The 72,089-nt window shown below is 33.7% G+C and overlaps 4 protein-coding genes across 9 annotated transcripts in view; 3 read left to right on the forward strand and 1 right to left on the reverse strand.

Moving 5' to 3' along the window:
• The first annotated feature begins 1,615 nt into the window (after nt 1-1,615).
• On the forward strand, nt 1,616-34,943 carry LOC111697381 (E3 ubiquitin-protein ligase MYCBP2). 6 transcript variants are annotated; one of them, XR_002764280.1, is made up of 38 exons: nt 1,616-1,762; nt 2,763-2,879; nt 3,186-3,311; nt 4,256-4,450; nt 4,677-4,826; nt 5,270-5,419; nt 5,835-5,912; nt 6,247-7,511; nt 7,689-7,809; nt 8,113-8,286; nt 8,541-9,320; nt 9,543-9,767; nt 10,387-10,507; nt 10,733-10,812; nt 11,870-11,961; nt 12,335-12,438; nt 12,724-12,930; nt 13,295-14,598; nt 15,051-15,469; nt 16,398-23,051; nt 23,484-23,620; nt 23,949-24,106; nt 24,800-24,946; nt 25,358-25,430; nt 25,851-25,925; nt 26,476-26,540; nt 27,216-27,349; nt 27,610-27,668; nt 28,054-28,154; nt 28,741-28,810; nt 29,169-29,243; nt 29,554-29,638; nt 30,424-30,496; nt 30,575-30,653; nt 32,170-32,254; nt 33,410-33,504; nt 33,994-34,192; nt 34,447-34,943. XR_002764280.1 is itself a non-coding variant. In XM_023467375.1 (37 exons), the coding sequence occupies exons 1-37, from the start codon at nt 1,674-1,676 to the stop codon at nt 34,099-34,101; spliced, it is 14,070 nt and encodes a 4,689-aa protein (XP_023323143.1). In that variant the 5' UTR covers nt 1,616-1,673; the 3' UTR covers nt 34,102-34,260. The 6 variants fall into 6 exon arrangements, 4 of the variants coding, with proteins under 4 accessions (XP_023323143.1, XP_023323162.1, XP_023323172.1 ...); XR_002764281.1 differs by having other exon boundaries at nt 34,477-34,943; XM_023467375.1 differs by lacking the exon at nt 34,447-34,943 and having other exon boundaries at nt 33,994-34,260.
• Nucleotides 32,663-47,886, forward strand: LOC111697408 (NADH-cytochrome b5 reductase 3). The gene is made up of 13 exons (XM_023467423.1): nt 32,663-32,667; nt 36,814-36,818; nt 37,424-37,455; nt 38,653-38,737; nt 39,105-39,222; nt 40,619-40,714; nt 41,120-41,230; nt 42,158-42,243; nt 43,895-43,974; nt 44,597-44,665; nt 45,001-45,077; nt 46,537-46,613; nt 47,563-47,886. The coding sequence occupies exons 3-13, from the start codon at nt 37,433-37,435 to the stop codon at nt 47,656-47,658; spliced, it is 918 nt and encodes a 305-aa protein (XP_023323191.1). The 5' UTR covers nt 32,663-32,667; nt 36,814-36,818; nt 37,424-37,432; the 3' UTR covers nt 47,659-47,886.
• On the forward strand, nt 34,872-37,426 carry LOC111697413 (cytochrome b-c1 complex subunit 6, mitochondrial). The gene is made up of 4 exons (XM_023467435.1): nt 34,872-35,017; nt 35,820-35,930; nt 36,227-36,322; nt 37,310-37,426. Exons 1-4 carry the CDS (start codon nt 34,961-34,963, stop codon nt 37,319-37,321), a joined length of 276 nt encoding a protein of 91 aa, XP_023323203.1. The 5' UTR covers nt 34,872-34,960; the 3' UTR covers nt 37,322-37,426.
• A 9,061-nt stretch (nt 47,887-56,947) lies between the features above and the next one.
• LOC111697539 (probable serine/threonine-protein kinase DDB_G0286465) overlaps nt 56,948-72,089 on the reverse strand; it is a 24,177-nt gene continuing 9,035 nt past the window's right edge. Inside the window, exons 2-7 of the mRNA XM_023467572.1 lie at nt 70,338-70,422; nt 68,229-68,404; nt 67,905-67,951; nt 66,568-66,641; nt 65,948-66,055; nt 56,948-57,057 (exon numbers count right to left, since the gene is read on the reverse strand). Coding sequence (XP_023323340.1) covers nt 56,962-57,057; nt 65,948-66,055; nt 66,568-66,641; nt 67,905-67,951; nt 68,229-68,404; nt 70,338-70,422 — 586 coding nt within the window. The 3' untranslated portion in view covers nt 56,948-56,961. The remainder of the gene's footprint in view (nt 57,058-65,947; nt 66,056-66,567; nt 66,642-67,904; nt 67,952-68,228; nt 68,405-70,337; nt 70,423-72,089) is intronic.

The following is a 72,089-nucleotide window of genomic DNA, read 5'->3' on the forward strand; positions in this document are numbered from 1 at the left end:
AAACATGATGTATATCACATTTTTTTTTTGGGGGGGGGGCAGTTTACATATATAGTCAGTTTTAAGGCTTTAGATTTTCTTGATTTCATAACACAGAGACAATCTCAAGGAATAATAATTGTCTTAAAACATTTTTTTTTTAAAAGTGAATATTTGCAAATTATCTTTTTCCCATCTCATAATCTGAGTTCGTTTCCCTTATGTCATCCATTTGACAGCCCAAATTTTTATTTTGAATAATCTTTTTTGTTTGTTTATTTTCTTGTGATTTTTTTCAAAAATTTTTAAATATTTTTTTTTATCGATTTTGATGGTTATAATATCGCTAGGACTGACGAGGGTCAACCCAGACCGAAATATATTTTCAATAAATGTGGAACTAACATCTACTTTTTTACTCTACAGAGGTTTGGTCCATGCACTATCACCGAATTTTATTCATACCACTTTTTTATGGTAACACTATTGAACTTCGAATGTTTCTCTCTTCTGATGACATTAAGACTGAAGCTACAATGGTTTATACGAAGTACTTTCGTATAATCAATAATTTAACCATGGTTATATTTGTGAGAGAAAGTTTAAAGTCAATACCAACTTTGAGACGTCATAAATTTACTCTGTAAAATAGCAATTTAATCATTTTCTTGCAATCCCTTTACGGCTTAGTCCCTCCTCTAGTTGTTAAAGAAACTGAAGACATTTCAAAATGCAGTATTAATTATTAAAGTACAGAGTGTCCCACATCAAATTAGACCGCGTCAATGGGTCTGTCTAAATTACGGTTTGGGGGACAAATAAAAAACTTAAGAAGAAAGAATCATTTTAAAAAATTTATTAAGGCTGATTTGTTTGCAGAAAATTCTATATTATTTGTGTATTTTGTGCGTATTTTGGCTAATTTTTAGCCAAGGAACTATAATATACGTAATTTTTCCTTTGATTTTATATTCAACATTTTTTTTTAACATTACAATCTTGGTTAATATAATTTCCATTTACTTGCCGCAAAACAGATTTGGGTGGCGGTGATTACTATTTGAGGAACTCTGGACTCCCTCCCTCACTGAACTTCTGACCTACTAACTTTCCGTCGACCTACTGCAATATCAGACCTACGCCAGCTATTTATTTTTGCATTATTTGAGGGTTAGGTTAGTTTAAGACAATTTAAAAATTTTTGGATATTAAAGTTTAAAGTAATGCTGAAATTTTTTATTGTCGTCTTCTAAATGAAAGGTTATTCTCGGATCATACGTCAGAAATGGCAAGGTTGCGTGAGAAAAGAAAATTGTTAAATTAGGATTGATAAAACTCACGTAACCTCTCTTCCGCGTAAACTTATACTAAGTATTTTATAGAATACTGCGAGCTGTCATTTTTAATGCCGCGGTTTATTTGTAGCCCTGGAAAGTGAAAACCAGCTCTCTTGATGCCAGAAATAAATTTGGATTTAGATTTAAGATACCAGTAGTTAGGTTTAAAGAAATAAACAATTATCAATCAATTAATCGAATAACTGGAATTCGAAATTTTATGCATTTAAAATTACATAGTTTTGGTTTAGTTTGAAGTTAAAAACTGTATTTTTATATTTATGTATTTTTTCAGATCGAAAATTTTTCCCGAGTAGAATGGCGGGGAAGCAGAAGATGTTGTTTGACTAACCCGCCATGAAAAACCAAGTTTTGGGGAAGGATCCTGTTTGTTTACAAGCAAACTCTTCCCTAAACTCAAATAAAGCAATGGCTGCTTCAGGAGGGTATGTAGATTATCTAATTTTCTTTACCGGTAATTTCCTAGAGAACGATTTTTGGACCGCCCCCCCCCCTCCTACCAATTTTGTACATGGATCTCATATGTAACACATGGACATAATTGGTCATATGGCCGTAGCGCTCGGCTAAGAAATTGTCTTAACCTAACCTGACCCTAAAATAACAAGTTATGAATAATTATAATATTGCTAAAAAGCTAAAAAGCTGTAAATTATTGGTCATATCCAAAATTGATAGGAGGAGGGGGGGGGTGCAAAATCGTTCTCAAGGACAGACCCTCTTCTACTTTTTCCAGAAGTTCGATTAAACAATTGACTCATAATTCGGTTCTTTTAATGACCGATTAATAATGGATCTCCAACAGTCACTGAGTAAACTAAATCCTGATTGAATTTGGATCTAAACGTAAATCTAAACTGAATAGTGCACTTAATATTCAATACTAAACAGCTATTATAGAACCCTTTTCTTACGGGTCTGTCATTGAGAACGATTTTTGGACCCCTAGTGGGCCCCCTCCTGCATTTTTGTACATGACTTAATTTTGAATACTATTACAAAGCAGCGATTATAAACGTGATTTTTTCGGTTGAAAAGTCTTTAAAACAATTGCGTCGTTCGACGTTCATGTTCAATATCAGTGACAATTTACTTCTCTAAAAGGAGTGTAGACATGAGTTCGAGAGACCATCCATTGAAGAGTTTTACTCTTAGACCTGTGCCAGTGCATAAATGACTACAATATATCCATATTTTCCCCTGAAATTTGATAATTTTGTATTCTGGGTATTCAATTTCAGCGAAGTAAGAAACTGAACACCTTTGAAAGGTAGAAAACTAGAAAATGGAACAGTTTGCATAAAGTTTTTATCAAGCTTGCAGCCTTTTAATTGAGAGGTCACTACTAAATATGTTGACAGTTTAACTAAATTTTTTGTTGCTTTTTAAAGCGAATTATTGAAATTAATTTTGCATTTTTCTAAGGTTGCTTCCTGAGTTGCAGACTGCGCATTCTAACGCGCACATCAATGTGTGTGATTACAACCTTCTGCACAACTACTTCCTTCATATGTTTGAGAAGAGCGAGGATATACAACCTCAGTACGATTATATTTTATTGAATTTAAGAAAACGATAATTATACAATTAAAGAATCCCACCCCACCCACCCGGTCCTTTTCCCCAGATATAAGAAAGAAAGAAAATACCACCAACCCGATCCTTTACCCCAGATATAAGAAAGAAAGAAAATATTATAATGTTTTGTTGAAGTGGGGAAAATAAATGATGTAAAGGGGAAACTTAATGTTAAAATTTTCATTGCTTCCCCCTGTTCTTATAATTTAGTAAGTTATTTTTTGAAATTTTCATTTGGCAGTTGTTTTTACGTTAAACTTCATATTTTAGGAAGGATAAATGTAAGAAGTGCAAGAAGTCTAAGAAGAATGGGAAAACTAAAGAAAAGTGTGTTGAGCCGTTGTCAAGTCTATACGCTACTGTCCCAGAAATTCAAATCTCTAAAAATGCTTCTTGGTACGATATTTTTTAGCGTTATCAGGTCTAGTGTTGTTAATGGTTTTGGATCCTTTTTATGAATTTAATAAAACTTTCAAGATTTCAAAACTGTTTATTAAAGTTATCTTTATTCAAAAAAGAAAGAAAAAAATGGAAAAAACGAGCATTACAACACGTTCGCTTTCGCATCGTTTTTTGGGCAGTTTTTTGCATTAAGTTCTGTCTGGATCAACATTTGACACAGTGGAGGAGAATTATATGTTTAGAATAACAAATATTGAAAACATTTGCCTATCTTAAATTATGCAAAATGTTTACCCTAAAACTTGGAAGAAAATACAGGATAATAAACATCCCACATCGAATCAACTGTATGCACATCACTAACCAAGGGGAGAGTGGAAAAAAATGTTATCGTAAAAACTTTCTGAAAAACATATTTATACACTGGAATTTCCAAATTGTCGAAAATCCGAAAGTCATTCTTGAAAATATACGCCTCAGGAGTCAAGATTTGTTATTGCAATATTATTAAATGGTTTTGTTTCACTTAGAAACTATTTCTGACAAGAGAAAGGCGACAATGAAATTGTATTATTCTAAACAATAAACCATCGACAATTTTTACATGTTGATCTTCATTTTTCTTCATTTGGTTTACGACACGGCTGCAGCTGCACAGATTTTATTAGTCTCCCGAGACCAAAATTTTGATGTGAGATATCGCTAATCCATAAAGCCTTTTCTATGTATCCACTGTGGCATTTTTTAATTTTTAGATATAATTTGAGTTGTCGCTGCAGGTTCCGATCACGTAATATTAAAAAAATGTATTTAATCTTATAGGCGACAATGGATATGAATTAAGATCCTACGGTTCACAGCACAAACCTTTGTACACATTTTAAATATTTTTAAATTTTTTAAATTTTTTTATCCAATTAATTTTATATTTAATGAAGGTTTGCAATGTTTGCCAGTGTCCGGAAGACATGTCTTGAGCATCAGTCTCGAGCAGCCTCCATCCTGCAGGCTGCAGCCTCGTCCTCCTGGGGGGAGGGAGATACCGACCTCGAGGTTCTGGACACGGAGCAAGGGAAAGTAAATCTTCCGAAAATTGTCGGGATAGGACTTAAAGCTGTTTTTGATATTATCAGGTATGTCAGTTGAATTGTTTTGATCGTTCAAGATTATTTTCAAAATAAATTATTAGAATAATATACGGAAACATGAGCTAGCTTTCTGATAAGGGGCGGGATGGGGTAATGGGGGGTGCTGAGTTTCCCCCCACCCCCCCCTTATTTCCATTCACCCTTTTCTGAAAACTAAAATAATTCATTTTTAAAGATTAGTTAGTTAGATTAAACTAATAATTTGTATCAGAGATACTGAGACCCTTCATCCTGGGGTTTGTCAGCGTGGTCTGCAGTCCCTGCTGGATGTACTTCAGGGACTGTGCCCTGAGGACCTGAGAGATGAACCAACTAGTCTAGTGGACACAATGTTCCACCTTCTTCTAGACCTATCCAGCAGGTATAATTCCACTATAAATATAAACTAAGTTCTGAAAGAAAAGGCTATAGAAAGTGACCCTATAGTAAGTATGACATGTCAGATTAACAACAGTATCCTTAACAACTTTATCTGATAAACAATAAGAAAGATATCGCCGTTTTTCAATTTTTTAATTCTCGCATTTTTCAATATTTTCTCTGTTCCGTAAACCTGCAAGTCACTTCTATGAGAATTTACATTTGAAAATAGTCAATTTTCAGAGAGATAAATAAGGATACCTCATTTTATTCTATATCAATCAAAGGTTTGATTTGTACAGTTGTGAACCTGACATGCTTCTCTAGTGGTTGAAAGTCATTTAAAATAACATCTTCAGTTCCTGACTGTTCCCCCTTGTTTCTAAACTTGCTTAATTCTAAATTGTGTAAAATGTTAGAAGATGTTTATTTTTATTTAACTAGAACTGGGGAACCTATTGCTGTAAACGGAAATCTTGAAGATGGCGCGCATATACGCGCTCTGGCCTGTAGCTGCTTACTGGCGCTATCAGTAGCTGGCGGGTCGTCTCAGCATCTACTGCAGGCCACATCAGCTATACTCATGTCTCCCAGGTAATCTCCTAATGAGCTTTGCTCATAATAAAGATAAATGTAGTAAAAATAAAAACAAAGAATTGAAAAGAAAACATAAATAAATTATTTTATTGTCAATCCATGGTTCCCGGAAGCCCGCAATATCTAAATGTTTTTTATCATTTAATTAAAGCTACATTAAAGTAAAAATAAGTGGGAAACAAGAAAACTAATTTGAATATCATGAAAAAGATGAAAACAAAAGTTTTCCAATTGTTTCCGTTTCGTATGAAACATATCAAGGTATGAAAGGTATGGTATGAAAGTTATGAAAGGTATGAAAGTTATGAAAGGTATGAAAAATGTTAATTCTCTGTGTCCTGATGAAGGTTTGGGGGTTCCATTATGTTTCCCTTTCAAATCTGTTTATTATTATTGCATGTTTTTATTTTAGATCCCATGCTGGAGAACTGATCAGTCTTCCTGGTATTCTAGCCGCAGTGCAGAGATCTGTGTTTAGTGTTATTATTAGGTGAGGGGTTAATGTTACATCACTAATACTTTGAAAATAAAATTTATGTTATGTATGTATTGTACAATGTATTTTACAATTACATAAATTAAATACATATTTGATAGTTGATTCTTTTTGATTCCGTCTTATGCGAACACATTACGGATTTAGTTCACTATATTTTTAAAACTAATTCTAATTTCTGATCAAAAGCAAAAATACTTAGTTTTAGGGAACAGGGGTCGGTTTATTTTTATTTTTTTTGAAAACTTGTTTTAAAAAAATATTTGTTTAATTATTTTATTTTGTAGTTTCTGAGCTTTGTATGCTTTAATTAAATTTTTTTCTTCAGGAAAACTGATCACCCTGACTACATGTCCCATGGAATCCCCGTCTCCTCGCTGGTCAACTCATTCCGTATGAACCTAAAGGACGGTGCGTCCAATCAGAACCCAACCTGTCTCTCTATGGCGAGTGACGGACACTACTTGTATCTCCACACCAACCTTGGACTATTCAAGGTCGGGTCAGGGTTCTCCGGTACTGTTCGTGGACACGTTTACAAACATAAGCCTGATATGTTTATTGGATCCGAGGGTTGGATTGGGTTCTCCTCCAACACCCTCTTCTACAAGTCCAATAACCTGCAAAACATTGAGATAATCGTCCTGAATAAGGAGACCCTGGAGAAGATTAAAACAGTTTCATCCTCGGAGAGATTTCCTTCACCCCATCTCATGCTTAGTGATGGAGATCATGTAGGGATTGTTACTCCAAGTCGAGATGACACCCTGAGCATTAAATTCCTCTCTCTGAACTCAAACCCTATGAGTGTAGTGGCGGATCTACCAATAAAGCTGGCGAGAAAGTGTGTAGAGGCGTTCGGTTCAAGTTTAATAGAAGAGAATGGAGGAGAGAGAACACAGTTGGATTTTGGTATAGATGAGGAGATTGCTCAGGTTGGGATAGGACGAGAGTTTGCTCTTCTTCTCACAACAGGAGGAAAACTGTACTATACCGGTAAATCTTCCTCCATAGGACACAAACATCCCTGTGCTCAGGGTAAGTGGAGTGAGGTTCAGTTTTCTAAATCTGAAAGTTCCAGCGCCGTTATTGTCAACTTTTCCATAGGTCTGGACGGCAATCATGCTTTACTCATTGGCGATGATGGAGCGGTGTATTTCACTGGTACACCCAAACGTGGCGAGGATGGGGATCAATCATCCAAACCCCGCCGCCCGCCGAAGGCTAAGAAACCGTCTAAGATATCTCGGATGGATAAACAAGGAATCCTTTGCACAGCTTGTAACTCTGGCACCTCTTGTATTGTAACGAAGAAAGGAGAACTCTACGTGTTTGGAAAGGACTCCTCGTATGCGGATTTTAGCACCGGACGTGTTCTTGATCTTGCAAACCAAACTGTTACAGCGGTTTCCATAGGGAAGGCGCATATTGTGGTCCTCAGCTCCAATGGAGACGTATTCACATTTGGTATTAACAACAAGGGGCAGTGTGGGCGGGAGTTTCCTGTTGTTCCGCCTCGAGGGGAGGCAGGGCCGGAAGGAGAGGATATTAGTGATCATGAAGTAGATCTAGATGCGGAGTCGGTTATCCCAGGTACATAGCTTAACAAAAGTTTAGCAAAAAAAATAGTTTTTATTTTCGAAAAGAATGTTTTCAAATTCTAAGGTTTCTCCGACTTTTCATAAGTGTTACTATTTATATTTTCATCCAATACAAAGAGTATGTTATAAAGACATCCCCAACATATTTTGATATTAGATTTGTGTCCAGGTTATGTATTGTGCCTGCCTGGAAAGCACTGTTGGAAGCATGAGCAATGTATGGTTTGCTCTGTGTGTGCTGAATGTACTGGATACGGAGCAAGTTGTGTTTCAGCAAACCGGCCTGATAGGTTAGTAACATCTTACAGACTGTTAGCAGTTTGATACATACCATTCATTCTAGTGTTATACAATTTCTTAGAAATTGATTTCAAAATTCCCTAGGTGGCATTTTCTGAAAATTGAGAATATAATGCAGTAGCTGGCATATAAACATAATCCAAAGAAAAGGTTTAGGTGTTTTTACTTTAAACCTGATGGTCCATTTCCAGCATTTCCAGTTATTGATGTAAATTTGCATATTTACCATTGCTCTATGTTCTTGTTCTGAATTTGCAGATATACCCTTGCAGTACGTTTGTAAACTTATTCAGGAGTCCAGGAACTCCTTGTGGATGTGGAAGTGGGGATAGTGGTTGCTCCGAATGTGGTTGCTGTAGAACCTGTGCAGGAGAAGGTATTAATGATCTTGAAGGGGTAGGTGGAGTTGAAGTTGCAGCAGGAGGAGAAGGGGCTGGAGGAGCTGTTCCTGTAGTTAATCTTATCAGGTAGACACAAGATGTGCTTACATTTTTTCCTATTTTTTTTTGTTGAATATCGATTTCAGTTGATTGTTCATGCGAAAAAAGGTTTTTAATTTGTTGCAATTCGGAAATTGACATTTGAGGGATCCACGTCCTTTTTACATAAACTTTTTTCACTGGCAGATAGAGAATATTTATATTGTAAAACACCTAAAGATTAATTAGCAATTATCTTGTAGCGAATCCTTCTTTCCTGTATTGAAAATATTCTCTTTTAGGTTGAATTTGATGGCCAGCAAGCAATCCAGGAATCGGGATTACAGAGACAAGTTCATCAAACGCAGACTGGCTAAACTCGGTAAGGAGTCGCGGCGGAGTAAAAACGGAGTAAAATATGTGGATCCGTTCTCTGCTGTAGCTCTACCAGAGAAAAAGGGGTCCGTGAAGGAGGTTCCAAAGGAGGAGCATGAGAAGGATCTGGGTAAAGTAAGCAGCCTGGGACCAGGGAAGGTTCTGCTCCCTGCTGACTGTAGGATTACAGCAGTATCCTGTGGTCTACATCATACACTGCTCTTGTCTAGCTCAGGACTAGTTTTATCCTTTGGTTCCAACTCTTATGGTCAGTTAGGGGTTGGAGATCTAATCCCTCGTGGAGCTCCGGTTCCAGTCACAGGGTTGGATGAAGTGGTGACCCGGATATCCGGGGGCGGATACCACTCAGTTGCTCTCACCTGCTCTGGGCGTGTCCTTACATGGGGTAATAACGCCAAAGGTCAACTAGGACGTTCTGCCCCGTCCCCGGACTCTAAACTCCCTCCTGTAGAGATAGAACTATGGTACTCCTTCCCTGGAATTATACCAGGACTAGGAGTTAACTATGGTAAAGGAGTAACCTGGATCTATGCATCATCTGATCAAACCTTGTTTAAGCTTGATGAGAGTTTGATAAACGCGCAGAATCTACGAGGAGCGTCTATAGTTGCGAACAAACATCAGGTTCTTCTTCTTCCTACACAGAACATTCAGCAGGCATCATTCAACAGCCTCTGTATCTCAAGGTAAGTCGTCTGGACTCTTAACTTTCACAGTGTTAAAACTTAAATCTACCTTTTTGACAAATTTCCCCCATAAAATGGAATGAAGTTTTGAGATGCCTGAAATGATTTGCATTATGCAACTCCCCATAAAATTTCCTGGCATTGGAAAGAAAAGGGGGGGGGAGGGGGGGGGGCCCAAACCCAAATAATTATCATTTATTTATGTTTGTTGTTGATATTTAGGACAGACGGATTCTGTCGGAGCTTCTCTTCTATAGATCAGGTAGAGTGGACTGGTAAAGCTGTTGCTCTGGATCCTCTGTACAATACTATCTGGAGCTACACCTCGGAAACAGGAACGATCCAGTGCCACAACCCCATAGCTACTGATATAGATGTAGAAAGTAAACAGTCAATTATGTCTCCGGACCTAGCGCTGCCGGTAAATCCAGGCTGCCTCGTATCCAGGTATTCATCAATTTAATTTTAGGTGTAATTTCAAGAGACCTTCCATATATAGAATGACATATGTTCGATTCACAACAGTAACCTTGGCTTGTTTTAATAAAAAATGAATGAGTTATCCATGCTTTTCTCTTGTGAATTGTAATTACTATTTTTGAGGATTTCTGGTGTAAAAATAATGGAGGAAGTTTCAGAATTAAACAATTAAAAGGTTGAAAGGTACTTGGTGAATCAGACATGCACCTCTTATTTATAAATGGGGTCTTACTTAAAAGTTACAATAAAGGGGCCTTTAATAATTTCGCAAAAAATGTATGCCCAGTGCACATGCGGGGTTAACTTGAGCAGTGCCAATCATTTACTTATCAGTTGTGTGGAATAAAATTGTTACTTTTTGGACCAACAAGTTTGTAATCTGATAAAAGAAAATAAATTTAGTGGTTCAAATTAATAATGTATTTTTCTTATTAAACTATCTTTTTTGTAATCGACACTTCTATAAACTACTTGAAAATTACTAAACAACTAAGACTTTATCTCGTTGCAGTTACTGGCAATGGACCTTTGACAGGCACAATGTATTGTTGTGTTGATGGTTATTATTATAAATAATTAATTCCAGGTCTCAAGCTGCACTGAACCTTCTATCCTGTCTTGATACTATTACCGGAGCAGCTCCCTCCAACCTAACCCAACCTGAGGAGGATTCAATCAGACTTAACAATATGAAATCTCTCACGAAGGTAAAGGTCAAATTTTACTAAAATTAGAAAAAATTGAAATGTTTTTATATTAAAGGGGTTTAGATGAAAATTTAAGATAAATAGAAACCTTTTCATTGACTCCATCTCTTATCTTTAGCAGAAAAATTGTTAATTGTTATCATTTAATCTCGATCTCCTCATTTAATCTCAATCTCCTGAATTTTTTTCTTTAGATTTGTAATATAAAAGTATTATTTATTTTAGGAAGACTTTTCTGTTGTGAGTAGATTTGATTCTCATGGCGGGGGCTGGGGGTACAGTGGACACAGTATAGAAGCAGTCAGGTATACTAGACAATATACAGTGTCCTATTATAAGTATAAGGAATCGGGTCGCGGATCCATCATATCCTCAGCATTTTGCTTCCTGGATCCGGCTTCGCAAAAATATGCAGATCCAAGTATTCGGATCCAAGGGGGAAATATATCAACCAACAACTGTTTAAAAAAAAACTTTGCTCTCAAATGAAAATCTGAACTGTTGAGAAAAAGAGAGACTATTGAAGAGAGTGTTCGCGAAAAATGCTTACGGCCAAAAATTATTGATGGTGATAGCTGCTAATCATACTTCCCTTTGTTGCGTAAATAAGGAGAAATTTTCGCGAACACTCCCTTTAAGGATTTCTTTAATTTCTGAATTGGTTCATCAAGTGTGAGCAAAATAAATAAGCGAAAAAAAGAAGAAAACAAATTCTTCTTTTGTTTGAAAAATCGGTAACTCTTAAAGAAATGTTCATGTTTTCTTTTTTTCTGTGGGGATCCGGGATCCGAGATCCGGTGTGGCGTTATTTCTGGGTAAACGTTAAATAATGGTAGTAGATTCTACGCAGCATTATTTTCCGCGGCATCCGGGCATATTTTTGCAGTTTACGGCAATGAGCACAACAGAAATCTGGTATTTTATCTGAAATTTTATAATAAGAAATTATATTTATACACTTAAAATATTCACTACATGCTGATATATAATGTGAGTACAGAAGTAATTAACTATACAGTAAACTCTCATTAGTTGCAAGTATCAGAATCTTAACAATTAACATTACGTATACTAAGCTGTAATATTGATCCCTAATGTTAAAACAATTGATTTTTACTGTCTGTCGCATCAGCAAAACTTGATTGATTCTCAAATATGAGAAATACTTTACTTAATTTACTGTTTACATTCACAGAATTGTGCGCGAATACCGCGAAAATTTGCTGCGTAGAGTCTACTACCATTATTTAACGTTTACCCAGAAATAACGCCACACCGGATGAAATGAAATTTACTTAAATCATTATTCATTATCAATTGAATAGTGTAATATAAAAATAAATGAATGAATGAATGTTCTAGGTTTACTGTGGATTCTGATATTCTGGTTGGTGGATATGGACTGTTTGGAGGAAGAGGAGAATATGTCGGCAAAATAAAACTATTCGACCTGGGTAAGTAAAAGAAAAGAGTTATTGACACTGACCAAAATTTTCCAATTCTCAATATCCTAGCAACCTGATAGTGTAAACCTTAACTTATTCTTAACTTAAACGGTCAGATCATGCAGGTTTAAACCATCAGAATGTGAAGATATGGGTAATACAAGTTAAAAGGTTATGACAAAAAATCAGTTTTTTTAGATCATACAAGTTTTAGATACATAGGTCGCAGATTAGTCAAGAATTTTGGGTTATAATTTTTTTAACAAGTCATTAATCTGCTTTTTTCAAGGTATTTGATTGTACGTTCATTTTCTACTTTTTTCTTCTCGAATTATATTTAGTCTTTTTTGATATCCAATATATTGAAGATGTTCTTGTGTAGGTGTAGAAGGAGGAGAACAGGAAGGGGATGGGGACCTCCTGGCGGAATCAGAGGAGGTCACATATGAATGTGGAGCCAGACAAAAATACCCAATTCTTTTTGAGGTAACGTCCCCCCCCTCCCTTAAAAAATCAGTTTCCTTCCCAGATGCGGATCACATAAAAACAATTAAGGGTTTTTTCTTGGAATCGGTGGAAATAAAAATTTTTTTATGGGGGGGGGGAATTCCACTCCCCCTGTTATTTTAGCTTTATTCAGATTATTAATGAAATATGGTGACTGTTAGCGTATAATTTGCTATAAAAAAGGCATTATAAAATTTTTAAGATTGAGTAGGAAAACATTTTAAAAAGGTTTAAAGAGTATTTTCATCTGTTTGTTTTTTCTAGGAACCAGTTCCAATATTGACTGGTAGATGGTATGTAGCGTGGGCCCGCGTATCTGGTCCCAGCAGTGACTGTGGGTCCTCAGGGCAGGGTACAGTTACCACAGAGGACCAGGTCCAGTTCTCATTCAAGTCCAGCAAGAAATCCAATAACGGGACTGATGTGAACGCCGGTCAAATTCCACAGATTCTCTTTCGAATTGTTACACAGGTATTGCCTTCTTTTTCTTAATTATTCATTTTTCTTTCCTACGACATATACTTAATTTAAATCAAATTTAAACCTCAAAGTTTGTTCAAATTTTTTCCTAGTTTTTTTTTTAATATTACAGAACAGAATCAATATTGAGTCTTAGTCTATATTCTAATACATGTACTTATTTTACTAAATTGTTGTTATTTACTAACTTTTAGTGCCAGGGAATACTTCTTTCCGTCTCAAAACTAAAAGAATAAAACTTCATAATTGACAGAAATAGTTCTGAAATTTCTGAAAGGATGTGAAACTTTTTTTTAGCTCATTATCTTTGAATTTACTGAATTTTCAACCAATTATATTTTGTATTGTTGTTAAGGAATCTACTGGAGTCGGGCGGAAGTATTCCCCTCCTGAACCCATCTATATCCTGTCAAGTAAATTTGGTAAACCTGTTACAGTAGAGAGCTTCCAGGCTCTTCTATCCCTTCTCCATTGGGCCTGGTCAACCTTTAAGGTTACTGTAGGAGAGGTAGTGGACACATCACCCAGTCAGGCAGCTCTGATGGATCTTCACAGGCTTGTGTTCATATGCCGGGCCTGTCTCCGTCTCCTGGTCAGTTACATCGAGTATATTTATCCTTCTCCTACACCCATCTCAGATGCAGGAGTTGGGAAACAAATGACGGAGACTCAGAGGTTAGCAGAATCTGTTTGTGAGGTTAGAACCCAATTGGTTGCAATCCTAAGTGATCCTTTACCAATCCTTGCTGGTTTGAGAAACGCCAGTCAACCAGTCAACATGAGACACAGAGCGCTGGAGATGTCGGATCTTCTGCTGAAAGATGCTCACAAAACATTTGTCTCCTGTTTCCATGCATTCTACCCAACAGGACCCTTGAAGTGGATTTGCCTTTGTAGCCTGTTAAGCCAGGTAGATGGTAAAAACAGTGATTTGCTTCTTGCTGCTGCTATTGATGCTCTCTGTAATCCTATGATAAAACTTCGAAGTATTTTCCCTATTGGAGTAAATGAACCTGAGAAGAATCAATATAAAGAGAGTCCAGTAGAGAATGTGTCAGTGACAGGGAGTGTTTTGTTTCTTGGCGAAATGTCACCGACCTGCAAATATCCTCTACTCTCAGAGGTAATGAACTATCAATCACAAAGTGATGCTTCCAAGTTTGGATCTTGGACTTTCTCTGATGTTTTGAGTAAACTATTGAATATAGTTTCCCAACCAGTTGAACAAGCACTTCAGACAAGCGTTCATATTCACAGCAAGGAACTGGTTAACAAATCTTGTCGGCTCATTGCCAGTGTTATATCTGAACTATCCAACATCAAGAACGGTTCAGAATCTGGAATGGCAAATATTGCAAACCGTTTAAGTTTACAAACCCCAAACCGGTTTGGAAAGGTGAACAGTTCCCGAACCTGGAACACTGGAAACGGATCTCCGGATGCAATCTGCTTTTCTGTTGACCGAGCTGGAATATTGATGGCTGGTGCTGCTATCTATGGTGGGGCAGGATCATTCGATTATGAATTGGAGCTCCTACGAAACCTGACTAATAGGGAAAGAGAGAAGGATACAAATCAAAGTCAGAGATGGATATCTATGGAGATGTGTCATGGAACTTATACGGCTGAAGAGTGCTCCAACGACCTTTACATGATAAGGCAGGGTTATATTTAAAACTAAATATTATCAATTCAAGTTTTTTTTATACATTTTTGAATAATTTTTTTTGCTTATTTATTATTAAACTCTATTTTAAGGGGAGATAGGAATGTTGTTTTTGATGATTATCTACCTTAAGAAATATGTCCTCGATTTGATTTAGAGAAAAACAAGTTTTTTTATAGTGCCTTATTTAACATTTATATTATAGAAGATGGGAGGGGGGGGGGGTGTTCAGACCCTTTCCTTATCTTATGAAGTGTTAGGTATTAATGAATTTCTAACCTGGCCCGGTTAGAGAGCGGGAGGGGGGCATAATTTTCTTTTTAAATTGGGGTTGATATCCGTGGGATAAAAGTAGGCTTTTTAAAAAGGTTATTTTTTGAAGTAAAAGTTCTAGTTTTTAAGAAATCATTAAAATTTAGTTTTATAAATACAATCCTTTAACTAGGTTTGATAAACCAGTCACAATTCACCCTCACACAAAGTACGCTCTTAGACTTCGCAACCATGGAGGCCAAACCTGTAATGGAGATGAAGGTCTATCCTCGGTTAAAGGATCAGACGGAACAACATTCTCCTTTAGTTCCTGCTCCCTCAGCTTCAATGGAACCAACCATTCTCGTGGACAGATACCCCATCTGCTCTACTACTCATCCACGGAGGATCAAACTATCAGTGCCACCACTGTCAACATTGCTCAGTCAATGTCCCATAAGTCAGCTTTGTCGATTACTGTAACTGTGGTGAATACTGTATCTCAGCTTTTATCTCGAGCAACCAAGAATACTGAGGGACGAGGATATGAAATTCTTAACTCTGCTCCTATCATAACAACTCTGCTTCCTCATGTTATGGCCAGTGTTTCAGGAAAATAACAGTTCAACTCATTTATAATATCCTAAAATATTTCTTTTCAAGTTTTTTATCATACTAGTTTAATTTTGCAACATTAACCAATTGGAAAAAGGTTAAACAGTGGCAAAATGATATGATTGAGATATGTTTAAATGATAATTGAAATTTAGCATTAAAATGACTTAAAATATCTAGAATTTGAATCTGTCAGAAGATAGATATGATTTCTATTTTCATTTGAGAAAAAATCTTCAAGATCAAGAGCTAAAGTTCTTGGTGGTCCTTAAAACATAACTACAGGGTAAGTAAAAAAACAAGATCAGCAATGTTTTACTAAACCCTGTAAAAATATTTACAGGGTTCATGTTTTAAGTGTATAAATCTTGAAATAAACTAGAGGCAAACAAATATTTCGGAACATAGTTAAAAACATTTGTGAAACAATTTGTTAACAATTTTTTTTTCAAAAATCCATTAAAAAAGATGTTTATTCAATTCTATTTCAAAGTTAAATAAAAATCTAATGACAAACTAAATCGCAAAAAAATTCTATAAATCAAATACAAATCTGCTCCTAATCTTACCAAATCTTGCAAAGATGGCAAAATAAAACCTTCTAGGAAAAATTAATAAACAGTATAAATACATTTTTTATCTTTTATTTTTTATGATTTGGTGCAGAGTTGCATTTACAATTGTTTGCATTTTTTTAATATTTCTTTCAGTTTTCTAACTAATTGTATAAAACTGGAATAAACTAGAAAAAACTAATTCCAATTATTTTTTTTAAGAAAAAAATATTTTTAAGCTAAAAAAATAAATCCTGCAAAAAGACTTACCCTGTATATTTAAAATGTAAAGCAATTTGTATTATGGAGTGAGCATTTTTGAAATTTAAAATTGGGGTAAACAAAAGAAGTTGAATTGTTTTTGTAATAAGGATTGGCATGTAGTGACCCAGTTGCAGCTGTGCAGGTCATCTCACTGATTCAGGATCTTCTGCCCAAAGTTGCTGAGCTTAATAACCAGATGTTTAAAAACAATGTAGAGGTCCTTGGAGCAGACATTGAACTCCCGGCTCCTCATTATTCTTGGGTAGAAAGTGAGCATCCATACAAACCTGCTGGAATATCTAATTATAGAGTTGTATTTCCTCCTTCTGTTAAGTGGATGGCCATTGAGTTTGATTCAGCGTGCTGTACAGCACAAGCAGAAGATTCCCTACAGATGTACATCAGAAACCCGTCCTCTCAAAGGCCCAAGAATTTATCTAGTCCGTTGGTTACAAGTCAGTCTGCCAGCTTACTTAAATCACAGAGATATAGTCCAGTTCTCACCAAGTTTAGTGGAAACAAAGGTTGGCCTTCTCAGAGTGTTGTTTTGCCTGGAAATGAGGTTCTATTCTCGCTGGAGACTGCTAGTGATTATGTTAAAGGAGAAAACAAAGTTTCTAACTATGGGTTCAAATGTTTGGTGGCTGGATATGAGGTTCAAGATGGAACACAGGAAGGATTAAAAAGCATTGAACATGAGTTGGCATACTTGGGTGGACTATGTGCTTCTAGTCTCATGAACAAGAGTATCAAACTTCCCTTAAATCTGTCTAAGGAAGCTACTGAGGACCAAAGTTCGATTGAGGCTTCTGCTCAAGAGCTTTATGAATCCTATCCAACCCTGCTTATGAAGGGTTTTGCTATTGATGAGCTTCCTACAATACACCAGGCTCTATCTGGTAATCTACCCCTGAATTGTCAATCTAATGAGAGATTGTTCTTGAAAGATTTTGTGTTTGGTGCTCCTGGCACTGCTGGAGGACGTCTTGCATCATGGCTTCAGCCTGAGTCATACATTTCTGTAGACAACTGTGGCGTTATGTTCAAGCCAGATGAAATGAGATGCTCCTGGCCAACCATTATAACTATTCTTACAAGAGATCAGTATGGCTCCATCGCAAATGTGCCAAATATGAAAGTTGAAGTAAAAGCTATACCTATTGATGAAATGAATTCCAGTTCAGGAACAATCAAGTTGAACAAAGCCCTGCAGCCTGATAGCATGACATTTGGGGGACACTCTCCTCCAAATCTGGACACCAAATATGAAGTTACAGTCAAGGAAAAAATGTTTTACCATGCAATCACTGTTAATAAAGCTTATGATAATTATTCCTTTGAAGAACTGCGCTGGGCTTCCCCTAAGCTTCAGCGTCAATCAGAGAATATGCTTGTGAGACCAAATGGAGATGGAACTTACAGTGCAAACTGGACCCCAGGAAATGTTGGATGGTACAAACTGCATGTCTCCTTGGATGGTTGTGATCTGCCAGTGTCCCACAAGGTTGAAATACTGGAACCACCTCAAGGAAAGCTCCCCCCAACTCAGCCCTACAAGAGGACCTGTCCCTCTGCTGAGATCAACAGATTGAGACAATTTATTGCAAAACCTAGTGCTGGTCTGAGAATTAGACTGCATCCAACACTTCAGTCTGAGCAGATTGGAATAGTTCCAGTTGATGGCACTGTTTCAATCATGGATGAACTATCAAACAGTGATGGAATCTGGGTAAGGCTAAGTGTAGAATCTCTAAATGACTATTGTTCTCAACCCTATGCAGAAGGATGGTGCTTGCAGTACAACCAGCACTATGAGAAACAGTTAATGAAACCAATTGTAGAACCAATTACAAAACCAAAACCAACAATTCCCAAGAGAAAGCCTGAAAGCCACAGTGGGAGCACCTTCACATCAGATATTGAAACCACTTCAAAGAATTCTGCTTTGAAAAGAGGACCAGGCATGTATACTGTGGTAAAATGTGGTTCCTCTGGTCACAACATTAGATGTGCCCCTAGCTTAAGTGCAGCCCCTGTAGGTATTCTATCCCTGGGTGATAACATCATAGTCAATGAAGTAAGAGAGCATCCATCAGGAGAATGTTGGGTTAAATTTGATAAAGATTCTGCTGAGAAATATTGTTTTGGTATGATTGATGGTGATGTGTGGAGTCTGGCTGTCACTGCTACAGATACCCACTACCTAGAGTCTGAGGCTGAAATACAAGAACAGAGATGGCCTAATGTGATTGGAAATTTTGAATCGAAAGCAAGTTCTTTTCTCTCACCTTTTGGAATAGGGGAGGAGATGAAAAATGTTTGGGGACCAGGACTACCTTTACTTCCATCCTCATCTAATTCTTCATTGTCAACACCATTCTCCCCCTTGGACAGTTCAATGTCAGGTTCATTAAGTAAAACATTTGAATTAAGTCCATCAACTCCTATTTACAGAAGAAAAAGTTTGCCTAAACCAGGTAGACAGGTCACACCACCAAGGCAACCATTCAACCAAGCTCAAGGAGGTGGGAAGGGTGCTGGTCCAGGTACTCCACCCAGAAGTAGATCCGGAACTTTAGAAAGAAAGTCTTTCTTTCAAAAATGGTTCAAATCTGATGAGTCTGGACAGAAATCTGGAGCAATGGGCAGCCCCTCACATAGCAGAAGATCATCTCCAGCTGAAGTTCAAAGGAAAGCATTTCCTGTTAACAAGGATATCCCACCAGAGCTTCAGGGAGTTTCTGTTAAAGAATTAGTTAAAGTAATTGGGGCAAGTAGAGCTAATGGAAATGGTGTCACTCCACCAAGCACTCCTGGAACACCAAGGAAATCAAGATCTGCAAGTCCTGCTGGCCCAGTCAGCCAATTAGCAGTGAGTAGATCAAGGAGTTCTAGTCCTATCTCAATTGGCCATGGAAAGAGTTTAGGTGGCCAGGCTATGTACTCTCCAAGGAGCCTAACTGCCAGTTTTGGTATTCTGGATGATATTGAAGTTCCAAGCTTTCATCGGCAAAATTCTTCTCCTTCAGACACATCTGATATGATTTCTAGTCTCACAAGAGATATGTCTTGTCTATCAGCTTCCCCAGGAGTTGGTAAAGAGTTATCTGGTTTTACCAAGAAGGATGGATCTCTGTCACCAGTATCATTTAGATCAGAGATCATACAGTCTGAAGGAGCAAGTAGTCGGAATGTAAGTCCCATTAGAGCTGAAATGAAAGATTCTCAAATCTTTCAACTTTCAACTTCTTCATTAGACATCAAGGAAAAAGATGTTGTTAGGAGTAACAATCCTCCTGTTAAAATCAAAGAAAACTCGCCATCTGTTAAAGAAAAGTCAATTCAATCTAAGCCAGACCCATTTCCCAAACCAAGGCTGAGTTACACTAACCTCTCAGGCCCTGTTACTGAAGCCATGAGCCCCTCAGTTGCTGAGAGTATAAGAGCTGTTTTTGCCGCATTTATTTGGCATTCTGGGATTGTTCAAGATACAATGGCATGTGCTTCTTTTATTAAATTCAACCCAGGATATTTAAAGGAAGGGACTACAGAGCAAACTCCTTTTGCAACAACAGAGGAGAAAGATGAAGTCATTGTTCAAAAGGTAAAACAGCGCCATTCTGTTGAAGTTATATCAGCCTCTTATCTCAATGCTGGAACCAGTGCTGCAGCAGATAAATATCCATTTAATGCAAATAGGAACATGAACATTCCTCAAAATGTTAGTGACTTGCCAGGACTAGGTGGAGCTATTCCAAAGGTTGAAAATCCTAAAGTCAGCAATGAAGTTGTTCCAGGCCTTCCTCAAACCCTTGGACAGCTTGTATTGTTGTGGGAAGGTGTTGTGTTAACATGTCTAGATACAATAATATCTCAAGGCCCTGTCAATCAATGGGGCAAGGATAAGTTTAACAAAGGTCCAGATAAAGGTTTAAAAAATAATAGAGATGCTGGTGCAGTTTTCTCCAGCAATCAAATGAACAACCCATTTAATTGTGAAAAGTCCAAAGATGACAAGATCCAAGGCTTGATACAGTTTGCTGGAATTTGTGATAATTGGCTCTGTGATATCTGTGGAGGATATTTTGAACCACCAGTTACATACCACATGAAGATGGCACATCCAGGCTGTGGAAACCATGCTGGAGGCAAAGGATACAACTCTAGTGGTCAGTATTGTGGAGGTTGGGCAGGGAACTGTGGAGATGGAGGAGGAGGTGGCTCATCATGGTATCTTATCTGTGAAAACTGTAGGGACAAACACCGAAAGAAATTTAATGGTAAGAATGAACTGAACATGAAACATTTTTCACATGGGGACAAGAAAGATAAGGAGAAGATAGATCTTGTTCCTTTGCCATCTATGCTTGCCTCATTTTCCTATGCTACAGCTAGCTCTCCTGTGGGACCATTAGATTGTCACATTGTCATGAAAGCCAATTCTAGTTTCCTTCTTGACCTAGCCAGCAGTACTGAGGAAGATCACTCTAGAAGAATTGCTCAGTCTGAGCTTGAAACTGTTACAGAGCTAATTCCTGGAGATCCTGGAATCTTCCCATACATTCCCTTTAATTGTCTAGATGTCCTGGGAGTTCAGGACTCTGAACTAAAAGAATTGAACAATGAACTTCTGCTACAAGACAACCTCCAGACCTCACTAGACTGGGAGTACCCTACTAGGGCATCTTCAAGTCGTAATAGTGATGGAGATAGATCTAGGGAGGTTTCAAAGGATCCTGAGTCTAAAGAGGGTTCTGTTTTGGTTGAGAAAATATCAGAAATTGATCCACCAGCAGAGTTCCAATCTGACGAATCAACACAATCAGACAGAACTGTTTTAAGAAGGAGCAAGTTTCATAGGTCATATTCTATTGGAAGTCCCAAAAGCAAGGAGTGGAGCCCTTCTTCAAGTAGGAAAAGAAATTCAAGCTATGAAGACTATGCAAATAGTAAGACTTCTAGCTCATCTGAGTTTCTTGCCCATACTTCTCCAGCATGGAAAAGATTGTTTGAACAGGGTTCAATATCTACAAAACTCCTAGATTCCCCTGTTATATCTTTCATAATGCGATGGAATGATCTTGAGGCATTACAGAATGCAATGCAACTTACTTTAAGAAAAGCTGTGTGTAGAGCCTATGCAATGCAAGCCTTTAACTGGTTGTTAAGGTCAGTAAGTCAACCTGTTTGTCTCCATGATTTACTTTGGTGTCTCATCTCTTCCTTACAAGATTCTAAATCTCTTCCTAAGAAGAAAGATGAAGAGAAAGGAGATGACATTATATTAGGGGGTGTTAAGGAGAAGGACATTGGCTTTGAACATCCTATGTCAGATCTTTGCCTAGTTGGTGGAGCTGTCAAATCACTCCCATCTACATTCCATATTCTTCTGCAAACTATTTCTGATTTGATGCTTTTACTTCCTCTAGGATCAGCATTACAGCAAGCAGCAGTAACATGTTTCTCCATTCAGTTTTGGCCATCTGATCATTCATTCCTTCACCAATCTCAAGTTTTTTCTACAATCAGCAAGATACTGTCACGAGGTGAAACAGATTTAGAACTTGATCATTCTCCCAAAGGAGGCTTTAGTGGAGCGGGAGTGGAGCAGTGGAAAGATCTGACTAATGTAGCAGAATTGTCAGTGTCTTCAAGACCAGCTATGATTGCTAGTCTCACAGACGGAAGCACTGAAACATTTTGGGAAAGTGGGGATGAAGATAGAAACAAGACCAAGTATGTTTCCTTGAAATGTGGTGTGGCAAATCAACCCAGATCTGTCTCTGTTCATGTTGATAATGGAAGAGATATAGGAAATAAGGTTTCATCCTTAACTTTTAAATCTGGGAGATCTATTGATGATCTGACTGTTTTAAGGAATGTTGACATAGAGAGTAGATTTGCTGGTTGGGTAACATGTTTCTTAACAGACAATGATAATCAGTATCTTAAAATAGAGATTAAGGGGCCAGACAATACTGTTAGACTGAGACAAGTCAAGTTAATTGGTAAATCAAATGACTTCCCCTCTCCGTTCCTACCAAACCGAGCAGATTCACAGCGCATCCAGCAATCCAACTGTGAAGTTGAAACTCTGCGTGTTTTTAGACTTATTACAAGTCAGGTCTTTGGCAAACTTCTAGAACCAGAATCAGATATTGATGCTCCTGGTTTAGATCAGTGGGATGGCACAGACCTAAAGGAGCATGTGGTTGGAATACTTTTTTCAAGATCTAAACTGAGCCATCTGCAAAAGCAAGTGTGCTCACACATTGTATCTGCTATATCTAAAGAGGCTGGATGTCTCAGGGATGACTGGGAACTGTCATTGTGTTCAGGGATTGGCAGTGTGGACCAAGAACAAGTTCTCAAACTCTCTGATACTTACTGCTTTGAGATGTTATCTATGGTGCTTGCTCTAAGCGGAAGCAAAGTTGGACGTATATACCTGTCCCAACAGTATTCTCTACTCAAGGATATGTTAAGTTTTCTCCACACTGGGTCAGCTAGGGTTCAAAGAGCTGTTGTTTCAGTTCTCAGGCGAGTTCTTCCTCTTGTTCCTCCAGTTAGATTTGCTAATATTCTGAACCTTACTAGCCTTCCTCCAAGGGATTTCAGCATTTTAAATGTTGCTTCTACAAGAGGAAATGATAACAAGGAGCTGCCTAAGTTTGATCCCCACAAGGTTGGGATCCTGGATATTTTCCTTGGTTGTATTGCCAAGGCACTCAGCATCCAGGTCAAGAAGAAGAGCAATTCAGGTACTTTTCTTGAAGTTATTTTTACCTTTGTCACATCATTTTTTTTGAATTTCATTATTAAAAATGATTACAGAAGCTTAAGGAAAATATGAGTGTTTTTTGTTAGTTTTATTTTTGTGCTATTTGTTCAACAAAAAGTTGCTTATTTTGCATTGATTAAATCAGGTAAAATTCTTCCCGCAAACTAACCCATTATTTCATTTTAACTATTTTTACTTTACGTTTTTTTATTATGTTTATGTCTGGATCACATTCATAGAAGATTCCTATTTAGATCTAAAAGTTTCCATTTTTTCTTTTTCTATTTTCATTAGCCTAAATTTCAGTTTTTCTATTTTTGTTGATATGATTTCTGATGTGCGTATTTTTTTTCATCATGACCCAAGTCCACATGAAAAGTTAAAAGAACCAAAGTGTCTAAATGTTTTCTAGGACGAAGTGTATCAACGGTCTCTCTTGGTACTTGTATCCATCCCCGAGATAATACTGGAGCTAGATGGTGGCTCCGAGGATCCATATCCAAGAAAATTGCAGAGGAGATAATATTGTTACTAAAAGAGATGACTCAGGTATTTAAAGCAGTTTATCAGCAGCAAAATGTTTTGTTTCTAGTCAAAGCTTGGTTCCCAAGCTGGTTTATTATAGGATTAACTAAATTTTCCATAAAAATTCAACAAACTCAACTTTGAACTTGTGAACCCAACTTATTCCCGATGTTTTACCAAGTTACCCAATCAAAATTTGATACAAATCGGTCCAGGGGTTCATTAGTTATGATCGGACATTCAAACAAACAAACAAACAGGCAGACAAATTGAGATTACTACTTTATATATATAAAGACAATATATATTGATTATTATTATTTTTGTATTTTGATTTTGTTTTTACCTAAAGGGAAAGTTCTCAGAAGACTGGACCAACGTGAGTAAGTCTGGAATAGCCGAGGCTGTATTGAACTTGACGAGGTTAGAGGCTGAGCAGAGGCATCCTGAGGACGGGTTGAGGTGTGGAACCTTGTGGTTAGCAACAGCAGCCCTAACTGTTCTGCATAGGTAAGTTTAAAATTGATATTTCATTTATATTCATTCATAAAATGGATTAGAAATCCGAGATGGCCATGGAAAAGATGGATGGAAATGAATGGAAGGATCTTATGGTTGGGATGGATAAGGATAAATAAAAATTAATAAAAACGTTTAAAAATGAATAAGAATGAATAAGAATGAATAAGAATGAATAAGAATGGATAAGAATGGATAAGAATGGATAAGAATGGATAAGAATGGATAAGAATTGATAAGAATGGATAATGTTGTATTCCGGATTGTTTGATATATGAGTGAACAGTCCCTTGAATCCAACAGGAAGCCAGATGAAGAATGAATAAGAATGAATAAGAATGAATAAGAATGAATAAGAATGAATGAGAATGAATGAGAATGAATGAGAATGGATGAGAATGAATAAGAATGGATAAGAATGGATAAGAATGGATAAGAATGGATAAGAATGGATAAAAACAATTAAGAACGGATAAGAATGGATAAGAATTAAAAGGAATGAATAAGAATGAATAAGAATGTATATGAACGTATATGAACGGATAAGAATGGATAAGGATGGATAAGGATGGATAATAATGGATAAGAATGGATATGAATGGATAAGAATGGATATGAATGGATATGAATGGATATGAATGGATAAGAAGGAATAAGAATTTGTAATATTTTTTAATTATTAAGGGATCACGTTGATGGATTGTCTAGCGGGGATTGGGGAGGGGGTGGTGCTGGCCAGGACCGCCCTATCTGCGACAACCACGACGACGGAGAAACATTGGCAATTATACTTTGCGACTCCTGTGGAAACCTGTGTGCGGACTGTGACAGGTCAGATTTATTTACTTTACTAATCTTCAGGTTTAGGAAAAACTATTTAAAATAAATTTTCTTCTTAAAGCTAACATCATGCATCCGTTTTCTCTTTTTTTATCAAAAATCTGAGTTTTCTTGTTGATCAAATTTTGACAGAAAATTAAGAAGTTTTATGCAATGTTGGCAAATACTAAATGCTTGATGATTGATATCCATGTAAATCCCCACTTTGAACTGTGAAAAATCAAAGTTAATTAACTAAAATTGTCAAATGAGAATACCATTTTTATACGTAAAAATGTTGCAAATTTCATCTGAAATTGGATTTTCATAGGTTCCTTATTTAACATAAAATGTTTTTCAGTCTGCGGAAAACTTCCAAAGAAATTGCAGTAAATTAGTCCCTTTAACTTGCCCGTTGTCTAGGTTTCTACATTTGAACCGGAAAACTCGTCTTCACTCCCGCCAGGTGTTCAAGGAGGAGGAGGAGGCAATCAAGGTAGGAAAGATAAAGAAACAAATTACTTCCCTCAAAATAAAATTTTCCAATTGTTGGATCTTAGCAACCTGGTGTCTTAGACCTTAGATATTTCAATTTATGAAATCTACTTTATCAAAGATTTACACCATCTCGTTGCAAATATAAATAGACTTGAAAATTCCGGTTTGAGCTGAATAATCAGTTTAAGAGGGGGGGGGGGATGTCATAAATTTTAGAAAGTACACGTCACTTAATTACTTATTTCAGCAAAACATTAATAACAAATTACCAAAAAAATTATTAAGATTAAAGTTTAAATTAATAACAAACCATTTTAAATTGAGAATCAATCGAAGTCAAAAAAAATGTTGCCAACTAAGGCAAATGTTTTTTTCTTCTATATGATGACCATCTTTGTTTAATATTATTATTATTAAGGTGAACCTGCATGAAGGATGTGGTCGAACTAAATTATTCTGGTTGACAGCAGCAGCAGATGCTGCAACTCTGAAGGTAGGAAAATCTTAACACCTATTTTATAGACCACTCTCTCTCCCCTCTNCCCCCTCGTACAAAGCTTTAAAGTGTACCGTTGTGAATGGGACATGTCAGTTACTTGAAATTACGTTTACAGTCCCTTTAATTGACTCCTGGTTTGTCGGGACAATGGTTCACTGTCATATAAAGATCTCACGCTCTTGGCAAAAAACAATGAGAATTTTGCCAATTACTTCTTAAAAATCGAAGCTAACAACAAGTGCTTTATAGTGCAATTCACATGAAAAGAGCTTTAAAGAAAAGCATAAGTAAGAGCGGTAAAATCTAAGCCCAAGGCGTTACGACACTTCAAGGTCGAACTTGTCTTAAAAATTGATAAGACTGTTTATGAGCAGGGTGGATCGATGTGGGTTGGCGGGATGTCGTTTGGTTGGTTGGTTGGTTGGTTGGTTGGTTGGTTGGTTGGTTGGTTGGTTGGTTTGTAGATGGTTGGATTGTTCTTTGGTTCCTAGAGTGCCATAAACGATAATATCATAATATTTTAATGATAACTCTGTTTGTTCAGGGTATGATAGAGTTCCGCGAAGAGCCTACGAGGAAGGGATCTAGCTTAGTTGAAGCTGTGTGCAGGTTAGTTCATTCATTCATTCGTTCATCTAGCATTGTATCTGATTCATTCACCTTTCCTTGTATTTGATTCATTCATCCTGCCTTGTATCAGATTCATTCATCCAGCCCTGTATCTGATTCATTCATCCAGCCCTATTTCAGATTCATTCTTACTATCTTTCATTCATCCTTACATTCGTCTTAACAATTTACTTTATCTTGGCATTCATTCCTGCAATCTCAATTCTCACATTATTATAGCTAGTTAAATACTAATTAGTTGGTTCGATGTATGATTCTTGCGCAGGCCCTGTTCTCCTGCATTTCCTAGGATAAGCTAGCCTTGTTAAGAATATTTCTTTTTATTCACTATAGAACTAGCTTAACTACTCTGCCTGTACATGAAGGAGTATGTACAGAAGAACTATATCCTGTAACGTAGGTACTGCGGAGGGTCTATCTGTACTGCTCTGCCTGCACAGTACATGAAGGTCGAAGGAGTATGTACAGAAGACCTATGTCCTGTATTGTAGGTACTGTGAAGGGCCTAGTTGTGCCGCACTGCCTGTACAAAAAGGAGTGTGTACAGAAGAACTATATCCTGTATTGTAGGTACTGTGGATGGTCTAGTTGTACTGCTCTGCCTGTACAGTACATGAATGAGTAACTACAGAAGAACTATACCTTGTATTGTAGGTACTGTGGAGGGTCTAGTTGTGCTGCACTGCCTGTACATGAAGGAGTATGTACAGAAGAAGAATGCCAGGAGAATGCTAAACTAGCGTGTACTAAACTGAACCCCTGCGGTCACCCGTGTGGCGGACTTGCTGGTAGGAAATTAACATTATCATTAAAAATGTTCATTTTAAAGAATGTTCTCACTTAAAACGCTTTAACAAATCATAATTAACAAAAGATTTTAAACGTTATGCATGTTTTTTAAAAAAACGCTTTTATTACAGGAAAAAAAAAGTTTCAAAAAGCATTGCTTTTATCATCAGAAATGATTATTGTATACTGCACCAAAAATAAAATGCAAAAATTGTAAAAAAAAATATTTTTTAAAAACTTGAAAACATTGTACTATCAGGAGAAGCTGTTTGTTTACCTTGTCTACGTGGATGTGATAAAAATGAGATCTTAAAACAGGTAAAATTATTAAAATGATAAAAATGATATCTTAAAACAGGTTAAATTATAAAAATGTTAATAAGATAATGATATCTTAAAACAGGTAAAATTATTAAAACAATGATAAACATCCAGATAATGAACCGATGAAAAAGAAAATATTCAGGATAGGGATGATATGTGTTTGTACTGCACATGATGCATAATATTCAGGGGGAGGGGATGAAATATGTTTGTACAGTACATTATACTTAATATTTAGGATGGGGATGAACTGTGTTTGTACAGTACATGATACATAATATTCAGGATGGGGATGATATGTGTTTGTACAATACATTATACATAATATTCAGGATGGGGATGATATGTGTATGTACAGTACATTATAAATAATATTTAGGATGGGGATGATATGTGTATGATATGTTTCACTGAGGCCCTGCATCCTATTCCTAGCATCCTGCTTCACTGTGGACATGTCTTCCATTACAATTGTGTCAGGTTAGATCTTCTTAAAATTTTTCTCTCGGTTCTCTTAACTTAAGGGATTGTCCAAAAATTTGAAAATATGCCAAATGTTCTGTCAACGTAACCATATGTTTGTTCTCTCAAGCCCCGATTTTCTTATAAATAAATTTTGATGAGTTGATCAATATTTTTGTTTAATTTTAGATAAGATAAAATATTTAATCGTTTCGAAATATTTTGATTACTTCAGTTACAATCACTTGGACATCGTTGTGCAAAAATCAAGTTTTAAATTTATCGAAATTTATTATAAACTCGTATTTTCTGGTAACCGCATGGTGTTTTTTTTTTGACAGAAATTAACGAATCAATTTCTGATCTTTGAGACATCTTAGTTGAGCAAATGTCAAGCAATCCCAAAAATCTAAATTGCACTGCATGTTGGTTATTCATTCACATAAGAGTTTCTAATTCCAGAACAAATCTGAGTAAAATTCGAAAATTCAATAAGGCAAATAATCCTTTAAAATAAATTTACTCAAGTCGTCGTCGTCTTTATTATTTTTATCTGTAAATCAAAAATAACATTGAAACAAAAATATCTGAATTTTTTTTTCAGAGGTGTGTTGAAAGCAAGATGGCCGGGCCCTAGAATAACTTTTGGGTTTACACAATGTCCAATTTGTAAGGTAAATAATAAACATATATATCAATATTTACAGATCTATAGAGAAATTACATGACATGATTTGACTTGACTTGATTTGACTTGACTTGATTTGATTTGACTTGACTTGATTTGACTTGATTTGACTTGACTTGACTTGATTTGATTTGACTTATTTGACTTGATTTGACTGAATTTGACTTAATTTGACTTGATTTGACTTGATTTGATTTGACTTGATTTGACTTGATTTGACTTGATTTGACTTGATTTGACTTGGATTTGACTTGATTTGACTTGATTTGACTTGATTTGACTTGATTTGACTTGATTTGACTTGATATGACTGACTATTATGTGTATCTACATTCTACATCTAGGTTAATATGAACCATCCTGCCCTGGAGGATCTAATAAACCCGATCAGTGCACTTTATCAAGATGTCAAGAAGAAAGTAAGTCAAGAAAATTTACATTTTTTGTAAAAAAAAACTATTAATGTAACTTGTTAACTTAAATGTAAGGGAGCTCAAGTCATATTTTAAGAATCGAAGTTTAACCGTAATTGCTTTTATTATTACAATCGGTTAAGAATAATGCCTTTTTAAAATAATTAAAAAATATTTTATGTTGAAAAATTCAAATCAAATATAATTTATCATCTTGTCACTGGCTTCGATGACATTGGGAAGAATAATGAATGATCACCAAGCCAAGTATTTGTCATTGTTATTATAACAATCATTACATTGCCAACTTGATTAGGCCCTGATGAGATTAGAATATGAAGGATTAAGTAGATGTGAAGCTGTTGTATCCCCGGGAGCAAGATGGTTCAATAATCCTACAGGTTGGTTTTACTCCTGATAAAGGGAATATTGTTGTTTTTTGAATCGACCATTAATATATAAATCAACCATTAATATAAAAATCAACCATTAATATAAAAATCGACCATTAATATAAAAATCAACCATAAATATGATAATTGACCATTAATATAAAAATCAACCATTAATATAAAAATCGACCATTAATATAAAAATCAACCATTAATATAAAAATCAACCATTAATATAAAAAATCGACCATTAATATAAAAATCGACTATTATTATAAAAATCAACCATTAATAAAAAAAATCGACTATTAACATAAAAATCAACCATTAATATAAAAAATCAACCATTAATTTAAAAATCAACCATTAATATAAAAATTCGACCATTAATATAAAAATCGACCATTAATATAAAAAATTGACTATTAATATAAAAATCAATTATTAATGTAAAAAGGGGCATGTCTATTACTCAACGGTAATTAATGTAGAAGATATCGTCGTTCTTATAGCTTGAAATATGTTTTTAAAATTTACTACTTTGTTTCTGTAAAGCAGAAATCCGCAAGCCATTTATAAAGTGAAACCACAATTGAAGATAATCAATTTGAAATTTGAAAAAATTGATAACTCATAAATTGTTGATAAGAAACCACCGTTGTGAATCAGACAAGCCGGCTAATTATGCTAAAATAGTTTTTGTGAAATTTTTCATATTTTATCATTTTGAATGTAAAGGGTACAACTGTGAATGACTTCATTTAATCGACCGTTTTGAATTTATTTCTTTTCAGGATTTTCAATGGATCGGTATGCTTACTACGTCTGCTTTAAGTGTGGAAAATCTTATTTCGGAGGAGAAGCAAGGTATCATTAAATATTTTGTTACGGATGATAATAATTATTTAACATTTTTCCGTTATTTAACCCTAATGTATTGCATAGATGTGACCAGGAGGTGGGCGGGGGGGATATGTTTAACCCTGAGGAGCTGGTTTGTGGAGGCTGTAGTGATGTGTCCCAGGTATTCCTAAATTTCATTTCATAAGTATTTTTTGCATTTATTTCATATCATTTTGATATTTCCAATTTTATAATCTATTTCTGTTAAAAGAATTGTACGCGTAATTATAAGTGACTCTTTACTCCGTGCAAATATAACAATAACCGATTTACAACGGTATCCTTGGTAACTAAATCTCATCAAAAATGTGGTTAATGTCGTTTTTCTAACTCTACAAGTGTTTATTTCTGTGAATATCTCGATTGTTTACTAAAAACAAGAAATACGCAAGTCACTCTTGCAGAGAACCCGCGATTGAAAAAGAACAGTTTAAAGAAACAAAAACATGCATAACTAGTTCGCACTTGATTAGACTCGGTTGTCATCTTTGCATGGAGGGTCAGCTGAAATTACGCTTACAGAGCCCGCAATTTAAAAACTTCGGCTAAAGTCATAATTCCTTTAACCCGACTTTAAGACCCAATCTTAAACCCAACTCTGACGACAGTTTGTGTCACGTGATTGACAGCTGTAAGATTTTCGGCTTGACTTAACCCTATTCCTGCTGGGGGGGGGGGGCAATTTGGCCCCCCCCACTGTAGTTTTTTTTACATAACTCAAAAAGTATTGGTCTGAGGCTGTTGAAGCTTTCTGACTTTTCCTACATACCCAAAGCCCTCCCTTTAGGCCGAAAACCGGGCTTTAATACTAACTGCTTGCACTGCCTGAATGACTGCTTTTTCCTGTAACAAACTAAATCTTTGTTTTGACCCACTTCCACTTGTCAGATTTTGATAAAATTTAGCTTTTTGGAAAGCCTTTGACATAAGAAGCCGAATTGCACAAGTTTTGCGAAAAAAATTGCAATTTTTTTGCAAACAACCTGTCAAAGGAAATTTGCACATTTTCAGTTTTTCTTGATTAAAAATCAGGTTATTTAAAATTTTGCAAAAATTTTTGCATATTTGAAATGGCATCGTCAGGGGCTTTTCAAAAATGTATAATTTTTCATTTTTTGGACAAATTTTTTTTGCAAACATTTTTACTATATAACTGGATTTTGCGATAAAAAATTCAATTTTTGCAAATTTGCAATTTTAGAGCACAAGAGCTTTCCAATGATGTATCATTTGTCATATTTGGACATCAAACATGGGATTTAGGGGGGGGGTCAAATTGCCCCCCCCCCCCAGCATATCCTGGTTTTCAAGTACCCCAGCAGAGATAGGGAGACCAAATGAAAATAAAACCGACCTAGGTTGGTTTTAGTGGAGAATAAGGCTCAATGTTGAGTATTGTGCTCATAAAAAAATGCGTCAATTCCTACCTTGAAAATCCGCCAAAAAGAATTTTCAACCGTTTTTTTTAACTCAACTCTGTGGAAAATAAGATGCAGCTTGAATCCGAAAGCTCAAGCCATAAATAAGACCCACCGACAGCTTAGATCCGAGCCGTATTTTGCCGATTTTTTTTAAATCTCAGGCTCTGCTTACAGTCCCTTAAAATGAAAAAAGTGTTCATATTAGTTAATTGTTAGGCCCAGATGTGCCCGAAGCATGGAACCGATTACCTGGAGTATAAATGTAGATACTGCTGCTCAGTAGCTGTCTTCTTCTGCTTTGGTAAACTCATGATACTTCACGCATTTAGGACCAATTCTGTATCCAGATAGTAGGGCAAATATCTTAGATATCAAAATAAAATAATTGTTTGGACTTTGGACAAGTTTTGTTAAAAATTGCTAAATTAAGCTTGTCACTTCTGGATTAAATGTTCATGAACAATCCACTTCAGTAATACTTGTTCACTTCTTGATTACATGTTCATGAACAATCCACTTCAGTAATACTTGTCACTTCTTGATTAAATGTTCATGAACATATCACTTCTGTAATACGTGTCACTTCAGGATTAAATGTTCATTGAACAATCCACTTCAGTATTACTTGTCACTTCTTGATTAAATGTTCATGAACAATCCACTTCTGTAATACTTGTCACTTCTTGATTAGATATTCATGAACAATTCACTTCTGTAATACGTGTTATTTCTTGATTAAATGTTCATGAACAATCCACTTCTGTAATACTTGTAACTTCTTGATTAAATTTTCATGAACAATTCACTTATGTAATACTTGTCACTTCTTGATTAAATGTTCATGAACAATTCACTTCAGTATTACTTGTCACTTCTTGATTAAATGTTCATGAACACTTAACTTCTGTAAAACTTGTCACATCTTGATTAAATGTTCATGAACAATCCACTTCTGTAATACTTGTCACTTCTTGATTAGATATTCATGAACAATTTACTTATGTAATACTTGTCACTTCTTGATTAAATGTTCATGAACAATTCACTTCTGTAACACTTGTCACTTCTTGATTAAATGTTCATGAACAATCCACTTCTGTAATACTTGTCACTTTTTGATTACATTTTTATGAACAATTCACTTCTGTAATACTTGTCACTTCTTGATTAAATGTTCATGAATAATTTACTTCTGTAATACTTGTCACTTCTTGATTAAATGTTCATGAACAATCTACTTCTGTAATACTTGTCACTTCTTGATTAAATTTTTATGAACAATTCACTTCTGTAATACTTGTCACTTAATGATTAAATTTTAATGAAAAATTCACTTCTGATACTTCTGAACTAAATGTTCAAGAGCAACCCCATTCTGTTGTGAATCGGACATGCCAGTTAAAAAAAAAAATGAAATAACCTGAGCCATCCCTAAAGTTTATCTAATTATGTTTAGGAACTACCCATTTCTGTAACCCTTGTCATGATGATTTCCAACGAGTAGCGAATATTCCTAAAGGAGAACTACCACAATGTCCTGTTGGACCGAAGGTAAACTTACCGTACCGTACATACAGATAATATTAGCAGTACAACAAATTTTTTATATTCGGTGGTAGGCGATTATATCAACACATGTAGACGACTTTTTAATTTAAGTTTTGATGTATTTTCGAATTACAAGTTTACGAGTAATCAAAGAGTAGATTTTTAAATGACAGGTTCTCTTGACTTCTATGTTTGTCTATCCATTCTGTTTGACACAAATCAAAATTTAATTAGAAAGTCGTCTTCATGTATTGATATAATCGCCTACCACCACTTTATAATTTCTAGCAAGAATTTGGACATGATTGGCGTCTTTTAACGCTGAATTTTGAAAATAGTTAAAATTAACTGTTTTGCTGTTCTATTTCTGTTTATTTGTTCAATCTGTTAATTCATTCTTCCACAAAAATAAAAAAGAGTTTCATTAATGTTTATTTAAATACTGTCTCTGCTGAAGTTGTGGAGGATTTTTGAAAAAATGAACTTTTTCAGGCTCTGAGTATAGAAGGTGATGAATGCCCCCTGAACCTCATGCATCCCCCTACAGGAGAAGAATTTGCTCTAGGATGCGGAATATGCAGGAACGCGCACACTTTCTAAGAGATCTAGCTCTAGACCCGGATTGATGATCAGATCTGGATCAGATCTTGAATATCATCCTAACTGAAGATTCAGTTTATCTTATTATACAGTGAAACCCTTAATAACGAATACATCGAAAGAGTTCATCAAATGTAGTATTCTTCACTTTCTGATAATGGAATGTTGCAGATATTTAGTTTTTTAATAAAATGATTATATGGAACTCTTTAAAACCGTTCCCGCATATTCATGTCTATTTATTTATTTTTGCAAATACTGAAATTTACGTAATATAGTATAAAACTCATTGAAAAATTGTCAAGACGACATTTGATAAATTCTTCCGATGTATTCTTTATTAAGGGTTTTACTGTATGAAAATTTATAATTTAGTGCTTGTTAATTATCGCTGTGATTGTTTACTGTATTCTATTATTTTTAATTAAGTTAAAATGTCAAGCGTTCATGTTTTTCCTAAACTATTCCGTACGCAGCTAGTACGCAGTTCACTAGGAAACTGATTTTAGCTTTGATCAAAAATATCAATTTCCTTTTGTTTTTGTTAAGATTAGATGAATCATAACTTATTTTGTTTGCATTTAAGAAGCATAAATTTATATAATACATTCCTGTTTTGTACACTGTACAGTGTACATACAGTGCACACTTGTACATACATACAGTACAGAAAATTTAAACCCCGCCAATTAGAAAACATGATGCGTTTAGTTGCTTTTGATTGATATATCTTGATTTGTTATTGGCTCTCGCTTTATTAAATGTAGTGTACTGTGTACACCGTAAAAAGTACACTGTTGTACACTATTATTTGTGACGTGTACACTGTAACCTTGTTTCAGGTTGAATATTTCTTAAGATGGCTACCGAGGTCGCGGAAAAAATCATCGCTAAGATCAGCCTCAAGGCAGAGGAGGTTAGAATTTTTAAGAACCTGTTCAGAACCGTTTTGGACTCTTTTTAGAACTTTTAAGAACTTTTTAGAACTTTTTAGAACTTTTTAGAACTTTTAAGAACTTTTTAGAACTTTTTAAAACTTGTAAGATCTTCTTGATGTTTTATTAACTGTAACGTTAGAATTTTTCCAGATTTAAAATATTTCTCCCTAAAAGGACTTTCATAACACTCCAATTTAAGAGGGACATGCGCAATTCACGGACAAAACGGTGTATACACAAGAAGTCTTTGAAAACGTTTCTTATGATATTGATTGCCTGGGAAAAAGTGTACACCTTAACAGATTCCTTTTCTTAATTGCTTTTATACAGGAGGAGGAGGAGGAGAAGGACCTGGTTGACCCAGCAGCTACTCTAAATATAAAACCATATATTTAACCGGCCCTGATATATACAGGAGGAGGAGGACCTGGTTGACCCAGCAGCTACTCTAAATATAAAACCATATATTTAACACTGATATATTCAGGAGGAGGAGGAGTGCCTGGTTGACCCAGCAGCTAAATAAAACCATATATTTAACCCTGATATATACAGGAGGAGGACCTGGTTGACCCTGCAGCTACTCTAAATATAAAACCATATATTTAACCCTGATATATACAGGAGGAGGAGGAGGACCTGGTTGACCCTGCAGCTACTCTAAATATAAAACCATATATTTAACACGGATACATTCAGGAGGAGGAGGAGGAGGAGTGCCTGGTTGACCCAGCAGCTACTCTAAATATAAAACCATATATTTAACCTTAATATATACAGGAGGAGGAGGAGGAGGAGGACCTTGTTGACCCAGCAGCTACTTTAAAGGAGGAGTGTGCTGAGACCAAGTGTGCATCATACAAGGCTAGACTAGACGAGTGTAATGAAAGAGTAAGTTTCTATGCTCAGCAAATAAAGGGAGTGTTCTTGCTAAAATAAAAACATGGTTTTGAGTACTTTCTCTCCGGTTTTACTGAAAAGAAATAGCTGGGGGGCATTCCCAGCCCCCAACCTATCCTATTTTTGTGTAAATTCATTTTTTCGAAAAACAACTGTTTGATTTGAGGTGTGCATGCGCATACAGTGGAGAGTACACAGCATGAATTACCAATCAATATATAGTACTGTTTTATCTTTGGCTAATGGAAATAGTCTTTTAATTCATATTAATTAATTATATTTTCTAGGTTTTAAGTAAAGCCAAGACTTCTGAAACCTGTTTTGAAGAGATCCTAGACTTCTACCATTGTGTGGATCATTGTGCAGCTCCTAAAATATTCCAGGAAAACATTTGATCTTAAAATTGAAGTTTTAAAACGATTATCAGCCCTACCAGTTCGTCACATATTATGTGACTAGCAACACTAGTAAGTCACCAAAATATAATTTTTTTTCTAATTTAAACAATTATCATTTAAATTCTGAAGTTCTGGATTTACCATAACGGTCTAGTTAATCAAGTAAAACTAACATTATTGAAATTTATATTACTAGGCTTTTAGGCCGCTTCGCGCCCATCTTCTATTTAAATTGTGAACATGTTCTTCTTGTTTACATTTAAAAAAAAAGAAGAAAAAAAATTTGCGGATTTAAAAAAAATTCTCGGATTTTCAAGAATTAAAATTTTTTACAAAATAAAAAACCTTTAAAACACATTTTTTTAAAATTTTTATCATTCATAAACCTTCCCTGTGGTCACGTGATGTCCCACAAAAAATTTGGGCCCGATCGGTTTAGCTGTTTTGACGTTTATTGGATACAAACAGACAAACAGACAAGCCAAATTTATACATAGATTACATTTAAGGCAAAATTTAATTTGATGTACAATGTACATTGTACACTTTTGATATGGGCAAGTGTCAAGGATCTTAGAATACACATTACACACCTACACTTTTGTAGAAATAATATTTGTTATCTTCCAAATTTGATTTTATCATTATTAAAACTTTTTTACTTTATCTTCCCCTTCCCCTCCTCCTCCTACTTAGAATGCACATTACACACCTACACTATTGTAGAAATACAATTTTTTATCTTTCATAATTTAGTTTTATCATTATTAAAACTTTTTACTTTATCTCCCCCCCCCCTTCGCCTCCTCCTACTTAGAATGCACATTACACACCTACACTATTGTAGAAAAACTATTTTTTATCTTTCATAATTTAGTTTTATCATTATTAAAACTTTACTTTATCTTCCCCTCTCCCCCCCCCCTCCATCCTACCTATCTATAATTATAAAGACAAGTGTAATGTTATCAGCACGTGAAATGAGGTGTCTATTCTACAGTGTTCAACTTCTCTCATCAACTAACTGTAGTGGATTCTAGTTTAAATATAAATAGATTTGTTAAACCTTGAAATCTTCATTATTTCAGATTCAAAATGGAAAAGGATTCTACAATGAGGAACACGGGGCTTTTAATTTAAATTAAGAATATATTTTTTCAAGTGAACTTTTTTCCCGGATGGAATGATATTTTTCCAACCAATTAACAAATCTAAATTATTCTTATATTCAAAATAATTATGTTGTTAAATTATACGGTTATTAAAATTTACGGGAAAAACCGAGATTCCTGTTCAAATGGTTACATCTTCTAGAAGTATACGAATACACATTTTGTTGTTTAGAATTTAACAGATTATTTAAAATGCATAGAAACTGAAGAGAATTAAGTTTGGTGCTGAATTGTGGCAGGAAGTTTAAAGATTAGTGTATTATGTGTATTTCCTAATGGTGAACTATCTTTAAGTTGAAATGAAATTTTAAAAGTATGTACAGGAAGAACCAGTAATCAATTGAACAGGAAGACGACATTTTTATATGACGTTGTAACGAAGCAAACAGTTATTACTAGATACTCATCAGATCAAAAATTAAGTACTGCTGAGGCCGAATTTAAAGAATTTGAGTCGCGGCTCAAATATGGTTGGTTCCACTTAAAAATGTATTCAATGTTTCAAGATTTGAGCCGGCGCTCAATTGAAACCGGTTTTTCGCGAACACTTCCTTTAAAAAGTTTTCAACGCCGCAATATGATAGTATTCTCTTAAACTAAATTAATTAATTTTGTGTAATTTTAAATTGGCAATCTAATTTCTAGATAGTTGCAACAGATTTTCAGAAATATTTCAGGTTGGTTTTATGATCCTAGGTTGCTTTTATGAACCGTCCTTGAACATGTTTTTTTTTTTTGCTTGGTCATTACCAAAATTAATTGTATTTTTTTAAATAACTATATTTTAGCGAAACCACCAAAATCTTATTGCAACATTTTATTCATTAGTACAGTGTGTTCCATACTGAATGCAATCTTCAGTTAGTTTATTAAGGACGATTATTTAACCGATCTTCCTGTTTTTAATTTGATTTAAGAACTAAAATACTTGCACATTTTCAAACATCTTTTTAAAACCGTTATTCAATATTTTTCTTTAACCTAATTTTTCCAATTCATGTGAAATGGAGTAATTGAATTATTAATCTTGTATTTTTGGTCAGTAGGTATTAAGGGTGTTTTTGTTCCGAAATAAATAAATGATTCTAGCAACAATGATGATAATGAAAATAATAATAATAACTAGCTCCCTGTCACCTCCAGATTGGTTCCTGTAATGGTTGGAGTGGGAGTAGTTGCTGCCTCGGCACTTCTTGCTCACTTCCTTCTAAACGGAAAGAAGAAAAAGGTGATTTAAACGAAAAGTATTTACAACAAAATTCAATGAGTATCCGAATTTAATTATTTGCTTGTTAAATTGTGAACTATTTTATTTTGTATTTATTGCTAAAGGGTTTTTTAGAAAACTAAAAATATAAAGGGTGTCCCAGAAAAAGACTTGAAAATATGCTCTGTCTGATGCTTCCCTGTTTTGCGGAAAACTATGTCGAATATTCAAAAATCTTCTGGATACTTTTTTAACGTCAATTATTTTTATTTTTGCGAGTTCTGCACGATTTTGAACCCTTATACATTTTGTTATTTAACTTACTGGGGTATTTTTGAAGTTAGGGTGAGTCAGAGAATGATTGAAAATTAAATAGTTTTTTTTAAAGTTAATCACCCTTGAAGACAGCTCTACGAAGTATGCTCTGAAGTTGATTGATAAGAAGATTTTGAGTCACGATACAAGAATATTCAGCTTTCAGCTACCTTCACCAGAACACTGCTTAGGTAAAACCAATTACCAGGCTTGCTTCTGGGATTAGATTTAATTAATTGTGAGAAGTAGTTGAACCATATACCGCCGGTTCAACCAGTTTTCTTGTGCGATGGGTTAAACTGATGAGTAATAGTTCTAAACCTGTCGACCAAATATCACGTTCAATAAGTAGGTTAATTACGCAAGCTAAGTTGAACCTCCTTTCTTTATCTAGTACTCCTTGTGTTGGCAAGCTAGTTATGCGGTTCAAACACGTCTATGTACCTCTCTCTCTCCATTAAAACTGAGCGTTAGTTGACTACTAAAATTGAATATTAGAAGATTGTTTGGTTACTGTGCTTATTTTTCTGATAAGTTTAAATTGTTGTATAGAATTTAAAAGTTTTTATTCTATTTTCTAATTGTTTTCAGTCCTGGACTGCATTTACATATAAATTAAATACTTTTCTTCTTGTTTTATAACAATTTCTAGGCACAGAGGAGCACATTTGTGGAAAATAATCAATTTATAACAAACTTAAGACTGAGTAAAAAATATTGTTCCCCCCTCTTCCCCCCCCCATGCAATAAAATTTTACTTTTTAATTCCAATAGGAAACTAAAAAATAACCAATAGGTTTTTCAAACAGTGCGATTTTCTTTAAACTTTTTATAAAAAATTTTTGTCATTTCTCAAATCAGTTAACAAACATGTTTTTACATCTACTGCAGTTTGTTATATCAAGATCAACAAATATACCTGTAATATCGAGGTCTACCTGTATACCTGTAATATCGAGGTCCACCTAACTACCTGTAATATCCAGATATACCTATCTACCTGTAATATCTAGATCTACCTATCTACCTGTAATATCCAGATATAACTATCTACCTGTAATATCCAGATCTACCTATCTACCTGTAATATGTAGATTTACCCATCTACCTGTAATATTTAGGCCTACCTATGTACCTGTAATATCTAGATCTACCTATCTACCTGTAATATCTAGATCTACCTATCTACCTGTAATATCTAGGTCTACCTATCTACCTGTAATATCTAGGTCTACCTATCTACCTGTAATATCTAGGTCTACCTATCTACCTGTAATATTTAGGTCTACCTATCTACCTGTAATATTTAGGTCTACCTATCTACCTGTAATATTTAGGTCTACCTATCTACCTGTAATATCCAGATCTACCTGTCTCCCTGTATTATCTAGATCTACCCATCTACCTGTAATATTTAGGCCAACCTAATACCTATCTACCTGTGGTCTTTAGGTCTACCTATCTACTTGTAATATCTAGATCTACCTATCTACCTGTAATATCTAGGTCTTCCTATCTACCTGTAATATCTATATCTTCCTATCTACCTGTGATATCTAGATCTACCTATCTACCTGTAATATCTAGGTCTACCTATTGGTCAGCATATCTACCTGTCTGCCAAGGTGAATGGATCTCTAGTGGTTCGACCCTACACTCCTGTAACTTCAGACGAAGACCTGGGTAACCAATAACTAATCGATATCAAAGGGACTGTAATTTCTAGGGGCCCTAATATGCTCAAAGATTAGCAAATTTGATTCACAACAGTACCCTTTAAACCTTTGTTTGATCAAGGATGAATGAGAGACTTTTATAGTTCTGGCTGAAAATCGTTTATTTTTAATTGTGGTTTCTCTCTTCCCCATTATTACTAAGATGAAGTTTTAAATGGTATTGTTGTGAATCGAACGTATCACTCTAAAAATGGCCGGTTACGTAAAATTTCGTGGTAAGTCCCTTCGAAATATAATTGTTTTATCGCCAGTTATTTTTTGAATTTTTAAACTCTCATTTTATGTTCAAACATATAATAAATATACATATATCAAAATTTCTGATTTTAAAAATACATTTTTAAATGTTCAGGACACATGGATCTAGTGATCAAGGTTTACCCTGCTAATGTACATCCTAAGTTCCCTGAGGGAGGAAAACTAACTCAACACCTTGAATCTATGAATATAGGGGATACCATAGGTATATATACAGTGAGAACTGTGAATGTTCTGATTAGGAAGACGACTTTAAAACTCAAGTTATTGCTTAAAATAGTTCAAGGAACATGATATTTAGTAATTCAACAGTGTAAACGGAGCCATTTCATTTAATACATGATTTAAAAAGTAGCAACATCAAATACACTTAATTGATTACTACTTTAACGTGGTTTTCTATATCACTGTTTTCTGGTTCTCACTGTATTTACTATAAAGTAAGGATTTATGTAGCTGAAAAAGATTAAATTATAGAATTTTCCGTTAATAAATACTTAAACTACTTTTTCGATCATATGCTTGATAATATAAGCCGTAGGGACAATCATTAAATATAGACAATTTTGGCTTTTTTGGTCCTGCTATTAATAGTTATTTGTTACTGTCTGAACGACCTTTTTTAGTAATAATTTTAGCTGTTAACCGTTGCTCATCAATCTGCCCTTTTTATTGTAAATCAAATTTCGCGGATTTTCAACAACAATAAATTTCGAAATTTTTTCTGGCAAATTTGATCTGCTACCATGATACCATACATACACCTTTCCTGCTGGGGTCATATGAGTTCTCAATCGGTCCAGCTGTTTTAACGTTAAGTGGATACACACAGACAGACAAGCAAAGTATATTTAGTACACAATATATCGATGTATATTTTATTAAGTTTAGTTGTAATATTTTGTTTTCGTAGCACAAAAAAGAAAATTATAAAATGAAAAAAATTAGATTCTAATTATATACCAACTTGGAAAATAGATTGAATAGAAATGGTTAAAAACTAAAATAAGAAGTGTTAAAAATTGAAAGTTAAACTGGAAAAGACCAGATAAAATATGATTAAAAAGAAAAATTCAATAAACTTAGCGGGGAGGAAACAATAAAAAAATACGATGGACTTATTTTCATCTAGATGTACGTGGTCCAAGTGGACTACTGGAGTATATTGGCAAGGGGGAGTTTGCAATCAAACCGGAGAAAAAATCAGAACCTAAAAAGGTAAGTTAAACTAAATCTATATTTGGCTGGTCGGGTTTTCAAAAAGTCAAAACGGCTGAACCAATTAGGTTTAAATTTCAAGTCTCTAGGGAAGGTTATTAAACATAAAAATTAACAAATTTATCTTGGGGGGGGGGGGGGAAATCTCTTCACCTTTTTTTAATGCACCTATTAGAAAAATTCGCGAAAAATTGAGTTTTACAATCTCAAAGAAGCTGGCGATTTGTAGAATTCCTTTAACCGCTAAACTTGTTAATAGAAAAGGGAGCACACACTCTACAAAAGCAGAGTACCTGAAGTGGATTTATCTAAAAATGTTGTTTAAAATAAATGTAGGAATCATAGTCTAATCTCGCAGATGCGCTGGTACCAATGGTTAAGGAGTTTCTAGATTTATTCTCATGTTATTTATACACTGAAAAATACAATATCATAGAAATATTAAATACAGAATACATTTCAAGAATCAAATACAAAATAAAGATCAAACTTAACATACCAAATACGCTCAGGTGAGTCAAAAGCTCCTGCATTTTACAAAGTTCCGATACAACCAATTTTACTTTGGTCTGACATATACATGGTTAACTTAAAGACTGGAGTATGCTCCTTGTTTACAAACAGAAACCGGAATATTTTAATACAGTATACAAAAGGGATGTTGCAACTTAAATGTAGAATAAATGCTATCCATCATCCTGCAGAAGTGAACCTCACTCAACAAAGATGCCTACATTTTTTAATAATATTAGACGCGAATATTTCCATTCCAGAGCTTTTCGTTGCTTTTTATGAAGTAATTTTTGGTTTGGATTGATGGCTCAATTTTCAATTATTTATTATTGAGAGCCGGGATATTAATGGCAAGGCAGTGGCAGAACAGGGTAATAATAATATAATATTAAGGGAGAAAAATATTGTTTATGATGTATAAAGTAAATAAACGTTCCTGAATTACGTGCTTGAGAATAACTGGATAAAAGGTTTAAGTGAGAACCAGAAACCTGGTGAATAAATGTCGTTTTCGTTCTTTCTTTTAGTTTAGAAATCAAGGGTTAAAACTTTACCCCTATTAGATATTTCATTATACATCGTAATTTTGTACACAATATCTTTTCTGGAAGATTTATTAAGAGGATAAAAGAAATTGAAAGTTTTATTTGCAGTTTGCTTTTCCTCTTTATTGATGTAAAGTGATAACTACAGGAGTTAAAAGGTCGTAGATCCGCAAAAGATTAAGCTTCTTTCTTATATCTAGATTGGAGTGTAATCTATATATATAAAGTAGTAATCTGTGTTTTTGTATGTCGGATCATAACTCAGGAACCCCTCGACCGATTTCTCTGAAATTTTGATTGGGGAACTTGGTAGAACCACGGGAATGTTCTTAGCTTAGTTAAAACGTTGTCAGTTAAGTGTAGAGAAAATTAACAGGGGTGTATAAAATTTTTCCCCCCTTGGGGGGGGGGGAAAGAAATCAAAGAACCAAGAGGAGGGGAAGGAAAAAGGGAAGGTAGAGGGAAGGATAGAGGGAAGGAAAAAGGGAAGGAAAGAGGAGATATATTGGATTTATTATAGAGCTTTATTATATAGATGACACTCATCAAATAAAGGGTTATTTAAGAATGACATGTATGTATATGTAATCTAGGTGTGTGCTAAGCAGGTTTCCATGATTGCTGGTGGGACTGGTTTAACTCCTATGCTTCAGCTTGTCAGAGCTGTATTCAGGTTTATACTTTTACCCTCCCCACACTTCCTAAAGTAAATTTGGGTAAAATCTTAGGAAAAACTGCCTTAACCCCAGTGGGCAGTGACATATTTCTATCTTAAACTATCCTGACCTGAAATAGTCTTTTATCTAAATCTTAGTACTGGTTATCCACACATGGGAGGGGCCCTAGTGGTGTCATATTTATTCAGACCATAATGGAATCTTTGCCACAAACTCAATTTTTTATCCCTGGATCTTTGCAACCTGATGTGTAAACCTTTGATATTTCAAACTTATTTGATCTAAAAAAGTTCATAGTTTTAAAAAAATCTTTTGGGTTGCTAAGAAATAGGTATTAGAAAACAGAGTAAGACGCAATTCCTTTCATTACAAATTGAAATCTCGCTAGATCTTTACCAGAAACAATCTTTTAAAGTGTTATTTTTTGTTTAACTGTGAGACAAAATTGGCCCAAGCTTTTGGAAAGGAATGAGTCGTATATCATAAGAATGATTTGAAGTTTGAACAAAAAGACTGCAAACCGATCACTGAGCGCTGATCACCAATCACTTACCAATGATCATAGATTTCTGATTATTGATTATATTTACTAATTTTAATGTTCTAAAAAATGTATAGGGATCCTGAGGATGAGACATGTTTAAGTTTACTCCTAGCAAACCAAACAGAAGAAGATATTCTACTCAGGTTTTTGCAAAATTGTACTTTTTTATATTTCTATTGTTTAAAATTGTAAAACATGTATTTGTTTTGTGTAATGAAGTCACACTTTTTTAAATGCTTGCCAGTCCCCTGGCTAAATAAATTATCATTTAATAGGCAGCAGCTCAATCAGCTGATCAGTCAGCTGCTCAATCATCTGATCTATCAGCTGGCTGAGCAGCTGACCTATTTTAAGTTAACCACTAAGGTCAATAAAACTGAAATATTACGATTTTGTTCTACTTAAATAGTTTAACCTTTATAAAACAGAGGTTTAAAACTTATTTTGTATTTCAAGATTATAAATCTCCCTTCTCCAGGAAAGAGCTAGAGGAGGTTCAGAAAGAGAACCCGGATAGATTCAAGCTCTGGTACACAGTAGATAGACCAGGACCAGGTATTCAAGCTCTGGTCTACAGTAGAAAGACCAGGACCAAGTATTTTAGATAGATTGATTCAAGCTCTGGTATACAGTAGATAGACCAGGACCAGGTATTCAAGCTCTGGTCTACAGTAGATAGACCAGGACCAAGTATTTATATAGATTGATTCAAGCTCTGGTATACAGTAGATAGACCAGGACCAAGTATTGTAGATAGATTAATTCAAGCTCTGGTATATAGTAGATAGACCACGACCAAGTATTGTATATAGATTGATTGAAGCTCTGGTATACAGTAGATAGACCAGGACCAAGTATTGTATCTAGATTGATTGAAGCTCTGTTCCACAGTAGATAGATCAGGACTAAGTATTGTAGATAGATTGATTCAAGCTATGGTCTATAGTAGATAGACCAGGACCAGGTATTTAAGCTCTGGTCTACAGTAGATAGACCAGGACCAAGTATTGTATATAGATTGATTCAATCTCTGGTATACAGTAGATAGACCAGGACCAGGTATTCAAGCTCTGGTCCACAGTAGATAGACTAGGACCAAGTATTGTATATAGATTGATTCAATCTCTGGTATTCAGTAGATAGACCAGGACCAGGTATTCAAGCTCTGGTCTACAGTAGATAGTCCAGAGATGGAATTTAAAGAATTTAAGCCGCGGTTTAAATCCGCTAAAACCCGGTTTAAATTAAGCGCCGGTTTAAATCTTGAAACATTTGATACAATTTTAAGTGGAACCAACCATATTTAAACCGCGGCTTAAATTTAAACCGCCGCTCAAATTCTTTAAATTCGGCCACAGGACCAAGTATTGTATATAGATTGATTCAAGCTCTGGTATACAGTAGATAGACCAGGACCAAGTATTGTAGATAGATTGATTCAAGCTCTGGTATACAGTAGATAGACCAAGACCAATTATTGTATGTAGATTGTTTCAATTTCTAGTATACAGTAGATAGACCAGGACCAGGTATTCAAGCTCTGGTCTACAGTAGATAGACCAGGACCAAGTATTGTATATAGATTGATTCAATCTCTGGTATACAGTAGATAGACCAGGACCAGGTATTCAAGCTCTGGTCTACAGTAGATAGACCAGGACCAAGTATGTATATAGATTGATTCAAGCTCTGGTATACAGTAGATAGTATGTGGATTTGAGGCCGCAGCGCCAAGCGGGCTTTTTCGGAAACAGGCAGATTTTTATTATTCAAAAACGAGAAATCAATTGTATCTCAATATTTTGGTATAAACAGATTTACGCCGAAAATGCGATATTTTTGTAAGATTGCCTCTCAAGATTTTTTTCTACGTAATTTAGAGGAGGGCAAGCCAGGGGAAGTTTTTTTTACAGAAAAGAACAGCTCTGATCTGTTACTGCGTAAAATATATTTTAACGTTATGTATATTATATAAAAGTGATATTTATGAATATAATATATATTTAATGTTTAGACTGGAGTTACAGTTCTGGATTTATTAATGCTGAGATGATAGAAAAAGCTCTTTTCCCTCCATCTTCAGATAATTTGGTGAGTAAAACAATTCATTAATTACCGAGGATACAAGAATATATCTACAAAATGGAAATAAATTCGAGAAAAGAAAAGAAACACTTTCAGGAAATTTCCCTCTTTTTTCAATTATTCTTGATTAAACCATTTTTTTGCATAGAATTACTTTATGTACACATGGTTATCAACTAAAGGATGAGATTTTAATAAATACATGTTTAAATAAAATGATCTAAAGGGTTCAATTTGATTTTGGTCGTCTGTCCTGTAGTCTTTCAAGGGACTGCGGGCGTAATTTTAAGTGACCCTTCTTTTAAAAAATTGGAATGTCCTGTACACAATGGTACCCTTTGGAGATTTGGGCGATCAAGAATGAATGAGATATCCATGATTTTATGATTTTCCACTGTGGTATCTCTGTAAAATTTAATTTTCTAGCGACAGAAACAATGGAGGAAATTGTCAGAATTAAATACACTTAAGCTAAAATGATGATATCTTCCACATTACTGATTAGAAAAAGGTTTAACGGACAGGAATCGGACATAGCTCTCAAACTGGAAGGTCGCTTTAATTACAACGATAATAAATAAATGTATTGGCATCAGGGAGTATGGAATAGAAGGGAGATATAACTGACGCGGCCTGCCCTACCATTTGATTATACATGCTTTGCAGACAATACTTCATTTGAATAAGAAATATTTGTCTGATGTGCAATTACTGCATATACAATAACCTATTCTGAATATTTCTTATACAAATGTAGTACCCGTCTGCAAAGCATGGATTATCATATTGTAGGGCGAACCGCGTCAGTTATATCTCCCTTCTATTCCTTACTCCCTGATTGACATGGTTAAAGTTTTTAGAGTTTCATTCTTTGTTGATGGCCTTGTAGTTATTAAGGAAATAAATACATTATGGTTTTCAGAAATAAAATAAATCTAAACCTGAATATATCTAGGTGCTGCTGTGTGGTCCCCCGCCTATGATCAACTTTGCTTGTATTCCAAACCTTGATAAACTTGGATACAGTCATAGTATGAGATTCTCATATTAAATCTTACTCTTGGACAGGGTTACCGATCCGAATTGTGCGGATTTGCGCGAAAATTACAGGGCCTGCAATTGCGCGCAAGTAAAATCCACTTGCGTTGGAAACCCTACTCTTGGAACACATTTTGGATGAGGCTCTCCTGGAACACTAAGCTAAAACATTTTCTCGGGGAATAACTTTCCCTTGGAATACATTTTTCTGGAACACCTTTTCCATGAAGCTACTTTTTATTGAAACCATGTAGTAAATATTTATTCGTATGAAAAATGATAATTTCTTATATCTAACTATGTTATGTATTTAACTAATTTGATAAATCTAAAGATAGATCATTGAAAAGTAAATTTTTAGTATATTTTTAGCACTAATGTTTCTTTGTATAATAAAATATATTATTCCTTATTATATGTATATAAGTCTATAAATATATATATAAATACTTTGTATTTCTAAGTTTTTCTTCAACTTGGTTTTGAAGCAACGTTAGAAATAATGGTGGGATTTATTTTAGATTTACTCTGGACAGTCGGACTAATGAAAACAGAAATAGATTTCTATCTGTTTCCTCTCTAACCAAGGTGGTTTAGTAAGGTTGCTTACTCTCTATGCACTCCAATGTAGGGAAATGTCGACTCCTATGCAGTAAAATCCAGAAAATGACATAATTAAGAGACGACATATATTCAGTATATAGGTCACAGAGGAGTACATCGAGATTAGAGAGTTTACAACCTTGTCCCTAACAATTCATCCCATTTATTTATCCGTTATGATTAGGGTTTCAAGCGAAAAGGAAAAATCATTTCGCATTTTTTCGCGACTTTTTTGCTTCATTTTCGCATTTCGTTCGCTCGCGAAAAAATGGAAGTATATGGAAAAAAACGAAAATTTCGCGAAAAATACAGAATTTTTAAAACAAATGCAAAATGTTATCGAAAACGTAGTAAAAATTCATCAAAAAAGACTAAAATTTTGAGAACGCGAGACTCATTTTCGAAGAGGGATTTATCCGCGAGCCCAATTGATGGATTAACGCAAAATATAAATTTAGATTTAAGAACGACTAGGAGACAATTCATAAATTAGCTTGAAAATACTTCCTTGACCGTTAAGTTCTTAAAACACTAAATAAAATATGCTACTGGAAGAACCAAAATAGTTCGGAAACTTAGAAAGATAGCTGTTCTTCAAATATTGAGCTATCAGAGCAGAGAATTCAATAAGTTCTAGAGTTAAACTCTTTCCTATTTAGTTAAATCCATGTTTAAGTAAGGTAAGGAGCTAATAAAACGTTCGGAAAGGATTGAATTAAAATTCCAAGTAATTAACACAAAACAAAGTAAAAAATGGAGAACACAATTTATCTAGAGGGAGGAACTTCTGTTTGCGCATATTGTTACTCTTTAACGCTTGATGTCGACATTCAATGTCGACACTTTTAGAGTAAATCAAAGTTATTCCTCCATGATTTGATCACCTGCACCACGGTAAGCTATACTTTTTGTCTGGCCAGAGGCCGAATTTAAAGAATTTGAGCCGCGGCTTAAATATGGTTGGTTCCACTTAATATTGTATTATTTTTTTATTATTATTATTATATTTTTCAAGGTTTAAGCTGGCGCTCAATTAAAACCGGTTTTTGTGGAATTTAAGACACGGCTTAAATTCATTAAATTCGGACTTTGGTATTCTAAATATGTAAGTACAATAATATCTCTTACGCTATGTATAACGGATTTTGAATGAGAGATCAAAATATATGATCGAAAATATTCCGAAACAGAACAGATGTAATTCGTTGTACTTATAGTTAGTTTTACATGGTACGAGATATCGATGGGAATTATATAAATCGTAGCTCTGCATAAGATGGTGGGAGACCAAAGCTTGATCCCGAAATTTATAACACACAATATCTGTTTTCAGAATGGCTATTTTTAAAACATAAAATTTATTTCTGGAATATATTTTGTTATGATACATGTTTTTCTCTAAATGTCAAGAACAGAATATAATTTGATAAAAATATTTACTAAACTCTGTGTTTAACAATATGAGATCAGAGGGCTGCAAACTTTTGAGGAAACATATACACAAAACCGAGTTTACTTTCAGGAAGATTTAAGCTGAAAGTATAACTGGATTAAACTGCTTGTTCCAAAAGTATTAATAAGCATAATTTGGTAACTAGCTTTTCTAACAAATAAAGGCAAATGATGATACTGCACACAAATTGTATGATTTCTATATCTTTGATAACAGAGATCCTTTAACTTATTAAGTTACGACATCAGGTTGCAAAGGGAGTATAGATATATAGCTAGTGGAAGTTGGTGCATGGGTGGGGTGGGTGGAGGTGAAGGTGGTGCATGAGTGGGGGGTGGGTGGAGGTGAAGGGGTGCATCGGTGGAGGTTGAAGGTGGTGCATGGGTAGGAGTGGAGGGGTGATAGATTTATACCCGTTGTTTCTTGAGTATCTCCCATGGGTATTATTCTTCAACCCTCTCTCCCCTCAACCCTTCCCTCCTGTAGCTGTTTAGACCCCTAGTGTATTGTTAAAAGTACTGCAGAGAAGGGTAAATAAAGATAAACAACCAGTAGTAAACCAGTTCATGCCAATATACAACATTACATACAAGCACATATATATACAGGGTGTCTCAATAAACATACCAATATACAAACATAGAAGCTCATATATATATTACATACACCCTCACATATATATAGACATATTATACAGGGTGTCATGCACTAAACATGCCAATATACAATATTACATACAAGCACACATATATATATATACATGTTATACAGGGTGTCTCACTGAATATACCAATATATAACATTACATACAACACATATATATATATTATTATAGATAATATACAGGGTATCCCACTGAAAATACCCATACACATACATAACATACATACATACATATACATAGTCATATTATACAGGGTGTCCCACTAAACATAACAATATACAACATTGCATAAAACACATATATATAGACATATTATACAGGATGTCTCATTAAACATAAAAATATACAACATTACATACAACACATGTATAGAGATATTATACAGGGTGTCCCACTATTATGCCAACATACAACATGACATACACGTCAAACTAAAGTAAAATCCACGTATGATTGGAAAGAACTATTGACAAGAAAAAACAGGTTTGAATTTCTAATATGTAGCAGAGTAAATTTGCTTTTCTTATTCCTATCATAAAATCGGAACTAGAGGATCTAAATACGATACGACGATGAGGCCGGTCCTGAAATGGATATCAAGTCTATTTGCATGTATTATCTTTAAATTAAAAGGCTAATCGTTAAATGCAATATTTCCAAAATGAAGAGTAGAGTTGATTCAAATAACGATTACTAGATCTCATGTTTAGTGGACACAATTTGTAAATATTTCATTTGGAGTGCTTCTCAACTTTTTAAACAATTTTGCCTTTATAGTTTTTTTTTCTTCCTTTAATATGTTTCTCAGTTGAAGTTTCAACGCATATTTGCCATTTTTTTAAAGAAAAGTATTATCTTAGGTTAGGTTTAGTTTTTGTATAACTTCGAGGATTTTCTTTTCTTTTTTGACAAAATAAGACAGATTTAAAATCATATCAGATTTTTTTTGGTTTTTGATTTTTTCATGTTTGTTTTTTCTTCTGGAGCAAGCTTGTTGTTGATGAATCTATTTGTGGATTGTATTGTGTTTATGTCTGTCAAATGTCAGGTTGTAACCAGGGACACCAATATTATTATTGATTATAATCTTGTATTTGCACAGACAAGTGACAATAACAGGATCCTCAAATACACAAATAAAAAGATATTAAAGGAACTGACGACGTAAATACAAGTGACTACCCTCCCCACTCTACTCCCCTAAATTAAAAAAGTGACACCCCCTCTCCCCTAATTTAAAAAAGTGACATGCCTGATTCACAACTGACCCCATTAAACCTTCATCTAGCTGAGCAATCATAATCTTAAAAAGTGTTGAATTTTAACCATCTATTTTATTCTGGTTCATAAATCAGCCTCTTCGTAAATAAACAACAATTAAAAATCATCAATATTTTCAGGTAGAAAAATCAAAAAAAATATCTAAACCATGTTTGCTGAACTTAGGTTTAACGGATAGTGTGGTTAATCTTCAGGCAACTCTCTCCATCAAGAGTCAGAATCGATATTCCCTTTAATGGCGAATAAAAACGCATTTGTCATAAATTTTTACTTTAAAGATATTTAAATCAGTTTCAACATGAAAGGTTTACGTGTATAAATCGAAAGAAACGGTATTATTATAAGTACTTTTGTTATTGGTAAAAAACATGTCACAGTAATTCAAAGGTTGCCAGCTCTCACACAGAAATTGAGGAGAATCTTGCCGATTTTCATTTTTAAAACTAAAGATAAAAACAAGAGCTTTCTTGTGTTAAAATGTACATGTAAAGGGCTACAAAAAAGTAAAATTGAGTTATAGTGCGACACGTAAACTCAATTTTGAAAATTTATATTTTCATATGATCCTGTATTTATGTTAGTGTATAATTTTAAATATTACATTATGAAGATACAATACATGAGTGGAAATTATTTTGGACAAGAAACAAATAAATTATTAAAAAAAAATAGAATGAATTTTACCTCAAAAAAATTTAAACCGCCATTTTGATGAACGGTTACTCTACTCTGTGGATATATGCATGATAAGACATATTTTAACTATCTGCATGTTGAAAAGTAACTTTTTCTAATGGAACATCCTGGTCTAACATAGAGGAAACGGACCTAAGTCTTTTTTGACTGAAAAATTTACAAGATCTAAAAAATGTCGAGTCTTTGCCACAAATCGATTCTTTGCAACCTGATGATGTAAACCTTTAAACTTATATTTTTCATCTGACATAATTCATAGTCATATTTCTAACTCCATCGGGTTACAAAGATATAGGGATTATAAAATCTTAGTTTATGGGAAAGACTCAATTGTTCAAATATAAAAATATAAGTAAAATAGTTTAGATACTCCTAGATCAGCTCCCAGAGCCCTCTATAGGTCGGTTTCCATAGCATCTACATAATACAAGATTTATAAACTTTTATCAAAGTTTTAAACATCACTTCCAGCTTTTTCTAAATTCATGCACAACTTTCCAGATTTGGGGCTTGTTGGCTATCCAATCTTTTAGAAATAACCAAGAACAATGTTGAACAAATGACACGAAATAGTTTGTTTTCTAGATTATACATAGTGTAGTCTGTAGGAACAAAGCTTTGTCTGAAAACTAGAATTTCCAATAATAATTCAGTCAATGATGAAAAGTTTTAAAGTCCTATGTTCTAAACAATATCTAAGGAAAAATGTGAAACTCTTTAGGTTGGAAGTTCCAAAGATTATGAATAATAGAATGTGAAAAGAGATGAAAATAACTAGTTTTCTAAGAAGGAAAAAAATGAAAAAGAATTCATTTTAAAATCCAAAACGAAATTACGAGAATTAATTTAATTTCCTGAATTGCGACTAGAGATGGGCATAGTTTTCGTTGACGAAAGAAATATTTCATAGCAAACTAATTTTTTGTGTTAATTATAGTGTCTTTTTTCCTGACAGAATGATTTTGCTGAACAAACGATTTCGCTAAACGCTTACGTGCATTCAGTTATAATATAATGACATAAAAAAACGTGGATTGAACTAACGAACGCATACACATTTTTATCGATCAACTAAAAAAAACAAATGAGTCGTTAACGAACAATAAACGAACCAATTAAAAAATATGAATGCGGTCTTCTCTAATTGTTACGAGATGATGTGTTTTTACTGGAGGATTCTTTGTTTCTTGATCGTATCCGTAATTAAACCATTTCTTTGGAGAACTTTATTTCTTTTAACTCTTTAAATTGTTCAAATAATCTCCTTTAAAATAGCACAGAAAAAATAGTAAACATGTCTTTAAATATATATTCTGAAAAGGCAGTCTGGTGTAAGCTGAATCACCTTGTATATAAATAAGTAGAAAGTGTATATGGAGGATAATCCGGGGAATTTCTAATTTACACTTTAAATATTTCGTCAAAATGTTGAACTTTAGTAAATATATAAATAAGTTATCTTACAGGGAGAAAGAAGGAAAACATTTAATATTCATTAACAATTTACACCCTGTAGTTCTAGTGTTCAACATATCTTCTGATAAACCCAGTAGTTCTAGTGTTCAACATATATTCTGATACACCCTGTAGTTCTTGTGTTCAACATATATTCTGATACCCCTGTAGTTCTAGTGTTCAATATATATTCTGATACACCCTGTAGTTCTAGTGTTCAATATATATTCTGATACACCCTGTAATTCTAATGTTCAACATATATTCAGTTACACCCTATAGTTCTAGTGTTCAACGTATATTCTGATCACCCTGTAGTTCTAGTGTTCAACATATATTCTGATCACCCTGTAGTTCTAGTGTTCAATACATATTCTGATACACCCTGTAGTTCTAGTGTTCAACATATATTCAGTTACACCCTGTAGTTCTAGTGTTCAACATATATTAAACACCCTAGCTGTAGTTCTAGTGTTTAGCATACAAATGTAATTCTAGTGTTCAACATACATTCTAATACACTCTGTAGTTCTGGCGTTCAATATATATGTTCATCATATATTATAAAACACCCTGTAGTTCAAGTGTTAAACATATATTTTGTTAAACCCTGTACATCTAGTGTTTAGCAAATATTCTGATACATATAGCATACAGCATATATGTATCAGATAGCATATAACATAAATAACATAACATAAACATAAATTCTGATACACCCTGTATTTCAGTGTTCAACATAAATTCTGATACACTCTGTAGTTCTAGTGTTCCACGTGTCTATTATGATACACCCTGTAGTTTTAGTGCTCCACGTGTATATTCTGAGACACCCTGTAGTTCTAGTGTTCCACGTTTATATTCTGAGACACCCTGTAGTTCTAGTGTTGACGTTTATTATGTAAATGTAAAATGGATGGAGGCAATCTTCAAGTTTATTTAGTTTATATTCAACTCAAAATAACAAATCTTCAAACTTTCTCATTTTACCAAATCTGGCCATTTTTCTTTTCTCTACATATTACATTCATATGTTTCTTTCATTCAGCACGAAAAGTTTATACATTTTTTTAATTTTAACAACCAAAGGGGAATGTTTTAGGGGATTAAAGGTGCATACTAAAAGATTTCATAATAATGTTTAGTGAAAACAGGTAACGATTTGCTAGTTTTAATAAGAGAAAAAACTGTTAACTCTGCAAGGGCTAAAAAAATGTCTAAATTCTAAATTAAAATGTATTTGTCAACAACTAATGAGTATTTAAAATATAGTATTTGGAATCCAAGACTTTTTGTGTTGTACCATGCAATGCCATTTGAAAGAAAAAAATATAATTTCTTGCTGAGGTTGTATTGTATTGCGGATTTTTAAATTATTCAAAATAAAATGTTTAAAATTTAATAATCCCCATAAACTGCATACTGCTAGGAAGTTATCATGTTTCTATGCAAATTCTGAGAAAATTGAAGAATTAAAAATTTGAAGAAATCGTTCAACTTTTCACAATTTTCATCAACTCAGAAACATTGAATTTATAGAAACCCTAAGAGCTTAAAATTTTTTGCTAATAACTTTTCCAAGCAAAAAAAGGTAAAGAACTATATTCTTATAAAAGGCAAGCAGAGAGTTAGTTGGAAAAGAATGTAAAGCGGGAAAAAAAACTACTAAAATGAAAAAAAGATCCGTCTTAAATTTTTTTATGATCAGATAATTACTTTTGAAAACATTCACTCCTATTTCGAGGATTTTTGATAATGAAGACGACATTTTCATATTTTCCAGGAAAGTTCGAAAATCCAGCGCCAGCGAAAAATTATTTTTAAAAACAAAATCAAAATTAATATGAAATATCAACTATATACGAATGAGTCGAAAAATAATCGATGACTTTTGTTTGTAATATCTGAATTATTTGTTTGGAAGTAAATTGATTATTTTATGATCCAAGTTGAATGTTGCAACTTTCTGAATTTGTATGGACGCTATGTTCTTCAACATAAGTCGTTTTTAACAATTTTCTCATTATAGACGCAACAGATAGAAGTAAGATTAGTAGCGATCAAAAGCGCTTAATTTTCGCCGTAAGCCTATACCCCCTTTCATTTTTCGCGAACACTCCCTTTAAAGCACTGAGCATTGAGCACTGAGCACTGAGCACTGAGCATTTAATGCACTGAGCATTGAAGACTATTTACATAGATGTTTAACACTTTAATTTGATTGAATTGACACGGAAATTATCAATGGACAAAGTGATTTTCTGCATTTTTGCAACACTTTAATAACTCAAAAAGTGTTCAATACACAATACACAATACACAATACACAATACACAATACACAATACACAATACACAATACACAATACATAATACACAATACACAATACACGATACACAATATTAATTTAGTGTTCACATGTGAATCCATTTTGTTCCTTTGTAATGTACTGTATTTCCACCAGCTAAAACCGGATTTATTTCTCAATCTCTGTAGGAAGTTCAGCGTATGTTTACATAGATTACACGATATATCTATTTAATGAAGTGCTGTGGTTAACATTCTAATAGAAAGAAGGAAAAGTTCCGTTCTAAGGTAGTTTGCTAATTTGACAGTATATCGTATAAAGTAAATTAACTAAACATTTCCCCATCAATTTTATAGATAAAATAATATATGTTTGAAATATTAAAGGTTTAAACCATCAGGTTGCAAAGATATAGGGAATAGAAAATTTGGCAAATACTCAATTCCTTCGAGTTTGTTGTAAAGACTCAAATACTTGCCAGGTTATCTGTGTTCATTGATAGATTTTCAAAAAAATGCAGAGTAAGAATTTCAAGGAAAATTTCTCAATTTGACCGGCTATAAACTTTTCCTAGGGTCATGTCATGTACCACACAGAAAATGTAGACACGACCGGTTCAGCCGTTTTGGCGGTAATAAACCACAAACAAGCACCACATATATGAACTTTCGTATGATTTTAACACAGTTTTATATCAATTTCTCAAGATAGTAACATCAGATAAAACTTTCATGGGTCGCGATCAAGAGCTAAAGTGATTAGCTTTCAGCCTATACCCCCTTTTATTTTTCCTTTACTGTCCCTTTAAGTTGATTTTATCATTTTATTTGTATGCGTGAGCTTGTGCCCACACCCCTTATTCAAAATAAATTATTAAAGTTAAAAATAGTTGATTTAAGAATGAATGAAATTCCTGGCTTTGAGTATCTGGAAATAATTTCTCACGCATCTCCTAAAAAAAATATTTTTTGAATGTTTTTTTTACACACATATTTATTTCCATGCTTATTCCCCAAGGTAATATCCCGGAAATGCGACTTCTAAATGTCGAGGAGGGGGGGGGAAGAGGCGAGACTAGGGGAATCCTGATATCTAAATTGGATTATATTGTAACTAAACATACATTTTTTATGTATAAACACAAAATAGAAGCTTAGTAGTTTGAATATACACATATTCACTATTTGTATTTTGTAATTTTAAACTTTTTGTAAAATTCTAAAAATCTGAAAAATGCATCTTTCAAAAAACTATGCCAAAAAACTAGGCCAAAAAGCAGATGTTTTCAACGTTTGAAACTATCATGTTTTTTTATGATTAAATTTAAATAATTTTGGGTTTCTAGAAATTTTATCCTTTTCCTTCTTCCTTCCAATAGTTTTATTGTTGAAAGAGGATTCTTGAGTACTTTCAAGAATTAAAATAAACAGGATAGTTTTGAAAACTTTTATAAATTTGTTTTTATTTTTATACTCTATTTTCAAACGTCACTTAAACATATGTTGGCAATATCTTGACATTTAAAGATTCAGAGTCCGAAATTAATGTATTTGAGCCGCGTCTTAAATCCGCCAAAAACCGGTTTCAATTGAGCGCCGGCTTTAATCTTGAAACTTTTTATACAATTTAAAGTGGAACCAACTTTATTTGAGCCGCGTTTCAAATTTAAGCCGCGGCTAAAATTCTTTAATTTCGGCCTCAGGAAGATTTGAATCGGTGATTCAAGATTTGAACTGGATTAGGAATAGTTAAGAGACCTCTCTTATTTATTAATTTCGGTCTAGACATGTGATTTTGTACTTTAAAAATTAGGTTATTGTAATTTTAAGCAGCTTAATGGATAAAATGCATAAAATAATGTGTTTATCCTCAATGTATAATCCTTGGAGGACTCATGGGAGTGCAGGGGGATGGTGGGATTATGTGAATGTAAAGGGTGTGGTAGGATTATGAGAATGTAGGTGGTGGGGTGGTAGGATTATGCGAATGTAGGGGGTGTGCTATAGGATTATGAAAATGCAGGTGGCGGTGGGATTGATTGATTGACTGGCAAGTTCTCCTTTTGTTCCTCGGTAGAAAGAATATCAGATGTTTCCTGAAACAATATTTTTCTTATTGATATAAAAATGTCTGTATTTACACTAACCCACATGGTAGAAGAAACCCTAACAATAATAACAGTTTTTCCTAATATTAAAAGCTTTAGTAATAGAAAACAGAATGTGATACTTATATGTCTAACATATGTCTTAAGATTTTGTTCATAATGATTAACCATGAGGTATTGAATAAATAAAGATCATAAGAGGTGGCGAAGATTTAAATAGTTTGTCTGTGAATCCAGATCAATTTTGTATCATTAAGATAAAACATTTGGGCTTGATGAGTAGAAGAGATTATTGTTAAACGTCTTGAAAATCTGCGAAACTATTATTTTATTTACCTGATATCCCTGTATCCTTGTAAGTTGGTCTAGAATACAGCCTCTGTCCTGGAAAGGAGTGGGTGGAGGGGTTAGAATACAAATAACCTTTAAGTAAACATCAATTAATTTAACACAGTGAGTCTCAATAAACATTTTTAAAGATTCCACAGACAAGGTCTATGAAAACCTTTTATATGATTTTGATTAAAATTTGAAATATGTTTATATTACGTAATAAAAACAAAGAAAAATAAAATTACAAATGAAACGTTTTTGAAAAAATGTGCATTGAACTGTTTCGTAATTTGGCGTTACTTGGTTTGTCAGGAAGAAATCTGGAATAATTGATATTTTTCCTTGTTAACTAAAGAATCATCTTTGTAAAGATTTTCTTCTGATTTTAAATTGTTTTCAATTCTTCCATCCATGGTTTCCATATGTTCTTTGACATCTTTGAATGTTTCTATTCTTTTAGTATCATTCTCCATGGTTTCATTTATATTTGGAACTGCTGAAAATTTGCTCCAATGGCCAGATGTGTTGGTTTCGTTGAGTTTAATAATCTTGATGCCAGATTTATCAATTTCATTGATGTTTTTCTTATTTGCTCTGTTAGACTCTACGTCAAATATGTACCCATTACCAGATGAGTGTTCTGATGTTGAATCGCAAGTGCTCCACTTTCCAGATACTTTGATGTTCATAGTTTCACATGTGCTTCTGTTATTGTATGGTTTGTTCTCAAGGATACCGTTGATGTTTTCAATTCTTTGTCTGTTTTGATTGAAAATCCTGCTCATATTATAGTTGGTTGATTTGCTGTTCATAATGCCATGACTTATATTTTCTGAAGTGCCAATCAGCCTAGTAGTGGTATTATCTAGATCTTCATCACTAGTTTGTTTCTTCCATGTAATTTTTAGATTTCTTGTCTGCTTGCCACCAGGTGTCTCTAGTAGACTGTTAGTCTGGTCGTTAGATATCTCTTGTAGACTGTTAGTCTGGTCGCCAGGTGTCTCTAGTAGACTGCTAGTCTGATCGCTAGGTGTCTCTATTAGACTGCTAGTCTGATCGCCAGGTGTCTTTAGCAGACTGCAAGTCTGCTCGCTAGGAGTCTCTTGTAGACTGCTAGTGTGCCCACCCTGGCCCAGGGTCTCTAATAGACTCCAAGTCTGCTCGCCAGGTGTCTCTAGTAAACGGCAAGTCTGCTCGCCAGGGGTCTCTAGTAGACTGGTATTCTGCTCGCCAGGTGTCTCTTGTAAACAACAAGTCTGCTCACCAGGGGTCTCTAGTAGACTGGTATTCTGCTCACCAGGTGTCACAAGTAGGCCATCTCGGTCAGCAAATGGCGTAGGAGGGGTACTCACCTATTTATTTCATTTTTCATTCGAATATCAAGATATTTTGAATACTTTAAAATCTTTATTTATGTTGTGTACTGAAGGCTCACAAGATTTTGCTATTTTAGGTGGGTTTAAACAACTTCAACCCTTTTTTTACCAAAACCTTAATTCTGCTCAATGTTTAAAAGTCTCTCCCTGGCATTTTATCAAATGGCTCATTCTAATAATCACTTTTTATTCAGGTTTCATATTCTCTACGTATGAAAGTTAATGCTGCCAGTTTCAAAAATAAAACTTATTTATTTGTCCATAAAATGATGAAGTTTCTATTTTGAAATTAAGTTTATGATTAGAATGTGCCTATCTGACGGTATCCTGGGAGAAATATGAATATTATATGTAGAGGAGAAACTATTTTAATTTCAAGCATATAAGGCAAAGTATACTTCAAAGAAGAGATTATGAACCTAAAACTTTTAAAACTAAGTTTCCGGTTTAAATGTTACAGGAAGGGACTGTTCAGGTATTTGATTAAGATGAGAGATTTAGTAACATTGAACCTAGAGTTCATATTGTACAGATATTTCTTAAAGAGAATGTTACCTTTTAAATGGAGTGCTAAAATTAAGAATTGTCCTTATTTTATCCAAAAAGCTTGTAATTTGTAATAACTTTGTGTACTGGCTGTTTATTTAATTATTATTTTCTTTACAAATATTAATAATTGTTCATTGAATTGGTCACTTGAAAATACTTTTGCATTTTCCTACTCGAAATAAAGGGCAGGACATTGTTATAACTGCTTTTTTTAAACCTATGGCTTTATATATATATGTATAAAATATTATGAGAATTGCATATTTTCAGGAGCCTGGATTTTGTAAAAGATATTCTTTAAATTTCCTTGAAATGCATCAAGAGAAGAAAATGAATATGGTCGGCTCAACCTCCTGCTAAAATTAATGATATAGCTGGAAGTAGTTTTTTTCTTAGAATACTTTCCATTTTCTATATTTTCATTGTGGGAATTATGAACTGTACAAATTTTCTCATTAAAATAGACCCCCCACCCCCACCCCACAATCACATGCTGGGTCAGGGTCATTTTTAGTTCATTTTCTTAAAATTTATTATTCAATAAAAAAACAGATATATCTACATTACATCCTCATATATATATATATGTTTATGTTAGCATAGCTCAGGATAATTATAGATTTCTTATAACATTGGTTCATTTACATTACACCTGATTCATTAGTAATATTATGATGCTGATATAAAACAAAGTAATGATGTATGCAGGTATCATATATATGATGTATCATCACAGGGTAAGAAAGTTGCTTATTAAAGGGACTGCAAGCGTAATTTAAAGTAACTTTCAGTGCAAAGATGACAATGCCCGATTCACAATGGTTCTATAAAAAGCTTTGTCTGATCAAGTATGAATTTGATGACAATGTTTAGAATTTGGAAAACTGATCATTTTCAACTGGGGTTTCTCTACAAAAGTGACTTGCACATTTCTACAGACGGAATTATTTTAATCTGCACTTATAAAACTAAAAAAATGAAGTTAGCTTCCACACTATTAATCAGATAAAGTTTCAAGGCTACCGTTGTGAATCGGTCATTGCCATCTTTGCATGGATGGTCACTTGAAATTACACCTTTTATAGGTAGATACAACTTTGAGGTCATAATTGTAAAACTTGAAAAAAACATTTTTTGGCGGACGCTTTATTTTTCCAATAACCCTATCCTGTCCTGATTGGGCTATTATTGTCTAATATAGCTTGATTTTGCCCTTATAATTGAGATAAGGGAGTGATACATATCAATAGTCCAATTTTTAAGGCCAACTAGAGCTCTAACTTTTAAGGTTAGGGTTACAACATTAAAAATACGCCCCCGTCTACCCTATGCCCCCCCACCCATCTGGATAGGGTTAACATTGCAAAATAATTCTGAAACACCATAGTGTACGTATGGAAGCACTAAATAAAAGTTAAATATATTTATATCTAATTTTGGCCAGGTAAAAACAATTAGTCTGTCGATTATGTTGAGGACATGCAATGTAAGGATAAAAGCGAATAATTTGCGAATTCCATTGGTTTTATTATACAGAGGAAAATGATATATAGAGTTGTCGACTTGGAACTATAAAGTGTTAGGCGATTATATCAATACAATAAGACGACTTTTTATTTAAGTTTTGATTGTTATCAAGCTTTTTTTCAAATTACACGTTTGCAAGTAATCAAAGAGAAGCTTTTTTAATTGACAGCTTATCTTGACTTCTATGCTTATGTGTATTACTATCTATGCTATTTAACAGTTTGATATAAATCAAAATCAAAATAGAAATTGAAGTTGTGTTCATTCTATTAGTATAATCGCCAACCACTGTATCTGAATAAAGACTCAAAAAAAAATTGGATTTTGTCGAATACTTCTTTATAATTATGTACTGAGTACGGTGTACAGTGTACAGTGTGCAGTGTACAGTGTACAGTGTACAGTGTACAGTGTACAGTGTACAGTGTACAGTGTACAGTGTACAGTGTACAGTGTACAGTGTACATACAATAAATCATATTTCTTTATATTAAAGTGTAGTGTTTGCTGAGTATAATGTACAGTGTACATGTGTACATACAATAAATCATATTTCTTTTTATTAGAGTGAAGTGTGTACTAGATAGATTTTCAAAAAAATGCAGAGTAAGAATTTCAAGGAAAATTTCTCAATTTGACCGGCTATAAACTTTTCCTAGGGTCATGTCATGTACCACACAGAAAATGTAGACACGACCGGTTCAGCCGTTTTGGCGGTAATAAACCACAAACAAGCACCCAAACCAACAGACGGGCGTATTGGTGCGTGTTAACGTGTGGACACATAAATAAGAAGAGATGAACCTGTTTAGAAACTTTTGGTCGTCCTCCGCCGAATGAAATGAGTAAGAAGTAAGAAGGGTCAAACAAAAACACGCAAACTGAAGAACTGATAGCCATGGGCAACACCAGTTAATCCTGCTTCTCAGCTTACAGGGGATATTCCTTTCTAAGATTTAGAGGAGAAAAGTTGGAAAACACAAAGTTTGAAAATAATGTAAATTTTGCTTGAAATAAATTTTAAAACAACAATTCATTGTTTTTACAATAAATATAACAAAAACCTTCTTATTCTAGAAACGATATTTTACAGCAAAATGTAATATATTTACTTTTTGTATATATTTAAATTTTAATAAAGACGTGTTTTTCTATATTTTGTGTTTTCATTATGTACGAAACTTTATAGCAAAATCCTAAGTAGATATATTAAGTAAATAATTGAATTACCGCATAGCGATATCTTTCCAGTTTCCACATCACATGACAGGATTATTTTTTCCAAATTCTGAATTGAAAATTCATCGATTTTGTGCGGAATAAAAGTTATTTGAAAGCAAAAAATAATTCACATACACAATTTCTTTGAGTTTTGATTTTTTTCTATATCGTTCTATTTCAAAATAAGAAGGTTTAGCTAAACATTCCAACGGAAGGGTTCAGATTTCCTGTGTTTATGGTCAGCAAGCTGATTTTTTAACCTAATTTCTTCGATTAAATCTTTTTTTTTACATTTTTTCGTTTGGCATTTCGTTTTGGATATCAAATTATTTTAGGTTTATTACTCTTTTTTCTTTTATTTTGATTTGAAAATAATATCCTCAAATCCTGACTCGGATTGTACCGGAGCAGTCAGGACATCAGGTTTTATATTCTAATATCTATCTGCTTTGTTAAACTAGTCTGACAAATAAAAATAGAAAATACTTTTCATCAACAAATTAGTGCCAACTGTCAAGCAACAGAAGTTTAAATGAATTAAGCTGGAAAGGCTTAATCTTATTTCAAATAAATTTAAACGTTTTTTTTAACTATGAAGATGCTTTTTTCAAAATCAGAAAATGTTATAATTCTGCTTTTCGCTCTCTAGTATTCAAGTATTTTTTTGAGTCCCAACTGTGAAAAAGGAAAATAGTTTTTATTTGAAATTTTATTACACACTAAAGAAACTGAGTGCACTGTGCAAACACTTGAAAAAAGTAATCACAAAAGTTTACAACTATCTGTACAACTATCTGTACAACTATCTGTACAACTATCTGTACATTTAAAAATTAAACTTTGGATGTTTTTACAACAAAAGTATGATTTTAAATTTTTTAAATTTAGACAAAGGGATTCAGAGGCGACAAAAAAAATTGACCGAAGTTATTTGTTTAAAAATTTGAAATTAATCCGATACTTTTTTGTTCCTACTTTTACTACTATAGGGTCACTTGAAATTACGTTGACAGTGCCTTTAAATACGTTGACAGTGCCTTTAAATACGTTGACAGTGCCTTTAAATAACGTTTCCACTCGGGTTCTGAACTTTAGGACAGGGAGGGGGTAGGGGGGGATTCATTTTTTTGTGAAGATTTGGTGACACCTAATTTGCATTACATACATAACATATAATATGGATTAAGTAAATAAATCATTTTACAATTACTGATTTTTACAGCTTTCTTTCTTGCAATAATATAATGATAATCTACATCTAGTTCGTACCACACTGATCTTATCTTTTAATAACATGGATTCAGCATATACAGATTTTATAAGATAAGTGACACATCTAGAGGCGTACACAGGGGGTGGGGGCTTTGGATCAGTGAAATTAATGATTTCCAGGGGGGTTTCAGGCCCCAATGAATGCTGAGTACTTGAATTTCCCTAGATGGGCTGATTCATCTGATGAACTTTCCTGTTTTGCCTTATATAGTATGTATGTGTTCTATATAGTTTGCTCTAGTTGCTAAAAAGCGGCCCGATACTTGAAATAAACCAGAGTTTACAGTGTGACCCCCCCCTGGAAGTAAAAAAAATGTTAACGATGTCTAACAATTTTAGAAAATTTGAAAGATAAGAAATTCAACTAAACGTTGGAGCTAAACTACCCCCAAAGGAATAGAATGAGTTATCTCAAGAGAACTAATTTAAATAAGTTCCATTCATTCAAAAGTTATCAGCTATCTAATTATTCTAACATTTAACATGTATTGAAAATCTTACACTTCAATCACTGTACACTGTAAAACAAGTGTTGCGTATAATTCCTTTAAAAATATCGATTTAAAAAGTGTCGTCATTTTAAAATAGTTTCAAGAAAGACAAATTTGAAATTTTAAACAAGTTTGAAACAGTTTTATCTATTCCAGACTATTGAGAAACAAGAAGGAATCTTGGATTTGATTTGATTTTAAAGTTGAAAGAGCAGGGAAATCGGTAGGGGTAATTCAGGAAGCCTGGTGGAAGTTGCTAACCCAACCCAACCTACATAGGCCTAGGATCTGCTAATCCACCCTCATAACCCTGGGATCTGCTAATCTACCCTCCAACCGGTTAACCCATCCTACATAACCCTGAGTTCTGCTAATCCACCCTCCAACCTGAATCCATAACCCTGAGATCTGCTAATCACCCACCAACCGGTTAACCCATCCTGCATAACCCTCAGATCTGCTAATTCACCCTAAAACATAACCATTTGACCCCCCTTCAACCCTAACTTGACAGAAGCTTGGTTATAAATGTATTCTCTCTATTTCAAAGGATCGATGAATGAATGATTGATTAATTGATGAGGTGGAAGGAATTCTTTGGTAATAATGCATACATAGATTAATCATTTGAATTATAAGGGTGAAAGGACCTGAGGTAGGGTTAGAGATATTACAGGGAAATATATTGTGAAAGGAGGATATGGTCAGAGTTTGAGGGCTAGGGGGATTTAAATTTAACAAGGGAAGTTGGTTGGGTTACAGGAGGTGGTGATGGGTGTATGTGAATAAAAAGGGGAATGGTGGGATTATGATAATACAGGTGGTTAGTATAGTTTTCGTTGACGAAAGAAATATTTCATAGCAAACTAATTTTTTGTGTTAATTATAGTGTCTTTTTTCCTGACAGAATGATTTTGCTGAACAAAGGATTTCGCTAAACGCTTACCGTTTACAATCCCTAGTCACCTGATCTGGGGTCAGTGGAGGAGGAATCCAGGTTAAATCCAATCCTGGATCCTCTCTATTCCTGCTCGATCCCTGATCCTCACTAATCCTATTCAAACCTCGACATCCCTAGGTGAAAACAACAATTCAAAGACTCTCTAGACATCGAAAATTTGTTTTTCCATTTATTCACATTGCAAGTCTCGACTTAACTTTTTTTTAAATGCTGTAAGTGAAGAAAAAAATATGAAGGATTCTTTTATAAACAAATACTGAAATCCATCTTGCAACAGTCCTAAAGTTGTTTTTGACAAAACTTTGTAAAGACTTTTAAAAAAGAAGATTTTTTAAATTTGCGGACTTAGTAAAAGTTTGCTTTTTGTGTTAATTAAAAACTAAAGTTAATGAGAAAAAAAACTTCAACAAAATACACAAAAATGAATATTCAAATTTTTGGCTGGAAACGATGAATTATAAAAATTTGTTACTTAAAAATCCGTTAAAAAAGTTTTGATCATTTAATTTTTTTTCATGAATGTTGCTTCTATATTTGCTATAGCATTTTTTTGCTGTTGCAAAAAGGTTTTGAAATTTTCGATTTATATTTATTATGTAAATTTTGATAAAATTGTGCTACTTACCGCAATCAGTATGTTATTATTGGATTGAAGATTCAAGATTAGAGAGGTCGTCTTCCTCTGTACTTTATCCGTTCCTGGTATTATTGAATAATAACGTATTTCTTTAATAACTTTAATATCAAATAATAACGCTGCACACTGCACACTCATGCACCAACTCTAAATTAAAAGTACAAAGAGTCTTAGCTTGAAGTTTGAACCCACGTTCACCCATTGAATGTAACTTTTTACTCGCAGACAAATATTAATCAATGGAAATTTAAACCAACGAGGGATTCAATGATAAACCTGAGGGCGTAGCCCAAGTGTTTATCAAGAAATAAATAGATAGTTAGATAGATAGATAGATAAATAGATAGATATATATAGATAGATAGATAGATAGATAGATAGATAGATAGATAGATAGATAGATAGATAGATAGATAGATAGATAGATAGAAAAATATATAGATAAATGGATGACACAGGAGGTGGTCCTTTTTAGCAGGAGTTGGGGAATGTTCTGAGCCACAATAAGGAAGATATCGTTGTTTTTCAATCTAAAAGTAGATAATTATGCATGCCAGTGACTTGTTTCTTACTGCAGCGGAGACAAGATGGGAAAATTAGAATTATTTCTTTTTGAATAGAAAATTAAGATTTTTCCTTTATTGCTACATAAATAAATTTTGTTAATCTGCATGCAAAGAGAGTAGAATATATATTAGAGTGGAATTTAGACAATCCTTCGGTATGAATTTGTCAGTCCCTTTCAGCCTGAAAGGGAGTTCAAAGTGTAAAAATCATGCAAATGTTCACAAATTATATGCAGTAGAGTACATTAATACAGCAGGTTCCCTAGACTATCCATTTCAATTTCGAATTTTTAAAAGCTGTTAGATAAACTTTATAAAATGAATTAGGTAAATAAAAATCATTTGATTTAAAGTTATAACGGAAAATCATCGTTTGTAAAGTGAAAGGCATATGAGTCTATTTGAAATGATCATTGGTCAATTATGAAACCAGCCTATTTCATAATTTGGTTTTCTTTTAATATTAATTTTAGATTTTCTATAAAATGATGTTCCAGGACCTAAAAGGTTATATAGCGCCAATATGTGAAGTACACCTGCAGTATGGAAACAGTACAACATCATGGCCGATTTACACTTTATTCTAATAAATTTCACTCTAATATATATTCTATTATCTTTTTTTGCATGTAACTAGTGTTCAATGGAGGGTCATATGAAAATACGTAGACGTAACTCACATTTTGCATCTAATCTAGGAAAGTATTCCTTTATCTAGGAATGAATGATTTTTAATATTTATTTTATTACTCAACATGCCTTGAGTCTCCAGGTAGGAACAAACTCCAGGAATAAGAAACCCAGCTCTAAAAATATTTAAAATTTCTACAGGTTGTCAAATAAAAAAGAACACCCTTAAGATGGAGTAAATTGATCTGAGCCCGCGATTTAAAAAATTTGGGAAAATAAGACTCAAGTCTAAGCTTTTAAGATTAAGTTTAAGATTAAAAAATGTGTATATTTCTATATATTGAACCCATGTTGAGTGTTTTAGTGTCAGGACACCCTGCACAGATGTTTAAAATTCAATTTAAAAATGACATTTCTATTAAACTTGACTTGATAAGATATTAGAATTGATACCTTTTATTCGGATGAGATGGATAGGACAGGTCCTTGTGTCTAGGTGTACAATCTTGTACATATCTACCGTTGTCTTCATGTACAGGTGTACTATAGTCGTATGTACTGTTGTTATCTTGTACATGGGATCCTTTGGTCTTATCATAAACATTGTTCCCATTGCTGAAATCATTTTCCTAAAAATTAAATAACTTTTTTGTATGATTTTTGAAAATTGTTTGAGTCAAAGTTCGAGAGGTATAACTAAGTCGTAATTTTTGAAAAGTTTGCACTATTTCCAATATAAAGTTGACAAGTAGATTTTTAAAAGAACTGAACGCTTGACACAAACTCTTTATATCTTTGCAACCTAATATTTGATATTACAAATTTAGACTATAATTGATCTATCAGAATCCATAAAGTTTAAAATATAAAAAGGTTTACGACGCCAGACTGCAAAGATAAAGTGATTCGAAAATCAGAGTTTTGGCAGCAAACCTGAGATTCTCAGGCTCCTATGGGATATCGTCGTTTTCAGATTGGTTGTGTATTTGTTGAATATGATCTGTTTAATACTACAACTTTTATACAAAATTGCATTTATATATATATATATATGGATTTTCGTATAAATTTGACAGAGTTTTATATCATTTTAAAACTATAATTCATTTTAAAACTATAAATTAACTATTTTAGCTTTAACTTTTGAGAAGCAATTTAGACAAAATTCTCATAAATTTTTGCGAAAAGAGCTTGCAACCTTTGGACATCACTGTGTTCATTGTTATTTTCCATTTTAAAAGTAAAAAGTTTTAAATCGAAAATTTTTGTAAAAAAAAACTTTTGTGAAGGAAACCATATTTCTTTTTATCGTCACTTATGAAGCAATCTCGACACAATTAATGTTCAATAACTCGATGTGATACAGCTTTAATGTTTGGTCAATATAAAGCAATAGTTGTTCATACTTAACCATGACATTTTCAATAGGGATTGGGGGGCTGTAAAATGAAAACAACGTATCATCCCAGAAAATGAGGTTTCTCAATATATGTCCTCTAAAACCTTGATTAATCGTGCAATCTTTTTTAGTAGTAGTAGTAGTAGTAGTAGACAAAATTTCATGAAAATCTCCATATTTAAAGGTACTACTGTAGACGTAATTTCAAGAAAATTTCCATATTTAAAGGTACTGTAGAGTGTAGACGTAATTTCAAGAAAATCTCCATATTTAAAGGGACTGTAGTAGACGTAATTTCAAGAAAATCTCCATATTTAAAGGGACTGCAGTACACGTAATTTCAAGAAAATCTCGATATTTAAAGGTACTGTAGACGAAATTTAAAGAAAATCTCCATAAGTAAAGGTACTATAGACGAAATTTCAAGAAAATCTCCATAGTTAAGGGTACTGTAGACGTAATTTCAAGAAAATCTCCATATCTAAAGGTACTGTAGACGAAATTTCAAGAAAATCTCCATATTTAAAGGTACTATAGACGTAATTTCAAGAAAATCTCGATATTTAAAGGTACTATTAGACGTAATTTCAAGAAAATCTCGTTATTTAAAGTTACTATTAGACGTAATTTCAAGAAAATCTCCATATTAAAAGGGACTGTAGACGCAATTTCAAGAAAATCTCCATGTTTAAAGGTACTATAGACTTAATTTCAAGAAAATCTCCATATTTAAAGGGACTGTAGACGTAATTTCAAGAAAATCAAATCTCCATATTTAAAGGTACTGTAGACGTAATTTCAAGAAAATCTCCATATTTAAAGGTACTGTAGACGAAATCTCAAGAAAATCTCCATATTTAAAGGTACTGTAGACGTAATTTCAAGAAAATCTCCATATTTAAAGGTACTGTAGACGTAATTTCAAGAAAATCTCCTAATTTAAAGCTTGATATTTCCGACACGCAAAGATACCCTTAATAACTTTATCTCATCAAGAATCTCATAAGATAACCTTTTCTCTATGAAAAATTGTTTATATTTATATTTCTATGATTTCTTTAAAAGGAATTGCGAACTTTAGAAACAATGGAGGAAATTTCCAACGAGAAAAACTCAATTTTCCACAATATTGATAAGTTAAAGGATACTCTTTAATTTCTTACCGCTTTAGTGCTGTATTGCTTGGTGTTGTTGTTGTTGTTGTTGTTGTTGTTGCAGACTTCAGTTGATATTTTGGAGAAACCAACCCTAATCATGAAAAAGACTTTCGATCATATTGGAAAAGTAACTGAATTTTAACCACAAACTCTGATTTTCTAATCTCTAAATCTGTGCAACCCAATGCATAGAATATATATCAAACTATGAATTCTGTTAGATCAAATAATCTCAGTTTCTAATTTTAAAGGTTTAACACATCTGGTTTAAAATATATGGACCGGAATAGAAAATGTTAGTTTGTGGCAAAAACTAAGTTCCTTTGCCGTCATTCTGAAATTATTTTTAAACAAAAAGTTTTTTTTACAGAACTAATTAATATTTCAAAAACTGCAGCTTTATGTATATTTAGTACAAAAGTATGTAATTTAAAATGCCAAGAACTTATCATAAGATAGCGTGAATATTTTTCAGTAAAGATCCATTTTTTAAAAGTGTCCTAACAATCTCTTAATATTTTTATCTCTGATTATGGAAAATAGTGAAGAGTAGAACTATACAAGGGACTTTTCCGCTAACATTGCATTTTCTATTGTTCATTTTGTTTCATTCTCTTGTTCAAATAAATGTTTTGTGAACAAATAATACTTTATAATATACATTATATATTAAAAAGAATGAACCCTTAAACATTTGTTTTGTAGTTCACATTTAACACTCAAACTAAATTCAACTTTACAATAAAATCTGACCACACTGTACATTTTAAGCTGTAAAGTCAGAGCTGAAAATTTAAGCGAGTTTTCTTTAAGTTTTGGGGTCTATTCAATTGTGTAGGTTTTAACTTAAAGGGACTGTATGCGAAATTTCATGTGATCTTATTCTAATCTTCCTTTAGATGACACTTGATCCCTTTAATTCATCCTATTCTTATCTTCCTTCAGATGACACTGGATCCCTTTAATTCATATTAATCTTATCTTCCTTTAGATGACACTGGATCCCTTTAATACATCCTATTCTTATCTTCCTTTAGATGACACTTGATCCCTTTAATACATCCTATTCTTATCTTCCTTTAGATGACACTAGATCCCTTTAATTCATCTTAATCTTATCTTCCTTTAGATGACACTAGATCCCTTTAATTCATCTTAATCTTATCTTCCTTCAGATGGCACTATATCCCTTTAATTCATCTTAATCTTATCTTCCTTAAGATGACACTGGATCCCTTTAATACATCCTATTCTTATCTTCCTTTAGATGACACTAGATCCCTTTAATTCATCTTAATCTTATCTTCAACATCTTATTCTTATCTTCCTTTAGATGACACTGGATCCCTTTAATTCATCTTAATTTTATCTTGCTTTAGACATTTAAACTAAATTAAATTAACTTTTAAACTCGTTTCAAGATTAACTTAATTTAATAGAACAGAGTTTAAGTTATTAATCAAAAATGCTCTTTTCCTGGACATTTTGGTAAAAATAAAATAAAAAATTCTAAAAAGTTTCAAAAAGTGAAAAAAATTCTATTTTTTAAACAAACTAGGTTTAGGAAAAATATTTAAGTTTTTAAATTGATCAAATATTTTTGTTAAGAAATACATTTAGGAAAATTTTATAAATTCAGCTAAAATCGATAATTTCTAGTTTCCAATTTTTATAATTTAGTTTCCAATATGAATCTTTTCTTGTTGAATAAAGTTTTAAAGTTTCTATAGTTTCCTATTAATTAAGGTCTGATCCATT

The sequence above is a fragment of the Eurytemora carolleeae genome, unplaced genomic scaffold, assembly GCF_000591075.1.
Source record: "Eurytemora carolleeae unplaced genomic scaffold, Eaff_2.0 scaffold104, whole genome shotgun sequence".
Taxonomy (NCBI): Eukaryota; Metazoa; Arthropoda; class Copepoda; order Calanoida; family Temoridae; genus Eurytemora; species Eurytemora carolleeae.

Coding starts and splice junctions, on each gene's coding strand:
- LOC111697408 (XM_023467423.1), top strand. CDS start 37,433: ATGGAAAAGGATTCTACAATGAG. Junction 39,223..40,618: donor TTCACCAGAACACTGCTTAG/GTAAAACCAATT, acceptor TGTAATATCTAG/GTCTACCTATTGGTCAGCAT. Junction 44,666..45,000: donor GAAGAAGATATTCTACTCAG/GTTTTTGCAAAA, acceptor TCCCTTCTCCAG/GAAAGAGCTAGAGGAGGTTC.
- LOC111697381 (XM_023467375.1), top strand. CDS start 1,674: ATGAAAAACCAAGTTTTGGGGAAGGATCCTGTTTGTTTACAAGCAAAC. Junction 2,880..3,185: donor AGCGAGGATATACAACCTCA/GTACGATTATAT, acceptor TTCATATTTTAG/GAAGGATAAATGTAAGAAGT. Junction 32,255..33,409: donor AGCTGTCTTCTTCTGCTTTG/GTAAACTCATGA, acceptor AATTATGTTTAG/GAACTACCCATTTCTGTAAC.
- LOC111697413 (XM_023467435.1), top strand. CDS start 34,961: ATGGCTACCGAGGTCGCGGAAAAAATCATCGCTAAGATCAGCCTCAAG. Junction 35,018..35,819: donor TCAGCCTCAAGGCAGAGGAG/GTTAGAATTTTT, acceptor TAATATATACAG/GAGGAGGAGGAGGAGGAGGA. Junction 35,931..36,226: donor TAGACGAGTGTAATGAAAGA/GTAAGTTTCTAT, acceptor TATATTTTCTAG/GTTTTAAGTAAAGCCAAGAC.